This window comes from Amia ocellicauda, chromosome 8 (genome assembly GCF_036373705.1).
Source record: "Amia ocellicauda isolate fAmiCal2 chromosome 8, fAmiCal2.hap1, whole genome shotgun sequence".
In the NCBI taxonomy this organism is placed as follows: Eukaryota; Metazoa; Chordata; class Actinopteri; order Amiiformes; family Amiidae; genus Amia; species Amia ocellicauda.
The window spans coordinates 26,653,634-26,712,273 of record NC_089857.1 but is presented as its reverse complement, the minus strand read 5'-3'; the positions used below and the strand labels follow the sequence as shown (position 1 = coordinate 26,712,273).

At 40.0% G+C, this 58,640-nt stretch overlaps 1 protein-coding gene across 1 annotated transcript; it reads left to right on the top strand.

Annotated features, from left to right (window-relative positions):
- The first annotated feature begins 2,924 nt into the window (after positions 1-2,924).
- Positions 2,925-55,497, top strand: mfhas1 (multifunctional ROCO family signaling regulator 1). The gene is made up of 3 exons (XM_066710854.1): positions 2,925-6,179; positions 49,656-50,127; positions 51,104-55,497. Exons 1-2 carry the CDS (start codon positions 3,287-3,289, stop codon positions 49,784-49,786), a joined length of 3,024 nt encoding a protein of 1,007 aa, XP_066566951.1. The 5' UTR covers positions 2,925-3,286; the 3' UTR covers positions 49,787-50,127; positions 51,104-55,497.
- The last annotated feature ends 3,143 nt before the right edge of the window (positions 55,498-58,640 follow it).

Below are 58,640 nucleotides of genomic sequence, written 5' to 3'. Positions count from 1 at the left end.
TCATTAAGTGCTAAATAATATTCAAGTCTAACAGATTATATTTGTTACTGAATAATCAACAATATAGCTGAGTAAATATGTCAAACTCTTTGGTTCTATTCCACCGTGCCACTTCTGTAACCTTGTGGACGACTCTCAGAAACAACTGGAAGGTTTGTTATCAATATAACCATGTTTACCTCATCCCCTGAAAGTGTTAAGGCCGGGAAAACGGATGATATGAGAAATGAGTGTCTCTGTCTGCTACAGACTTCTCAAGACCAGAATGAAAGACAAATACACACGGGCCTTGTATGAGTCAAAATTAATTAATTTGGGTTCAGATATATTTGGAGTGATGGATATAAACACGAGACCGCTAGGGTAGGTTAATAAAACCATTCTGAATAGTGGTAATCTAGTAATATGATGGTAATTGCAATCTCGATGCTCAACAGCGCCTTGTCTGTGTCAGTGTAAGCGACAGTGTGAAGCGGTGTTTAGCCCACTTTTGCTATAAACCCATTTAGATGTTTCTGAAGGTAGCATTAACATGAATATAATTAACTTTACTCTTATACCACTTTTCAAGTTTACAACTCTCAGAAAAAAAAGTCTAGCTACCTTGAACCCATAAATGGTCAAATCTCAATATACTATGGAACGTTACTTTGACAGGTTTTCAGGGAGCTGATTTAAAATTCTTCCATAATGGTAGAGCATTCAAGGATGAAATGTAGACCAATATGGCACAAAGTAGGAAAAATCAGTTGCTACACATTCTGCAAGGAAACCTATTGCACACATCTATTTGTTTTGGGAGATTAAAGAGGGACTCATTCGCAATCTACTCCTGTCCCTGATGGCTGCTGGTTTACTCCGTTTGGGTTTGAATTGCTCAGCTGTTTGGTTCCCGCAGGTTATGTAACGAGTATTTTTGCAATCAATTAGACTGTCTGTATGAGGTGTTTCTGTAAATCATCCTTGCTGCTGCACATATGTTTCCTGATTCTTCACAGTACTTTAAAGCTTTTGATTGTTATTGTGTACACTGACTCAAGCAAAACTACGTTTCCCTACATTGTCCACCAGGGGGCATTTATGGGCATTAAAGCAGTCTCTAACTGGTATTGCAGATTCCTAATCAGTGTTTTTCAGGTCACCCTAAATCACCAGTTTCAACAATGTTACATGTGCCAAAATGAGAGAGTAACTAGAGTAAGTAATTGAGAGAACTGGAAAAGAAACTTAAAGAAACTTCAGCCCTCTGTGAACTAAGTTGATACCATCTTTATACATTTAACAACCTCAGATCTGGTGGTCCTTTAGTTTGCCAGATGTCTTATCATTCACTGCTGACGTGTATTGTTCTTTCAAAATGTACTAACCAGCCCAAATGATATTAAATTTACAGGCGCACACAGGATGCCACTCGTATTCATTGACCTCTAAGCCTGGATCTGGAGAGCCACATGCTTTCTGTCAATATTTATATCTTCAATCAGTGGCTAAATTCTTGACTGAAGGGAATAATTAGTTCAGTAATCTCATTTATAAAGTCTCATTGAAATAAAACCCACATTGTCCTGTTGTGCTCCAGAACCATTTACTGTAATGTACTCTACATCCTATGTATCTACACTCTTAGTAGACCAGTATTAAAAAACACAAAAGGTTATTCGGTTGAGGAACTAACCACAGCCCCTGGTCAATTAGTAGCATCTAATTAAAACTTAAGCCTAGAACAGTGATTCCAAACCCTGGTCCTGGAGGATTCCCTACCCCAGTGGTTTTCAAACCGGTCCTGGAGTAACCCCTGCCCTGCTGGTTTTTGTTCCAACTGAGGTCTTAATTGCTTAATTGAATACTCAATTGATCTAACAAAACAGTATACCATTAAATGAATGCTTCATCAGAAGGATTGACCGGATTTGAAATATCACAATGCACACAGGGTACTGTGAAGTAACACAAGTGAAAAATGCAGTGATATCACCTAAAAACAATGATTCATATAACTTGTATTCTGCTGCACAAGGTTGGAGGTATGGGAATTGGCAATAGTTAAATGTATTAGAACTACCAGTCCACTTTCTGGCAGTTTGAATACATGTTTAATAAGACGGGCTTTGGGGGGTTTCTTGTTGCATTGTTCTACAGTGGAAAGGGAGGCTCAATACTGCAGTTTGTTTGTGGTACCCAGCATGCACACTAACCGACCCCTAGAGGGAGATCAATACCTTCATTTTCCTCGCACACAGCGCAATGATGGCTACGTTTCAGTAGCCAACCTTAAAGATACGATGCGTCTCAGAAAGGCTTTATAACGTAATCGTCGTGTTGCTGTATTGATGATTGTGACGATGAACAGCATGGGTGTGAGCTCCGGCCCAGCCCTGTGAAAGCACTGCCAGGTGACGAGACACGCTCACTTTGTATTTTGATTTCACACACCGTTATAACTGAATCGACAAGAACTATCATCACAGACACCTTTGTGCTTTGTTTGCCAAGCACACCACCAACCCCACAGGAGAGCAGTCAAAACGGAGAGTTGAAACCGCGTCGTATATAAACTCACATCTAGGGCAATCGGGAGCCACTGCGCGCACACAGCAGAAACGGATGCGGCTGCATTTATTATCATTGCACAGACCTTTCTGTTTTTCATGTGTTTAAGCCTGCACACACACACAGTGACGGCGTGTGGCTCCATATTGGTGTTTTCTGATTTAAAACCCCGTTCACAACAGACTGAGCGCTATTCGAGTAGTGAGCGAATGCGCATTTGAAGCCGCGCTTGTGAGTGCCCCGCAGGCCGCTAGCTTTCCTCCAGCCGGGCTCCGATTCGCCGCCGCTCTCTCCTCCTCTGAAGGCGGGCTCAGGGCTGTGACGCGCAGGGTGAGGCGGCGCTGCAGCTCCGGTCTCCGGCACAGAGACGCAGCGACACCGCAGATCTGGCCGCTTGTTGTTTCGCTCGGTCCTTCCCTTAAACTGCCTCCAACCGGGGGGTGTGTGGATGTCGTGGGACCGGAGGACGCGATGGCGGCGCCGGGCGACCTGCCTGCCTTACGTCCTGGACTACTCTGGTTAAAAATGTGCTCTCATTCATTGCGGTAGGATCTGTTGTTCTGTTCTCCATGGCGCAGAGACCGAGGATGCAAAATTGCCCATTGTTGCCCTGCTGCTCCTTTTTTGTCGTGACAGAAAAGCGAGGCATTCCTGCGACGGGTGATGCCTTTGTGGTCGTGCAGAACTGGGAATTGGGAAGGAAAGGGGACAAATGATCCTGCTGCCAGGAAAATAGATGACTACTCTCAGTGATAACCGGGAGGAGGGGTCTAGCGAAGCCATGGCTGAGAAGGAGAATAATCTGAAAACAGCCAGGTTGTGGAGGGATGCTGCGCTGCGCTCCAGGAAGCTGAGGAGCAACTTGCGCCAGCTCACCCTGAGCACCAACAACAGCCAGAAGATCACTCTGCCAGAGAACATCAGTGAGATCGAGGTCCTCAATCTGGGCAACAACTCTTTACAGGAGCTACCTGAAGGATTTGGAGCCACGCTCAGCAACCTGCGTGTTTTGATCCTGAGGAGGAATAAATTTGCCACCGTTCCCCTGGCTGTGTTTGAGCTCAGGCAGCTGACAGAGCTGGATATAAGTCACAATTGCTTGAGCTACTTTTCTGAGGATGTTGAATGCTTGAAGAGCCTGAAAAAGCTGTGCATCAGCCACAACAAGATCAAATGCCTGCCATCTCGATTAGGCACTTTGCATTGCTTGGAGGAGCTGGACATCAGTTTTAATGAGCTGTTTGAACTTCCTCGCTCCTTCGCTCATCTTAAGAAGCTCAGAACGCTGGACGCTGACCATAACAAACTAGCTTATTTCCCCCAGGAGATTCTGTCACTTAGTGACCTGGAGGAACTGGACTGTTCAGGCAATAAATTTGAGGGATTACCCAGTGGAATTATGACACTGCAGTCCATCAAGATTTTGTGGCTGAGTAGCACTAGGATTTCCATGCTGCCTGATGCGTTCTGTGATCTGAAGAACTTGGAGAGCCTCATGCTGGACAGCAATTATTTGAAAGCTTTACCACAGTCCTTTGGGAAAATGCAAAGACTGAAAATGCTAAACCTTTCTTCAAACTCCTTTGAAGAATTCCCTCAAGTTATCTTGGAGATTTCTGGTTTAGAGGAACTGTACTTAAGCAGAAACAGACTGACACTTGTCCCGGAAGAGATAGGCAGGTTATGCAAACTTGCCAATTTGTGGCTGGACAATAACAAAATTACATATCTGCCCGACTCTATAGTGGAGCTGGGCAAACTAGAAGAGCTGGTTTTACAGGGTAACCAAATCGCTATCCTTCCTGACAATTTTGGAAAGCTGTCCAGGGTTAATATATGGAAAATTAAAGACAACCCTCTCATACAGCCTCCGTATGAGGTTTGCATGAAAGGCATCCCTTACATTGCAGCCTATCAGAAGGAACTAGCACATTCCCAGCCTGCTGTCAAACCAAGGTTAAAATTGGTCCTAATGGGACAGAAGGATGCTGGCAAGACTGAACTGAGACAATGCCTCATTAACAAACCACAGGATGTCACAGTAGCACCTGTGAACAAAGGGATAGATGTGACTAACTGGATAGCAGATGCTGAGCGCAGTCTTACTTTTATCGTGTATGATTTAACTGGGGCCCAGAGCTATGATCTCATAAAACCCTTTTTCCTTTCACCAGGTGCTTTATACATTCTGGTTGTGAACTTAAAAGCGTATGTGTCCAGGCACTTTTATGCCAGCGTGGGGTATTTCTTGCATCTCCTCAGTGCCAAGGTCCCGCACGGCGTGGTGTGCATTGTGGGCACACACACGGACTTGTGCAACGAGGTGGAGATTGAGGAGAAATGTCTGGATATACACTGCCAGATCGCCCTGCAAGAGAAGAGGGACACCGAGTTCCTGCACAGCCTGGCCCGCAAGGTGGACGAAGCGCAGGGCCAGGACTATGCAGCGAGGACTTCTAGCCCACATGTGCTTTACTACGGGGTCTCCGACAAAAACCTGCGGCGCAAGAAAGCACAGCTCCAGTACTTGCTCAACCACCGTCTCCAGATTCTCTCCCCAGTCTTCTGCGTGAGCTGTGTCGGGGACCTCCGCAACACGCAGCGACTGAAAGACAAGCTCATGTCGGTGGCTGACCACCGGGAAATCTTTCCCAACCTGCACCGCATCCTCCCCAAGTCCTGGCAGATGCTGGAGGAGCTGCACTTTAAGCCCCAGGATCTCTGGGTCTCCTGGTGGGACTCAGCCAGACTGGGCTTGCAAGCCGGGCTGACAGAGGATCGCCTTCAAAGCGCCCTGTCTTACTTGCACGAGAGCGGGAAGCTGCTCTACTTTGAGGACAGCCTGACCCTCAAGGAGTATGTCTTCCACAACCTCCCTAAGTTCATCGACATCCTCAACGTCTTTTTCCAGAGGGATGCTGCTGCCCTGCTGCAGAAACTGCTGGGTGAGGCCGATGGGGACCAGGTGAGGGTCACCCAGCTCCATCACTACGTTGAGGGCTTCCTCCTGCACGGCCTCCTGCCTTCCCATGTTATGCGGCTGCTCCTGAAGCCCCACATCAAGACCCAACAGGACCTGCACCTTATCCTAGAGCTACTGGAGAAGATGGGCCTCTGCTACTGCATCAACAAGCCCAAGTGCAAGCCACTGAACGGCGCCACTGTCTGGTACAAGTTCCCGTGCTACGTCAAAAACGAGGCTCCACACGCTGAGGCGTGGATCAACGGTGGCTCTGGCATCCCTGGACACCTGTTTGCGGTGGAGCAGTTGCAGATTGAGTACAGCTTCCCTTTTCTCTTTCCTCCCGGCCTGTTCGCTCGCTTCAGTGTGCAGATCAATGCCCACGTGGTGCAGCGCTCCGATGGCAAGTACCAGATTTTCGCTTATAGGGGCAAAGTGCCCGTGGTGGTCAGCTATCGGCCCTCTCTGAGCAGGCTGCAGGCTACAACCTTGTCTATTGCCAGCCACGCTTCGTTGCCAAATATCTGGACAGCTTGGCAAGCCATAACACCTTTAGTGGAAGAATTGAATGTCCTTCTGCAGGAATGGCCAGGCCTTTACTACACTGTGCATGTCCTTTGTTCCAAGTGCCTTAAACGAGGGTCCCCTAACCCTCATACATTTCCAGGTAAGAGCTCTTTATTTTTTATGTACTTGTCCATTCTGAACAGGATATCATGCTGGCAGTTGTTTGTATTTTGCATTGCATTGCCTCGGGGAAAATGTATTTGAATTATTCAGGTTCATACCGAAACAGTATGTAAAACAACAATGGCAAACATGACCGCATAATTGTAAAATCAAGAAGCAAAAAATAAATAAATAGATTAGATAAGATTAAAAACTGGTATATTTATATGGAAAAAAAATAGGCCTCATAGAGGGACTTATATATTAGACTTGACTTAGATTTCTGCAACCATTCGAAACGTGACTCTAATGAGCGCACGCTAAATGGGAGTCTGTGGTTCTGCCAGAGCTATTTCTGGCTCTGTGCTCATGTGTAAAGGAAGTTTGACACCCCTACCCTGATTAATCTGTTTGTCTGGCTGATATTAGTGTCTCCAGTCAGCATGGAAAGGGATTATTTCTAGTATTCGACAGAGGGAGATGTCTTCAGCATGGTTGTTCAGCACTGGAAACATCACAGTGTCCTGGTAGAGCGCTTGTACTAGATGCTTGTGTTGTAGTGAAGCTGTTGAAGAAACAGGTGAAACTGCCAAGTTGCTCCTCAACCCCGGAGCAGTGATGCTCTTCATAGGGAGCAGCATCAGTGTGTTCTGTTTTTCTCTTGGTGGTGAAAAAAGAAATGCATATGAGCTAATTACACCTTGACATTAAGTCAATAGTAATATATGTCCGCATACCTAATATAACTGTCATATAAGATGTGATTTATTCTATGATAGTAGCAGAATGACATTTTCATTCCATAGTCTGATGATTGTAAGCACAGGTTTTGTAAATACACACAAAAAAACACTCCTATATGTTTAAAGGCAGCTACAATATATTATATATATTATAATGAAGATTGTATTTCCTTAAGCCTTGTTCTGTGCTGACAGGAAAAGTGTAACATACTATTTCTTTCTGTTCCTCTGGGGCTAGCACTGCTGAGCCACAGCCCAAAAGCCTGAACACGTTCTGTTCCCTTAAACAAGAAAATGGTCAGTTTGTTCAGTGTAAGCAGAACTGTTAATGTGTTTTACAGACTCAATAGAGAGGCTGTTTTTGTTTTTAACTTCCCAGCAGACTTGGAAGACTACAATTACACTTCCCACATAACCTGTACATGTCCAAGTAAGAGGCCAGGAAGATAGTGCCGTACAGGGTGTGTGTTGGCCAATGCTGGTGTCTGCATAGGCATATCTCTGGCACAGCGCCACAGTCTACAGCACTTCCTTGGTGCCGTACATATTTCCAAATTCCTGTTATTTGTCTTAGTTACAAAAGGCAACTAATTAGCTTGGCTGGGCCCGGACTGTTTGTGCAAGAGGATTGAGTCTCTTAACGTGAAGCTTAGCTGCAGCTCTATTATCAGCTGCTTAAAAGCCTTTGTGCCACAGGGCGTAGGACTAGGAACTGGCTGGGGTGGGGGGGTGGACTGCAGAGGTAACGGCCAGAGCTGATGTTGCTTGTAAACACCTTTCCATCGTGTGATTACCATAAAAACACACTGCTTGGTGTGAATATACGGAGCAGACTAAAACAATGACCCAGACAGCTCTCAGATGCACATGGCGACATCACTGGTTACTCTGACAATCCCTTCGTGGCAGTTATGAAGCTTTTAGAGCTGTAACTAGAAGGGTGTGGCTTTTTTGTGTCTGTCATTACTGGTAGAAATCACCCAGGAAATAATCATTTTAAAGCAGTTGTTTTGTGTACATTTTTTGTATACTTCAGTCCGCCATAATGTCACAAGTGAGGGAGAAAATACATAAATGTCTGAGTTGGTCATCTAGGAAGATTGTCAGTTATTGGGTGATATGGCTCCAAATGAGCCTCTGGTCAGATATCAGGTTTCAGGAGGTTTAATGTGACAGCAACAATAGTGCGGTCAAGGAGGGGCTGCAGACAGTTATTCCCTAGGGTTCACATTTAGGGTTCCATAGTCATATTAGGCCTCTTCTTTGTGACACATCGGTAGATCTTTGAAGACAGTTTTTAATTTTAATTTTATTTAAAGGGGCTTTTTAAAAATGTGGTCGGAGACAGCAGCAGCAGTAAGAATTATTTTTGGAGAATTCAGCTTCTCTGTTTGCAGTATTGGCATGGTCCATCGTAGAAATACTGATGTTGCCATGGGGACACCACATGTTTAATTCCTGCTGCAGATAAGACTTGTGCTAGCCTTATAAAGGCTTGCCTTACAGCTAATGAAACCAACTGACAGGCACAGAAATACAGAATTTTTATAATGAAAACATTATGGATAAACAAGGTTACCTAAACTTTGTTTTTCTTGTCAATTAAATCAATTATAAGCAACTTTGGGTGTTGCATTAGAATTCCAACTGTTAAAATAACCTTGATCTACAAGGGGGGATTCAGATCTACCTCAAAATCAGTGCAAGCTAGAACTGAAGTTCATAATATATCATTCTAATCAGTTTATTTAGCCTACATGCCTTAGCTTTAAATACTGAAAACAATTGCTTGCAATTGTATGAAGCAGAAAGTAACATCCAATCATTTTTGCAGTGTATTTTACTAGGTTTCTATTCCTTTACTTTTTTAATCTTAATCTAAGTCTTAATCATACTTACTAATCTGATTCTAACATTTTACGATATATACGTTCTCAACATATCTTTATTTTGCTTGGTTACGTATGGCACACACTACAGCTGATCTCCTGTACTGTTTCAGTTCCTGGTATGTGTGCAAATAAATGAGATCATGGTAAATTACTGATCCGTGCAATTATTTCCCTTAATGCAGTCTGTTGTAATTCCTAGCCTAATACCAGTGTCTGTTGTCCTCTTACATTTCTCAGAATGAGGGCTTTTCTTACAAATGCTGTGACTTCTTTTCAGCTTATTATAGCATTTGAAGACACAAATTGTTGAAGGACAGGATTTTGTGTAACTGTTTGGAACCAAGGTGTGAATCACATTCATGTTTTGTTTGAAATATTAAAGATGATAATTCTACTTGAACTTGAATATTTGATTTCTGAACCCATTAGCTGTGTTGATATCACTAAAATTCAAACCTGAGAATCTACACCAAATTTAGAAAACAGACTCCCCACTAAAACCACAGAAGGACTGCACACATTCTAGCAGTTATCAAATAGTAGATAACAATAGCGATTCTTTCCTGCAAAGACAGGAAGATGTAATGTATTGACATCTGTTGTTGTAACCTGTAATATCCTTGGATAAGCACAAGCATGACATAACCAAATTAATGTGGTTGTCTTTTGAGGGATTGCTTTTAAATGTTGTAGAATCGTATATTCTGTAAAAAAAAAAAAAAAAAGGACAAAACTTCAGCTGACATATAAATGTACTGTGCTGTTTTGAAATGTCTTTGCTGAAAAATGGCAGCAAACCAAATCAGGCTTTGTTTGACCTCGCTGAACTTTCCAAAGATGTGCACCACTTGGTCTGGCCCAGGCACAAAGACTTCAATGCACAATGGGCAAGGCTGAGAAAATGGAAAACATTTTTTAAAGTGGCATGATACAAAAAAATAAAATAAAACGAAATTTGTAATGATTTCTAGACACCTTTATTCCCTTTAGCTAAATTATTTCACTGTTAGACTGAATAATACAGCTTTAAGAAGCAACTTACAGCTACTTGCTTGTTTGTTGTTCACCCTGAATAAACTGTGGAAAACAAGGGAATTCCTGACAGGAAACCCAAATTAACCTAACGGCTAAAAATGCATTTTTAGTTCTTGGATGTTTTGAAGCCCTGAGATTTCAAAGCTTTTTTCTACACTGCAAAGCATAATTCAGCATCTATTTATTGATGGGGGTGAGATGGGGCTATGCAAATAATTATATTCAATGTAGCTGAAAGAACTGAAAATGTGTGTTTCACTTGCTTAGGGCCTGCTCCCTGTTAACAAAAAACTGAAAGGGTTACAATTGGAAAATAATGAACTGACAAGTTAAATGCCTGCATAAATGTAGGGATAGGGATTAACCTTTACCCCCAACTACTGACTGCCTACAAGAGATGTTTCTGAATAAATCTGGATGTCAGTTTGCCTTTGAGAAGCAGGGAAATCATCTCGCAATGCTTGTCATTCTGTACATTTAGAGATGATTAAGCAATAGTTAGAAATTATTTTCAGAAAATAAAAAGGCTTTCAAAGTTGTCAGAAAACACTTTTTTTTTTAAAGTGAGTTTTCACAAACTAATATTTTGACTGGATTGTCATGACAACAGTGCAAAATGTTCTTTAAAAGCTGGGGTGCTCCCCCTCTTCTATTTTTGGGCAGCAGTACGATGCCTAATCCATTTCTGTATTGAGGGAGGAATTAGCGTTCATCTCTGCGAACATCATTTAAATGTGCTGCATGGATTTTCTATACTATTAATTGAATTCTAGCAGCAGCCATTCAGGCGGGCACAGACAAATGGCCAGTCATGAGCCGGTCCGCTGGCCTTGAGCCAACGCTATGAACTAGTGGGTCTGTCTCTGTGTCTGTCTGCTGGAACGTAAATCCTGCCTGCCCTGGCGGCCTGTATGGATTAGTTAATGTCTGAAGCCCTTTCTGCTGTAAATCAACGGGTATGCAACAGTATGTCAGAAAACTTTCACTTCACAGCTGAAAAAAATAAAAGCAATGTGTGCATCTGGATCATACCACTGAAACCATGGGGGAAAATGGGCAAGACAGTTATATTTTTCATCTGTGCTACATTAACATGGACGTTTATAGCTAATTTTATATGCGCTTGCAGTTATTGGTAATAACCAATATTTTTTCTTTCATATACCCCCAATTTGGAATCGGCATACAAATCAACTTTTCACATTGTGAGCTCAAAACACAAAGAGAAGGGCTATAGCATCATAAAGAGGACAGATACAGCTCTCACTGATAGCGCTACAGGCATTTGGTAAGCTCAAGGGGTTGCTGTTGCACGCCAAACTCTCTCAATCCTGGCTGACTCATGCCATCACATGCCCGCTAATGGCAAAATTAGGCACGTGTGTGACACATACCCCGTGGGAAAATTCCTGTCACAAATCAGCTATCACAGTCCAGATTGGAATCAGTGCTGTCTGGACTATAAGACTTTTTTGAGCCAATCAGGAGAGCTGTTCATAAGAGGCGTTTGTGCCAATGTTGGGTTGTAGTTACCCAGTTCTGATTGTGCCTGGGATTTGTACTGGGTAGGGAAGGGGGCTGAGCAACAGCTTTTTTATTTTTTATTCTTGCTTTGATAGAAAAAGTCCTGTCATTTCCAAGGTGATTAGAAAGGTGGTTTAAAAGGAGATCGTGAAGGTCCCACTACATGAAAGGTCAGGTTGGTAGTCAGTAAAACACTCCTTTGTTCTCAACGGGCTCCTGTAGTCTGATTTCTTATTCCGTGCTGCTCTTTTTTTCTTTTCTTTTTTGTTTGTTGGCCTGCAACTGGAACCCACGACCCTTTCCGAAAGATTACTTGCTCATGTCCACAGGTGGCAAGAAATAACGCACTGTCATGTATGAGACGTGTCAGGACTTGAAGCTTTTTAACATCAGTTCATAATGGCAATTTGATAAGCAAAGACATGAAAAATGAAGTAAAGCTAAACAAATCATCTTTCATGCAGTCGCGAAGAGAGACAAAGTCATGAGGGAGCATAACGGCATCTGTGAGCCAATGCTGGCCTCTCTGTGAACCTGCAGCGTTGCACCAGTCAGTTTAGGACAAGACGCAAGTTATGGAGCTTTCACTTAAAACTGCCTGCTCTAGACCAGAGAACAGAGGTAGAATAACAGACTTCTTCAAACAGTCATCTTCTTGCACAGAAAAACAACAACCTCTATGCAGTGATTAATTTTTTTGTGGGACTGTGTCTGTTTAAATCTCTATGGTAACAAAAGTGTCTGTTTGGTGTTAGGCCTGGGTTATAGCCTGAAAGTGACTGTGGTTAGGAAACTGCTTAGGTGTTCTGCTTGTGATCACTAAACCACTAATTAGCAGTTAGAGTAGAGTGCTGTTGTAGCTTCAGTTCCAAAGTCTAATTTCCAGGTTTGTGTGAGACCATTGCCTCCATTGTTGCTGTTGACCACAAACGCTTTGACTGCTCATTTATATAGAGTCCTGCCACATTAAGATAAGCACCTTCCTGTATGCTGGATTTGTCCCGCTATACCACAATACTTCCACACCCCACGGTACAAATAGCAGCCTTCTGTATGAGTGCTTGTGTCTGGCTCTGCGTGTTTCTCAATTGCCCCAGCAATCATGTAACTGCTTGGCCTTTGACTGCTCCATATTTGGGTGCCAATTTTTGTGTTGTTTACGTCCTCTCCCTGTCAAGAGTGGTTGTTTTAGTATGAGAAGGCCTTCTGCAACCAAAATCCAGAACCGTGATGATTTGTGAAACAAGGAAAGCTAAATACTGAAGTGTGATGTCAAAATGGCAAGAATTTCCAGAGTAATTTATTAGTTGAGTTGGATCACTATCTGTCCCAGCAGTGTTTATGTAGCAAAGCAGACTTCTGGATGTTGGGGCGTCTGTGACTTGGCTCTTTATTTTGGCTGACACGCCAGTTTAAGAGTTCATTCAATCCGGCCAAATTTTCAAACAGTATATATATATTTTTTAACAGTGTTCTGTAGCCAAGGCCAGACTGTTTCTCTTGAGGAGAACAATCTCCAGCAGCAACCTCTTTTGAAAAATAGTGGAAACATCTTTTAATTTGGCATTTATGAGGTAACGCGTTGCCTTTCAATAAACATTTGTTCACTGAACATGTCAAGAATAAAGACTTCCAAAATTAAAACGTTTACGCATGTGTCCCACGCTAGGCATGGTGGAATGGGCCCACAAAAGCCTCAATTTTGGTTTTTATGATTTTTTAACTATGGAGAAAGTAGCCATTTATAACAGCTCTTCCTTAAGGGATCCTGGGGAATCAATATCAACAACAGGGCTAGGTAGCTTGTCCCAGACACCCACAAGTCTTTGTTGTAAGGAAGTGCCTTCTGGTATGCATTTGAAATTCCCTTCCTCTTAATTAGCACTTGTTTCCTCAGATTCTGATTCATCTTGAAGTTCTCTTGTTGGTTAGCTTTGTCACCTTTCCTGATTTCAATGGCTTCTATTCAAATCTTATCTGATCCAGAATAAGGTGAATAAATATTCAGTTCTTCTAACCTGTGTGTGCAGCAGATATCTCTGGGGCCAAAAATGGCCCAGTTCACTGTTCTTTGCACACTATCTAGGGCATAGGACAAAGATATGTCATAGATACTTCTCATAAGCTTCTTCTAAAACATCATTGCCAACCATCTTATATTTCTTCTAAATATGTCTGACATTTTTGCACTTGTCTATTTTCAATTGAATGTGCCAGTTGTCTGCACAGTCCTGCATAGTATCTACATCATTATGCATTTACTTGGCGGATTGTACAGTGTCTGCAAACTGTTTGTATTGTCTGCAAAATGGGCAAGTTGACTAATTATACCAGATTCCAGATCATTAACACTGATGGCAAGTGAACTTTCACTTATGTAATTTGACATATTTCTCTGCGTACATCACTCTTGTTTGCTGAGTACAGCAGTGAGTGGATGAGACACTATAAGCTGGTCTTTTATTTCAGTTGCTGAAGCAGATTCTAATGTGGCATCTCGGAGTAATTGTTTGGCATGGGCTGAATGAAAACTATGTTTGGTCAGTGAACCAAAGAAATGACCTCTTATCTGCCTTATCTTTTCTTTCCTTGTCTGTGGGACCTTATAAAATGGCCTTTTATCTTTTGTACATTCATTTTAAAGTCCTACATCTGACCTTTCTCAGTTTGTCTGGAAATAAATGACCAGAGATGCAGACTTGCTCTGTGAGGTGAACCTATATTGATACTGTGGCCGGCTGCATTGTATAAGAGGAGTGCGCCTTGTGCTGGAGTTGGGGGCTGGTTAAGCGTGGAGTCTGGTGTGTTCTAGGTTAGCAAAAGGAATTCCTGGAATGGAACCTGACCCTATGTAATACTCTACCCCCACCAGTTGTGTGCCTCTTCCTATTTTAGAAGCGGAATATATTCAGAAATGGAAAACAGCCACTTCATACGGCATATGCAGAGCTATTGTAAGAAACATGGGTGTGATCTGCGAATTGAAACCTGAACATGATGCATTTGGACCTACTAGGCACAATTCTCTTTGTTTTAAGTCTCCCCCCCCCCAAAGCTCCAGAGCTATATTTGCTCCAGATTTTCTGAAAATAAATAGACCATGTATGTAAATCCTGAAAGAATGGAAAAAGGGAAATAATGTAAACTTTCGTCAAAAAGATTTTTACTCCCATGTGTAAATGCATGACAGCCTGTGCTTGTCATTTTGGTAGATTATTGCTTCCTTAGAGACATTGCCATTTTTATATGTGACAAATATCGGTTAAGGAAAGCAACCGAAAAATAGGCTGTGCTTCCAAGGACATAAAGTTACTGTTGCTGGCTCGGGGGGGAGGTGGAAGACAGACTTTGTGCTGCTGGATTTGAGCAGATAACCTGTCTGCGCATTACCATGGGAACAGGATTTGTGTTTTTAAACATCAAGAATTTCGTCACTGCCAGCACCATGCCTGGTCAAACTGAGCAGAGATTTGTTTCCCTGTCAGGATCTTTCCTCATCATCTCACTGTAGTCTCTTCTGTTATAGGGTGAACTATTTCAATTTCAAGAGCAGTTGACTTGGGAGTAAATTCTCAAATTGGCATGGAAATATCTTTAGTTTTAAAGGATGTTAAATATAGATCTACGAGCTTTCGTCAAGTTTATAATCCTATGGAAAAACTTTTAGTATGTCTTTAGAAATGCTCTTTAGTTTAAGAAGAAAAAAAGACAATTGTTTCATATTCATTTTGTTAATCAATGCAGGTGTTGTCTATGTTTGACAAGCATAATCCTGTATACACTATGGACAGACATTAGAAAAATAAATCAGGAATAGAATAACATGATTTTTTGTTTAATGTACTATTCCCTGACTATTCTGTTGTAGAATTTTCTTGTCTGTTAAAAGATCAATGAATTAGACTTTTGCAGGCAAGAGTAGCTGGAGACTACCTCAGCAGAAGAAAATGTTCTGTGTTGTTGTGCTACAGTAATGACACAGTCAGCACAGCACAACAGCAGCATGACACAGCTACTGCGGCACAACTGGAGCATTCAGCTCACCCATTGCTGTCTATTTTTATACTATCCCATATGCTATATGCACTATAAGTAGCTGCTACAGCAGAGGCCTGTGCTGGTCCTTCTGAATTTAGCGAGCTGCTGCAGCCACCCTCACATAGCAGTTTCTGAACACATTACCATTCCTTTCTCCCACACTGTGTTGTAACAGTCACTTCTGAAATACAACTTCACAAGCTCTTTTTCTCCAGGCGAAAGAGTTAGTACACAAAAATTTATAATCAGTTTGATTTGAAATTGAGCTAAAACACTGAGAATGTTACAGAAGACAAGATAAAGCAATTTAAAAGCAAATTTCAATGTCGACAATGTTGAGAAAACAAAAGGAAATAGAAAACTTTCAATGTTATGTTAACGGCGGTAACAGACCAGGTAGAGGGTTAAGTGTTTCAGATGGAAGTGCCTCATTTATTTATTTTAGTCTGAGGCCTCCCCTGCCGAGTTCAGATCAGGCCAAGATTGACTTCATTCTGACATATGAGACCCCAAGAAGGGATAGCAATAGACTTCTAGCCCTGCAGTTTTCTTTGAGGTTCTTAATTAGAAATGCTATACATAGTTTCTATACAAGGCGTTATTGATATATAAACATGTATCTAGTGTTATAGATTGTTATGCAGCCTAAGCCTTGTTTTTTCTGTGTACTATAGAAGGGAGGTCGAACTTTTATCACAGAGTGTAGAAGCTCTCTGTGATGAGGTTACAAGCATTTACGTGCACCATTTTCAAATTACTATTAAGAACAATTAAAAGAAGCAAATCACATAGTGCACTCATATACAGAACTGTGGTTTAAAATGGCTGCTTATTAGAACAACTGCTTCAGGTTGGTCAGTTTTCGTGGCCAGTCTCATTGCCAGTCTGGTTGGTCTACGTTAGGCAGAGGAAGCAGCTACTATTGGCACCTATTAAATTATATAAAATCTCATGATATAGCACCAAGTGTGTAATTCAATACAGCTCAGTTGGATTTACCTCAAATAGACAAACAAATGAACAATCCAAAAACACATTTTATTTCCCATAAACCATCACAGTTTTTTCTTTGTTGGAAATTATGACACCAAATCAAAAAGAGAGTGAACAGATATTACCTTTGGGGAATTCTGACGTTATCCTTTTGGCTTTGCAGCCCTTTCAGATTGGTCTTATGTCTAACTTTTCATGGAATCAACAGTACTTTTAATAATTAAAAAGTCACTAAAGTTAGTTTTAGCATGCTCTTGGCCTGCTGTGTCTTTTAAAACACTGCACATAGTCATCTATCAAAGAAACAAATATATTTCAACCTAGTTGTCACTTCCTCTTGATCCTCAATTGATTCTTTCTGTGTTGCCATAGAAGCTGTTTCATGTATCATTCACAATCCTGGCAACTGCCCAGTAAGATGACATCGTTCTCTTTCTGAGCTGGATACATGCAAAGTAAATGTTAGATATTTGAAAGGGACTATTTAGATCTGGCAGATATACGTGATTTCATTACTCCCTGTACTGAACATGCTGATGTCATTTTTAATTATGACGGAAACCAACTTATGTGTCTGGAAAGTAGGGGATGCACTCCCTTTCAGCCGGACAGATGGAAATGTGTACATCTTCTGCTTCAGTTGATGCATTTGAAACCGTTACTGACCGTTAGAGTGGCAGTTTGCATGTAGACACATCAGTTCAACAATAGCTGAGCTGAACGGGGCTTATTATTTCAGTACTGTAACATTTGAAATACTCTGTAATGCTCTGTAAACCAATTAAAATGAAGCAAATGCATTTGCTGTAGGGACATGCATTGATGTTACCTCCTAAATGTTATGAAGTTAATCCTATGGACTGTCCAAGGTGTCCAGATATCGTTGAACAAGTGTGCGTTCCTCCCCGAAATGTGCCTTCGAGTGCTCCCTCACCCCTCCCTCACTGAGTCTACCACACTTCCTTGTTATTTTGGCATCACTGATCCTGATAAATCTATAGGCTAATTGTATTGGTACATTGCCCAAGGCCAATCTACATGATACGAAAGGGATAGGAGAGTTTTGTTTAACCTTTTAGGCCTGGTCATTAAAGACGAGGTGCCTGAGATTCTAAATAGGCTTTATTCATAGGTCCAAAATAACCTTCATCATTTGGCCTATAAAGGGCTTTACTCTGGCAATAATTTTCGAGCCCAAGCTGAATGCAATTTACCTTTTCCATTTGCAGGTTTCATAAGTGCACAGTATCTATTTAGTGCTGAAGTAGGCTTTAATTAGCCGCAATAATGTGGCATTGGAATAGCATTCCGATACCTATTGCAGTTCGTAATTTGAATAATTAAGTTATCAGGGACTGCTTCTTGTGTGATTTTAAGTGCGGACTGAAACGTCATTTTGTCATTGCTTTTAATCTTTGCACTGCCAATGAACCTCCCTTATTTTTAGTGGAGTTCACTAGATGTGGTTTGGTCTCTCCACAGAACATGTCAGCAAACATACTGTGTTTTGGCAGTCAAAATAGTTACTGCTGCACACAAAGTCACCTTCCCAGGATCCCAAAGGGAATCTTGAAGTATATTTAGATGTATATTTGATCTCCCTGCTTCCATAGAAATACAGCAGAATATTAACTGTCATTTTTTTAAGTTTTGTTTGTTTTTTCACTTAGTGTGAGGAAAAAAAGTTTCACCTTCAGCCAACAAATGAGTGATCATTGACACTGATTGTATCTGACACATGGACCAAAAACTTGCTTTTTACCTCCCGAAGATAAGTTTCATCTGAAGTCAGTCAACAGGCAAAAGTAAAATGAATTGATATGGTTTAAATACTTCATGGAGCTCTTTGTTTACTGGTTTCAACAGCCTTTACATAACTTGGCTTTTTCATTTTGCAAATCAAGTTTCAATCTCAGTTCTTTTGATTTATAAGAGTAATCCTTTGTAATATTGTACTTGTTTTGTGCTACAGTTTTTATTAACAAGGTTTTACTCGCAATTGTTCTCTCAGTTTAAAACAGAATACAGAAGATAATTTAACTACCCATGTGAAGCCATTGTCTATTTATGGATCCTCCCTGGCTAAATTAAGTACAGGGAGGAATACATTGCTGTGAGCTGTCAGTGAAATTAGTGAAGAAGATGAATTGGAAAACTTAGGAATACACTGAATGCTTTTTCTATTCCTGTTATACTTTTTGATTAGGAACTGTTACAATCTTTCCAGGTATGAAATAGTGAGAGAGTTTTTTTAGTGTGAATTGTGTTCTATTTGTGGGACTGGAAAAAATAAGTCAGGTTAACAAAAAAAAAAGGCAACATCCCACATATTCACCATAAAAGACCCACTGTAGTGATGGGAAGGTAAAGGTCATGTGACTGATTTAGCAATTCGGTCAAAAATGCTGCAGGAGGAGGAGTGTAAATATAAATGTTTCAGAAGATCAGCCAATCCTGAGAAAGGATTCAAGTTAATTTAAATGGCATTCAAATACTCAGAGCTATTTGCATTTCACTTGGTATTTGCATATAGGCTGAAATATTAGTATTTTAATTTGGATTTTAAATTGTAGGAAAATTTCAACAACATTTAAAATGCAGTTTAGATACTGTTCAGTCAGTAATACAAAAGCTACCTTCACCTGTGTGTAACACCTGTACATCAAGGTAAGACCAGCTCAGTATAACTCACCTTTTCACAAAACTCTGAATCACAAATACAGTAAACCCTCAGTTTAACAAACTAAATAATAATAATATAAATCGGCTGACTCTTTAAAACAAACAATAATATATTGACAATAACACAAATGCTTAGAATATGTTATGGTTTAATCCATCTAAACAATAATTAACAGCAAGATCCACCTAGAGGCCACAATTCCAACTCTGATTCAGCTGGAAGGACCAGGTTCATAGGATGCATTTGACTTTAATTATAATGCAGCATGAAGGGTTTCATTTCAGACATGAACGCTGTATTTATTTGTTTAGTCTATGTATTCAGTTGTGCATTCATTTAGGCTATTTGTACAAGATGCATCAACATATATTGAATTTGCTTTCCTGACTGACCAGGTTATTGTTTCCTCCCCAACAGTTTGTAATGAACTATTCAGAAAAGCCTGTATTTACAGCTTGAAATAGTGGCCAGCTCTGTTGGTTTAGCAGTAGTTTACAAATTCAGCTAAAGACTGCTGGGCTGAAACAGTTGGTAAAGCCCATGATCCACAATTGGCTCAATGATGGCATGTTTTCATAGGGGCGATGTATGTGATATGTTTCTGTTTGATCACTTGGCTATTTAATACTTTACTGTTTGCATTTGCCTCGGGTTTCAGGTTAGTTTTATACTGCAAATCATCAGACAAGCTCTGCAGTGGGAGAGTAATGAGGCTGGGCTGGTGTCCCTGTTGTGCACTGTTGTATTCAAATGTTCTCATCATTTGCCTTGAAATGTATATTTATTTGTGTTTAATTGTTATAGATGTGATGTTCACTATTCAAACAGTGCTTGAAGTTAATTCCTGGACACTGTGTTATGGTCAGGCTGCACTGCATTGTTCCCAAACAAAATATTAGGGAAAAAAAAGCAAAACAATGTGTTACAACATGAAACTAGGCCAACGTCCTGCCTAGACCGGTGGTTCCCAAACACTGGTGCTGGTCCATAGCATATATCGTCCTGCACCCTATCCCATTATTCTCAAATCCAAAATTAAAAATACCCAAATCAAAATATTAAGAAAATAATTCCAAATGCTTAAAGTGTTCTTTATTGGTATTGCATTTTTATTGGTAATTACATTTTCTTTTCTTTTTACTAAGAATGCATGTGTATATGTTTTTAAGGCAATTAAATGTATGTTGGCTGTATAGTTCATATTTTAATACCACAAACAGCCGTGCCGCAGTGTGAAAAGCCGATGAAATGGAAGCATGATATTCAGCTGCACAGGAAGACATTTGACATCCATGGACTTTTTAATTTACTGTATGTGGATGACATGAAGCATTCCCCTCCCTGACCCCTGATTCCTCCTAGAATTGGTATGTCTAAGTTTTAAAGACAATAAGAAATGTGAGCTAGAAGCCTTTTACTTTGTGTTTCTAAGCATTTCAGAATGAAAGTGGAAAGCTTTCCTTTTTTAATGCAAATGTCAGTAACATTAATGTACGGACAAAGGTAATGGACTCAAGGTTTTAGTTGCTCCCTTCTCCTCTTTTGACGTGACTAGCTAGCTTAACAAATTACATAATCAAGCATTGTATGTGGTGCTGGTTTCCTCTTACACTGCTTCCCTGCATTGATTTATCCTTTACTACAGTTACCAGTACAGTGTCAGCAATGTATTTGCTTTTTATATATTGCACATTATAAGCTAATGTGCTTTTTTGAAACCATTATTTTGTTGGTGACAAGCTAGGAAAAATTAGTTTGGCATTTGATTCCAGCCCCCTGGGAGAGCTAAAAGGATAGACTAGTTAAGGCATTAAGTGATTCTTCTTAACACTTACATCAGCTGGTATCTGTAGCACACAATTAGGCAGTGGAAGAGTTTAAAAAAACCTACATCGTTGTGCAAAATATGAAGATCATTTAATTTCTTCCTAAGATCCAGATTGCAGTAGAATATTTGATCTTCCTTCCCAGTGCATTTGCAAACATTTATGTTTAAATCATGTAAGCCATATTAATTTGATCAACTTATTTCAAGCTTGCCTACAAGTAGGGCAGAACGTATTGAGGTGGAGGACGCTATTTGTAACCAATGTGTGACCTGTGAGAATCTGACAAAACTTGCCATAGAAACAGTCAGCCTGCGTGGTGTCCGTCTTTGCAAGAGACAAGAGTCTGAGACTGTTGTTATCCCAACTTTCTGTGAAGTTTGACAGCTTTACCTGCCACTTTCTCCATCTCTGTGAGCTCCCACCCTTCTGTCAGATGTGGCTTTGCGAGGCTGCCTGGGTAATCCTTTTAACAGCTCATTATGGATTAGTCAGGTCATGATAAGTGACGAGCAGGTGACTCGACCAAGTCAGCCCTGCAGGACATTGCATGTGCACTGGGGTTTGTGTGTGGACAGGTAATGGGGAGTTGCATTTAGTTCCATGAGAAAGCATTCAATTCACCTGAATAATGCTTACAGAGTAGTATGAGAGTGGATGACATCATTATGGGAGGTTCATTAAGCTACTGTGACTTGGTGTTTTTTTTTTGGTCAAGCTTCTGTAAGACGCAAGTGATTTTAAGCTGAGAAAGTGACTACAACCTATTGTAAAACCTATTCATATTGTCTAAGCACGTATGTTATCTGAGTAGAAACATCTGTAGCAAATACATTAATTAACAATGCAGTTATTCCTTCAAATTCAAACCAATGATTGTCAATACCAGTCAAAGTAAGGCAAATGTATAGCTAATAAACTAATCTGAACAATATGACATAAGTAATACTAAAAGGAGCTTAATTAGAAGTAATTTCCAGCTTGTTTGCCCTACAAAATAACTTCTGAACTCTCAGGTTTAACATACTAGAGTGAGAGCTGACAAGGCAAAGCCATTTTGTGTTATGTAAGTGGTGTAATTGAAGTGAAACCAATACAAATCCCGATCACACATCATAAGAGGCTGCTGTCTCTTACATAAGGTTAACATCAGGTGCTGCATATTTCAAACTTATTCGCTTATTTGGCATGAATGTGCACTGACAGATGCATGAAGGAAAAATGTCACTAACCACACTCCCTTCCTCATTTGAGTTTGTACAAGGGGCTGTACAAGGATCAGACTGCCTTCTAAGTTGGAGTCTTATCTGTTTAGCACAATTCATCTTTAAAACGCCTCACAGTTTTACCAAATGTACAAATGCTGAGATCGCAGAATGGACAGCACAGTAAACACATGGAGACACTTCTTAGGATGGGCCTGATGGTTTATAAGAAAGAAGCCGATTACCTGCAAGTTGGACATAAGCGGTTCTTGTTTTGAGGTTTTGATGGAGATAAACTAACACTTTAGGTTTAGGATGCTGGGGCTTATTTACAACTGGAGAAGAAGAGTGTTCCATACCTGTGTGTATTGGCTCCTGTAAAACCATTATTTGTGCTTGTTATTTTCATTTCAGTATTTTCACACAGTTATTACCTGCACATATTTTTAGCCCGTGGTGTAAAAGTGTGCACCACCAGAGCAGGACATTTGTTCATCCTTGTTTCCTAGATGTGCTGTCAAAATATTTTTGCATCTCCTCTGCCTTTTATTCTCCCCACTAAAGAAATGGGACCATGATTTAGGATAGCTGCTGTGCTGTGGGGGCCTGGTCACCTATAGCTGCGGTTCTCAAACTTTTTCACACTGCAGACCGCCACAATATGGACTATACCGCCAGCGTACATTTGATTGCATTTAAATCATACACACGTGCACTCCGACAATGTTGAAAACAATATTATTACCAATGAAAATGTATTACCAGTACAGAATACATTTTGAATACTTTCTTAATATTTGTTTGTTTACTTATTGTTTTATTATTTTGGATATGAAATGAATGTGAAAGGGTGCAGGACGATTTAGGCTACGAACCAGCACCACATGTGCTATCGACTGGTGACCCCAGTATACGGTGTTTGAGGAACCACTGAATTATAAAACAGAATACACGTACTCAAATACTAAAATGTATGCTGCTGTTTCAAACATCTCCTGTTGACAGATTGATTCTTTGTACTGATCTGTTTACCTGAAGCCCAGCAAGCAGAAGAACCCACACTTCAAGCAGGTTTCTGCATTCCTCACATCAAGAGTGCATGCAGAGACATGTGAGTTGTAAGGCACTGACTTTCTTGAAGTTAAAACAGGGCGCTGTTAAAGGGATACACACCACAGTAGATATGGGCACATATTTTAGCCTTTTTTTTTTTCTTATTTAGTATCTACCTAGTCAATATGTCTTTAGATAAAGCAGAACAAATTATGAATGCATAGGAAATGAACATCAACATATAGGAATACAAGTGAATGCATTCAAAAACACAGCTGCATTATAAACATACAAGAAACGTATGTAACTTATATTGCATGGAGTAGTTTAACAAAACAAAACTTTCCTGGAAAGTCACAGAACTAATTTGTAATTTATTATACGAAGGGAAAACAAAGCAAAAGAAGGGTCCTGCATTCTGTACCTCACCCCTGAGACCTCAAGATATGAGGACTGTTTGAATTTCTCCAAGAAGCACGGATATTGAATTAAGCTGCTCCTGATGCCTTGGTATGTGTGACTGCTCTTATGCATCCTGTCTTATATTAGGAATAACAAAATGCGTCTGGCTTTACTACATTAGCTGTTCAGCGACCTTTCAACTAAATCTGTGTTTGTTTTTCCACCACGGTAGTGTTGACGGTTAACAATGGCTGTGAACTTTATCATAGAGGGGGAAAACTGGAGATGTGGGTGGCTGAAACATAATGTCTTTGTTTAATGGCATATCCATCATTAAGACTTTAGGATTGGCTTTGTGAGGACTATAGCTGCCGAAAAATGTGTCTTTATTATAACAGAAAAACAGAAAACACTGTGGGAAATGGCAGATCTATCTGACACCAAATCTTTGGGAGGGAAGCAACAGTGATAGCTACAGATGTTCTGTCTCCTGTGGGAAAATGCCTTCAGATAGTTGATCTGTACAGTGTCCCTCTGGGGCACAACACAACAACATTAGCAAAGCAAACAAAAGCTAATAACATTGAAAATGCTGCATTTCAGAAAACAGTAAAATACTTACAACACCACAACATTAAGTGACAACACAACAGCATTTGCCCACAACACAACAGAATTAATAGAAATTAAACATTTGCAGGGGTGGCATGATGGCGCGGTGGTTAGCTCTGCTACCTCACAGCTCTGGGGTCCCAGGCTCCAGTCCCGGCTCGGGAGGCCTGTCTGTGTTGAGTTTGCATGTTCCCCCCATGTCCACGTGGGTTTTCTCTGGGCACTCTGGTTTCCTCACACCCTCCAAAGACATGTGGGTTAGGTTGACTGGTCTCTCTAAATTGCCCTGTGTATGTTGCTCCTGGGTGGGTCCCTGCCTTGCGCCCTGTGCCTGCCGGGATCGGCTCCGTCTTCCCCACGACCCTCACCAGGATAAGCATTTTCAAAGATGGATGGATGGAAACATTTGCAAAAACATTGCTTTTCAAATTTCTCATAGTGGAAGTGCTCTGGATCATTAGGGGCAGTGCAAAGTGGAATTGGTGTTTTTGGTGTTTGACCTGTGTTACAATTAATAAGTCCTACTACATTGTTTTATTTATTTTTTCATTATTAGTGTAAAACCCTGAGTGCTGTTACTTAGGAACAAAGAGGGATATTCTCATGTTTGTGTTAGGAAAAAGAAAAGGGAAGGGTGGAGGGTATATGGTATTTTTTTTTTATCAATATAAATATAATTAATGTTAAACAGTCCAGAAACAAACAAAGTCTCTGGATAATTGCATGTCCCATCACCTCTGTGCTCCAGACACGCCAGTCTCATTTGTGTGTGCGACCAAAGCACATGTCAGGATGAGAGATCCAACACTGGAAAGCTCAAATTAAACGGCAATGAACAAGAACATGGAAATGGAATTAGTTGTTCACAGGGCAATTGTAAGTAATATTTGTAAATATAAATATAAATATAAGCTGTAAACCCTGTGACAACACTGCCACTCCATTGATTACACTGTTGAACAGTAGTATTCAGCTGTTTTTGCTGACAAAACGGAATGCATTCATGACCTCAGTTAGCCTTCTGCTGAGATTGTACTTAGTCCTGCCTCACCTGGGATACACTCTTTAAGTCATGCGGCACAAGACAAAACACACGAGAGGACACATGCTGGGTCTGGGATCTGGAATGACCGGATTCTCACCAGAAAACAAGCGGGTTGGTAAACAGTTGACATTAAACAAAAGGTAGGGTATAGGCTCCAAATACCAAAGCAACCCAAAGTAGGTATCATTTATTAACTGGTGTAATACCTGCTACATAAAAAATGCAATTTTCAGAAGTTGTAGAATAGGATGTTGTTTGCCAAGTCATTTCTAAAACCTCCTTTGAGTTACTTCAGCTCCTTTCCAATGCTTTATCCTATATCAAATGAGCCTGCATTTTTACACCCCAAGAACAAGCAGGAACTAAAGACAGCTGCAGTGCAGGCCTGGCAGAGCATCACCAGGGAAGAAACCCAGCATCTGGTGATGTCTATGGGTTCCAGACTTCAGGTAGTCATTGACTGCAAAGGATTTGCCACCAAGTATTGAAACTCACAATTTATTTCATGATTATGTTAGATTGTCCAAATACTTTTGAGCCAATAAAATGGGGGGGACCACATATACTAATTGGTGTAATTCCTACACCGTGGATGTAACTACCCTCAAATTGACGATGAAAGTCTACACTTAAAGAACATTTTGATTGTTTCCTTTCCATTGTGGTGGCATACAGAGCCAAAATTATGACAATTGTGTCACTGTCCAAATATTTATGGACCTGTACTGTGTGTGTGTGTGTATATATATATATATATATATATATATATATATATACACACACACACACATTATCTTAAATGGTTATTGTAGAAAATACTTTTTTTTCTCTAAACAAATGAGTAATAAGTAGTTTCTCAAAGAATCAATGCAGATCTGTGAGGTCTCCTTTAAGGCGTGGTTATTAAACACTGTCACTGAGGATGTGTGATTGCTCAAATAGGGATGTTGACTCAGTAGAGTCTGGTAATAGACTCATTCTTTTCCTAGGAAAACGCTAATGAGAAAATACAAAACGTTATATGGACAAATCATTTCAATATTTTGTTTTCTTTATAAAAAAATATATTTAATTTATGCTATCATTTAATGACATCATGTAATCATTAGAGCTTTGAACAAAGTAAGAGCTTTCACTGATTTTGCTGTCCAGGACTTGAGTCCTCCCAAGTATTTTATGAAAAAAGCTTTCATCACAGAAGAACAAATGTGTGTGTTTAAATTCTATGTACTTTAAGAGTATTCAGAAGATCTAATCTAAAGAATAATAGGCTTGTCAATATAAATTGTCAATTATGTATGTATTTACTTATTTGTTTCTTGTTTTGGTCTTTCGCAGAAAATAAATTAGAATTTTAAAATCTTCTACAAGTGTTATACTGGAGAAATACAATTATATTTATATTTTTAAAAACATTAAGTTACTTGTAGTAAAAGAAGAAAAAAAAAGAAGCTTAAAAAATCCTCTTCGTCCACAGTTTGTGAGCTGCAAATTTGTTTTAAATACATGTGGTATTAAACTATTACTTTAAAGCAGATTTCAAATTTGTTTTCCGTGCTTCATAATCCTGCAACCCGCATTTAGGCTATATATGGTATGTTAAGACCTTTCATTTTGAACTGTTTTATCACACTACAAACAAAATCTGCTTAAGTGCAACATCAGTGCTATAACGGGGAAAGACAGAATGTGATCTGCAAGCATTGACCAACTTCACTAATAACAAACCGTGCTGTGAACCAGACCTTTCATCATTTTTTTTTATTGCTCCAAGTTGCTTCATTTCATTCTGCAGAGATTCACTTTTTCTGTAACTGGTTATTTACAGTACTTTTTTAAGACCATGAAGACCATTTATTTGCTTTGTCATTGTCTTAAGGGAAAAGGGGTATTCCTGTGGTGACATATGGTCAGTTCATGACTTTAAAACGTATATTGTACTGTACTGGGTAATGTCCTAGGTATCGTATAATTGTGTTCCTTGTCTCATGGTGTTTACTGCATTCTGTATTGTGTAGTTAATGGCTATCCCTGTTTTTCGCAGTTGACTTGTTTAATTTTTGTTTTCCATATGTGTAGAGGACATCTTTCCTTTTTCCATTTAACCTTCACCTTTTACTTTTGAAAACATTGACAGTTTTACATATGAGTGTTGCAAATAGCAAGTATTCCAGTAAGAAAACAGTCTGAGACATCAGGACACACTTAAGCATTAATGTCAAATACATCAGGCCTTATCCACCGATCATTTGCCATGGTGAAAGTTAAGTGTCCCAAGCTAAAGACAATGTTAATGGAAGCCAAAGAACCCCCCCCACCCCGAATGCTCACCATAGAGAGCTATAATGCTTATGAAAAAATGTTATTAGTTTAACAGGAACACGTTTATAAAGCATTTGTCATTACTGAAGCATGGAGAACACACTAAAATGTATATTTCCACTATTTCATGTTGTTTCCAGCATCTTCTTGGGTCTTGTATGTTTTATTGACATACTTGCTTGCTTTGTATATCATTTTGAATGCATTTGGTGGCAGCTCTGTTAACCTTCCGCACTCCTGAAGACATATATTGTTTTCTTTACTCTGTAAATCAGTAAAACAATCATTTGGGTTGGCAAGATTACCTCTATGCACCTCAGCATTCATTTTTCTCCTCCTCTTGCTCTCCCCTTTTTTGGGATTATCCAGGCCTGAAATATGTTGGCTGGATTGATAGTACGGTTAATCACTTAAACGGTGCCAGAGTTTCTTAGTGTACAGTTTCTAGCATAGCAACACCAGTGCCTGGGCCTCATTTTGCTGTGAGTTGAGAAACTCTGAATGGTATACAGATAGCATATTGATTTTTCTCACATTATCCAATTGCATTGTTCAATATTGTAGTAAAATAATATTGCTGTAATTTACTACAATTGGATTTTGTAATGTGGTCTCCTGTTATATTCTCTAGGTTCAATAATTGAACCCAATTTTGCTGAATATTTACTTCTTTGAGATTCCTTTTCATGAAAGTTACTATATATAGAGGGAGAAAGAGTGGGAGAGAAGCTATTCTTCTACTTCATAGATTTAGGAGATTTACATGTAGAATACCACTTTACATGAAAAAAAACTTTTTAGTATGGTTCATGTTTCATTGCCTTTATTAAGCTATATCAAACTTAATTATGTCAGGAACTGTCATAAATGAAGGTATGTGACTTGATGACTTTGTTAACATATTAAACTTGGTGGCAAAACCTTAAAAAAAATGAACTGAGAACTTTACATTGACTAGTTTGTCTGTTCATCCTTGATAACTTGAGAACACATACAGGATGCTGAACGATGCTGTGATTACTCAATCTGTAGTATGCAAGTTTTATCCATAAGATGATCAATGTAGTACCCAGTTTATTATATCTGTAGTCTGTACTTTATTGTCATCATCCATCTTTGGCACTGTATCTTTCACTCTCAGATGGAGCCCTGTGAATCATTCTTTCATCTCCTGACTACAAATGAGCTGTTAATGGAGGTACTGCAGAAACTCACTGTGGTTGGGCTTAGCATCCTACATGATGTCATAATCTTAGTGCTGCAGGATTTCTCCTGCCATTCCACAGAGTCTGACAATAGCCTGTATTTCAAAATAACTTAATCTTGCACTAGCTTAATTTAGCTCTATACTGTCTTAATAGTATACATATGCATATGTATAGGGGTGGGACAGGATTGAAAGAGCGTCAATTTTTACCACTCAATCATAGGCACCCCCCACCACTTTTTGAAAGATGCCATGGTTCATAGACATTATTTACAAAGTTTATGGATGAATCCCCCCCCCAACACACACACACACACTCTTTCACATGTTCCTCCTTCCTTGTGCCCCTCGTGTACTTGTTGGTGTCAGAAACTCACTCTGTGGCAATGTATTATTGTTTACTGGTGTCACTAATTTAATATTAATTGATGTCAGTTGGCTGGATGGCTATATAATGGGAAACTTTCCCGTTTCTTGTCAAACCTGACTGACAAACAGCCTGCTTGCATATAAGAATATAACTGAAGCCTAAAAAAACTAATTTGTTTTCCTCTTTAAGGAGTTATGTCTTTGATGTTCATTGGGGAAGGCAGTTGAAGAAATTCAAACCTAATTACCAGTTAAGCTTGGTATTGATGGATTTGTAAAGGTGATGAGAATGTAGGCACAGCTAAGAGATAAAGCTGAGAGGGTGATCTAAAGACCATGCACACCATTTTAAAAGCCACTGGCTCATCATATATTTTCTCTATTATGATTTTTTTCTGCCTTGTAAGTGTGCCCATTGTAATTCAATTGACCTTTTATTTAATTAAATATGTCATTCAGAGGGTGGGGAATGTTAGTTGTTAGCAAATAAACGCAGTAATCGATTACCTATTTTGCAGTTATGCAAGACGATAGTTTCGTCAAGGTGACACAGAGATCCCTCTCCCAATAGTTTGCAAACATGATGTGAATTACCAGCGTGAAATGCATTGAGTGTTTGTGTACCACAGTGCTAGCTTACATTCTGTTAAATGGTTTTCACCTTACATCCTACAATTCTAGTAATTTAGTTTCTCTTCTCTCTGAATGTCAGTCCAGCATTTCATACATGATCTGTCACCATTTTCCATTTCTTCTCAATTCCTCGAAGTTTTAAACGTGTGTAATAGAATTCACCTACTTACTGTAACAAATTGGTCAGTTTGAGGCGGGCGGGGCAGGTTTCTTGCTTGCTAGGAGAGTTCACTGCACAGAATCAGATTCTACTGATTTTGCTGTATCGCATTCCACCCACTCTCAAGCTCAGGCAGCTAAAATGTCAGTATTATTCTTTCACAAGTCATGAAAGAAATCCTGTTGATTAGAGCCTGCAACGCTTTCACTAAGAAAAGGTCATGCGTCTCTAGTTTCCCTCCTGGGAGAATAGTGGTGAAGATGGAAAAGACCACTGCTGACCTTGTAGCAAGCATTATCTCTGAGGGAGAGACCCCATCTTTGCTCAGTTATTTAGGTTGCCAACTATCCCAACTAAGAGGAATTTTTTATTGCCTTTGCCAACGCAATATATAAGCAAAACCTGTGACTAGTCGCCACCTTGAAAGGATTAGTCTTTGTGAAGGTTGAGACGTGGAAAGGGCACATCGCCCTGCCCTTTTCACATCACACAAGACATGAACATAACATTAAATCTGGCATTTTGAATGGAATGTCTTTAGATATGGATGGGTGGCCTGTATTCTCTAACGCTTTTAGTCTATGTGGATTAAAATGTGAATGTTGAATTTCCTGACAGGGTAGAATCGGATCTGCTTTATTCACTGGCCAAAGTTCCATGGCATGGTTTGCTGGCTGGAGAGGAGCAATCCATCCCTTGAGTCCTGGCAGACTGACAGTTTAGACTTGAACTTCTGATCTCCTCAGCTTTAGATCTCATCCTGCTTTATGGGCGGAGGCTTTTACGGTATTAGTCATGCGGGATTGCCCAGTCAGCATTTAAAAAAAGACATAAACCGTTGATCGCAAGGAAAAGCTCATAAATTCACGGCAAGGGGTTATTTGGTCATTTTACCTGTGTCAGTTGTGTTATGCTTTGTGCTTTAAATTGCAGAGGCTACAGTTGTTAGCTTGCTGAATCGAGTCAAAGGCTTTACTCGCATCCCGTTGAGGGCTGAGTGCTGGTACAAAAGCTTCTGCCTCCTGAATACAAATTGGCAGACTTGGGAAAAGTGACATTTTCAGTAACCAAAACCCTTTTAGTGTATGCCATGTCATGTTTTAATAATTCGTGTTCCTGAACAAATTAAAAAAGAGGTCTCATCTTCTCAGGTCTCAAAAGCTTAGTAGCGCCAGGCTTAGATGTAACGTATGTGCATGGAGACTGTGTGTCTTCCATCTCATCTCATCTGTGTGCATTTCTCCATCTGTCTATCTTTTTGTCCATGTTAAACATTTTGAATTTTGATTGGGAGAGATTCAATTTCAAGATAAATGAAAATTGTGTAATGAACAAAGCAAATGACTTTTATTGCATGGCAGGTTTTTTGCTTTGGTTTTCCCTGGATATCCAATTGCTTGTTTTTTAAATTATTGTTATGACTGCTCCCAACAAAAATGTAGCTGAGTGGGAGCACAATAGCATTCCACAAGGCAGGACTGCGCAGCGGGTTAACATGGCGGGGGGAGGCTTGGGGGACTTCTGGTCACGTACTTCATCCCAACTCCACAAGCTTTGAATATGTAAATGCAGAGGGGTTTTGGCACAAGGCCCCACACATACCCTGCTGACTCTTTCAAAGAATCAGCAGCCCAAACGCCCCGAAGTCCAAAGTGTAAATATCTTAAACACACACAATGGTAGCTCGGCTTTTCCAGCTGGGCTTCCTAAAAATGTCAGCCTGCTGGCGACAGATGGGGAAGCTTGTCACACTTTGGCTCTTCCTCCTAGGCTGGCTTTATTTACATGGACTCTTCTCCCTGCAGCTGCGGTCTCTGCAATTACCAGTGGAATTTCCCGTCTCTCCTGTTGGGAGGCAGGGAGCAGGCAGTGTGAACTTAGGCCCAAGAAACCAAACCCGTGTGAGGGTAGAGGAAAAGCTGCCGTGTCCGAGTCCCTGGCCTGGCTCAGATTCAGGGTCACTGTCCTTGAATCATTCTCTTACTTCCATCTCCCAATATCCACCCCCCTAACAACTGTAACATAAAAGAGAATTGACACATCCACTTTCCTTGTCTGAATATAGGAAGGTTTTCCTCAGGATGAAGTGGCATGGATCCTCTTGACCTCAAGTTCATTCCGTCCAACGTCTCAACTCCTTTACACACACGCACGCACGCGCACACACACACACACACACACACACACACACACTCCTTTCTTTGGCCATTAAGAGCCATACTCAAAGAAATTGTCATATTTACCTTTTTACTTCATAGACAAATGCAAGAGTGTGGGTAGCTGACCTCCATTTATACACTGGGGGTCAGAGAAATTCATCCTGGTAGTAAAACTTCTCCACTGTGAGGCTTGACCTAATGGGGAGCATGTATGTACTGTATTGGGACTGTTTGTTTTGACAACGTAGAGGTCGAAACCCTCTCACCTCTACATGTGGTAAGATGCAGTTCTTGGCTCCAGCTGCTGCCATTTGCAGAAAGGGAGAAGGCTTTACAAAAATGTGCAGCACGTATTCCATTTTTCGTGCTCTGTATTGTCATTTTGGAGCTTTAACCCCATATCTTTCATCGAATGCTCTGTGCAAGTTCATGTGCAGTATGTTGGCTGTCTGTGGTAACCAGGGGAAGGGCCTAGTGTCTATGCAAAGCTTTAGTCAGCAGTCAAAGGCATGTCACAAAGCTGTTTTGTTTGTTTCTCTGCAGTTGTCTGTTAAGGCCAATTAAGTGCTGTTTTTTAATAGCTATCTGTCTGCTGTTTGGAAAGAGGTATACTTCTGCAAAGAGACCCTTAATGCTTTCAGTGCTCTCCAGAGGTCTGTAATTGATATGCCCCTGCCAAAAAAAAGTAGGCAACCAATCAATTTCTTAAAGTATTGATCTGGCCCCCTAGACAATCTAAGTGTTTTATAACAGGGGGGAATTTAAAATGAGGGATTAGGTGCTGGTTAAATCAAAAGTCTAAAGTATTATTTGAGGATTTAATAGTTATGGAAATTATTAATATGCAGACCTACAATTCTTTATCCTGGGATGATTCCTTAATGCTTTAAAATGGCATAGCAGTGGCTGGCCCCCACAGGTGGAGAGCTTTGAAAAAGATTTTATAACATGATTAATTGAAAAACACTTTTGAGATGGTTCTTGTCATTGAAAAAGCACTCTATAAATATCCCAATCAGTCCGTTTCAATAATGTAAATCGGTTTGCATGTCCAGTGCCAAGGCCTGGGACCTTTGTCTTTCATAGCAAATCATAGCCGCCTTTTCATTTCCACCTGATTTCAGTGAGCAGAGTCAAAATGGCTTTCAATGGCAGCCAGGCTGTGAGGGATACCTCTAACCAAACCAGATGGCACAGAGAATTTCCAGATATTTGATAGCATGTAATTATGTGAACTTTGGACTTTGGCACCAAGAAAAATGTCTTATCATCACTTTCTGTTTGATGCATCCTGAAACATGGGATAATGACAGTTTGGAGAACTGAGGAGGCTGCCATTTTTTTGTGTTTTTTTGTGGGGGGTTTTTCAGTTTTTTTATTTTTCATCTGACCTGTACTCAATTGCTTTAATCCTTGAGCATTGCAGGTGTTTATTTCCCCTGAGCTTTTAATTACCAAGCTGAACTAATTATTTACTTAATTGGACCGGTTTAACAGCCTTTCCCTCAGGCCTTAAGCTGCGGAGGATTCCAGGAGACCAGTCAAAATCCGCTTGTATTTGTATCCATTGAGGTCCTGATTTGAAGCCCACCCACGCTCTCGTTTCTCTAATCTGAAATCCAGATTGTGTAAGAGAGAGTTCACTGCTGTTTGACTGGATGCAATGAAGAGAAGAGTGAAGGACATCTAGAGCTGTTGAGATTGTCAGCAAAAAGCCTGGCTGGGATCAAGCCCCTGCTACCCAACACATGCAACCTCCAGGTCAAAAACCAACTAAAATATTGCACAAAACAAGAATAGAAACAGCTATACTGTTAGTTAGAGCCTGACCCTCTTTTTAATTGCTTTTATTGTACCCTCCCATCTGTTTTTATAATTTCCTAAGGGCCAAGGTTTCTCAGGTTCCCAAAGTGGGTCACTGCTGTACCTATGTCTCCTGTGAAATGTTGCTTTACTGAGTGTGTTGCTATGCCTGTTCCCAGAAATCCATGCTCTGTAACTGTAGAACCCATGGGTATTGCGGATGTATGAGCTTTCAGTTTCCTCAGCATGGATCGGGAAAGCTATTTTAAGGACAGCTGCTTTTCCTCATTATGAGTTTGCAGTGTGTGAGGCCTGCTTCTGTAGTTCATTTGTTGTTGTTTGTTTTGGTTTATTTATGTATTTATTGATGGACATACAGAAAATCGGGATATAAGCAGGCAAACATCTGCAAGAAAACACAGCAAAACATTTCTCCCTTTCAACATTTTCATTCTCTTCTTGCAGACTGTGATATTCAGGACTTAATAGAAATAGGTATTTAAGTTTTGAAGGGTTAATTATTACCTTGCTTTATGTCCCCAGCTCTGTTTTTACAGAAGGTTCTGCAATGATAAGGACTAGAATCATTTTAGTTATAGTTTCAAGGAGGGACTAGCAGACTTAAAATTGCAAAATGGAAATGGAGAGAGTGATGCATTATGTAATGCAATAAATCTCAGTGCTAGTGTACCTGTGGTTGAGGTTACAAATGTTTTTTTTATCATGTGGGAAAACACTGATGCATCAACTTTTTTCCTGCATCTCAGCAAAGGTTGGCATAGGCCTACATCAGCGAGTTGATGCAAGTTAGATAATGTTTACAAAGAATGTAAACATTGTAAAATAAGGAATATAAATAAATATATGGAGTGTATGCAGTCAGTCTCCAGATTGAATCATTGGGGGTACCTCTTTTCCCTGGGGTCGGAGAAATTCCAGCTATGAACTGTACCGGTTGGGACAGCGGGGAGTGAGATTCTCCAACTGGGGAGGGGTGGGGGAGTGTTGTGTGTGAGGGTGTCGGGGATGGGATGTGGAGAACAACAGTGAGTAAGAATCTCACTTCTGCAAACAGGAGCCAATGAAAATGCTTGTTACAACTGGACCTACATTTCTTTACTGGAGATTATATATTTCAGACTGGATCACATATTGTTCTGATCAGGAGTCCCCCGCCCAACACACACACACACACAAACGAACACACGCATACACACACACACACACGCACATACGCAAGCACACACACTCACACACGCATACACACACACACACCATGGCACTGATGTTTAAGGAACTGTTGTAGGGTTCATAGGGTTTTGAATCCATCGCACATAATCAAATAGAAGCAGTTATCAGGCAATCCTTAAATCTAGTTCATTTTTGAAGCTGAGATGGCGCTTCTCCCACATGGAAATGCCAAGTTCCCTAGTCACAAGAATGTAAGCAAATATCCAGGGAGCCATTTCACTGATCAACAACAAATTGTGAATTTCACAGTGTCCCTGACAAATTTCAGGCTTTTTTTGCAGGAGTTAATTTTCATGCGGATGTGCAAAGCTTTTTTTAGAGAAGCACAAGCTCAGTTAGTGCAAGAAATGTAAAGATAAAGGGGTGGAAGTACAGGAAGAGCTCCCTGAACATCTTAATTGTTACACTGTCGGTATCTGCTTCAGCAGGAAGTGTCATTAGAGGTTTTTTTTTATAGTAACTGTGCTAAGTATGTGACTCAGATCAGTTCATTCCACAGATATTTGTATTCTTCAGAAAAGCAGCCACTCAGAATTGTATGTGCCTTTAACATAGTTTGAATAATGAATAAATTGTGTTTTTTTCACACAGTCATGCCTGTCTGCTGAAGTTAAATGTCTTAAACTGCAGCGTAGGTGGTGGCTCTAAATTCTTTCTCGCAATTCTCAAGATTAAGAATTCACATATTCCTATCTAATGCACAGGTAGGTAAAACAACCACAGCAACAACAACAGCAACATTTAATATTCACAAAACTGAATTCATTAATTCATTGTTAAAGGCAATTTGGAGGAATTGAAAGTTTCTTGATTTAGGGGTCAGAAAAGTTGATCTGGCATTTTCTTTAAATACAGGAGGTAAAAGCTTGAGATTGTGGTATAGATCCTGTGCTAAATCTGCATATGTTTAATTCACATAATTATCATTGTTATTTTTGGAGTAGTTACAGCACAGCTGAGAACAACAGTACATTGTTCAACACAGGGTGTTGTGTAACCTTTTTAGAGATGTGTATAATTGTATGTAATACAATTAGCAAGTGCCTCAAACTGACAATGGGCAGTGAATGCCGGAAGCACAAATGTTTGCCCTATTTTACCAACTTAACCTAAACACTGCAGCTGTAGTCGATGCTTTTGTTCTTGTGTTTTTGTGGCTAATGCTTTCATAATTAAAGTAGCAATCTGCCTTGTAAAAATCTGCAGGTTTCTCAGCTTAAGCTTCTGAAACCACGAACATATGAACTTGCAGGTGCTCACTCTGGTTGAGACTGGTTTGTTTTCACTACGACGGCCTCGACTGGCTGAGCTAGGCCTGCCATATTTTCCCCCTGAGGTTTCCACAGCAACCCCACTAGGCCGGCCAAATACACTTGTTTTTTGTTTTGTGTTTTTGTCAGCACTGACTTCTGCAATTTCAGAGCCCAGTGCAACAATATAGTCAGTAGCACTTAGGCCACAAAGTCCTCGAGCCAGAGGTATCAGCTGGATATGTTGTGAAGGAGCTGCCAGTCACAGAGGATTAGTCTAATTTGATATGTGAACCACGCACAACATGTCTATGTTAATGTGAAGTGTCTTTATAAGCAGATGACTTACAGAAATACACAGTTATTGTTTTTTCTGCCCGCCCCCCATGTATCAGTGCTGATGTTTTGAACCCTACTCAGTGTTAATGAGTGTTTTACTTCCTTTGACTTCTTGTATAAGTTGTTTTCATGAGCAGTGAAAAATAAACTGCAGGATTTCTCTTAACAAACTGATTACATTTTTACAGCTGTCAAGGTATTCATACTGTGCAGGTGTTTGAGACATCAGTGTGATTGATTTTGGCGTTGTGTGATATTCACTTTGTTGAGGGCTTATTTTCCTTTACGCTGATGTCGCAGTTTTTGCATGTTGGACAATCTGGAAATGAGTACAGTAAAGTACATTTATATTTTGAATAGCATAAACTGCCCTTGAAGAAAATAAACAATTGATGTGCACTTGGCAGCCTCAAACCTGTGTGTCTAGAGACTTAATCATATTTTCATTTTGCCTATGGTATACAAAGTCAACATTGTACGATGGTTCTGCCCTTTAATAACATAATAATTGAATTAAACACGAGATGCACAGAAAAAAGGTGAGTTTGTGGTCGAATTTGTCAAGGTTTGCTTTAGATACTAAATACACTGAGGTGCATTTATCAGAAAGCAAGTCCTTTCATAACAGAATCCAATGTAGGAATGAAGAAGCCATTTTTTCAACAACAGCAATAGCTTGTTTTTTCTAGAAATACTACAACAAACCTCACAACCAGGGGGCTTTACATGAGAAGTCTAGCCATACAACTGGCTGAAAATGTTACTGTGTATGAACTGATTGAAACACCTTGCTGTTTACTGCTCAGAGTAACAGGCACTACACTTTGTTTTTGTATGTCTCTGTATGGAAGGGAGGTTCTTTCTCCGCTGTTTCTCTTCAGCTCTGTGCTGATAGAAGGGTGAAGTCCCCAGTGGTTGCAGCTAAAGAGGGGGCTTTATTCAAAGATAGTTATCCTCTATGACCCCAGCTACCCCCCCTGCCTTTTCCCCTCTCCAATCCAGCAGGTCCGAAGAATTGACTGGGCTTAACACTGTTTTGCGCTAATCCCTAAATTGGGCTAATACCTTTCGCATGCTGCAACAGCTGCCCAGGCTCAAGTTCGTAGCTCACTTGGTTGTTGTGACCCGACAGACACCAAACAGAACCTAACGTGAACAGGCAGTCTGTTGCCATGATGTTATCTAGTCCGCAGGGGTTATGTTTCAAGACACCGTATTCCCTTTTGGATCATTCTGTGTGAATAAGACCTTTCCTGAACTAATTTCATATCTCCTTGAAGCAAATTCCAGGTACAAGATAAAGAATAAAAATAAAAAGCATTAATTGAAGTAAATTATTTTTTTTATTTTCAATTTCAATTCCACTCAAATAGTCTAGTCAAATCCAATTCTGTAACTCCAATAATTGTGATTGACCGCAACTCTTGTGTCCCATAACAAAATATGATCCTGGACCTCTATAACTCACACACATTCATTTTCAATTATTAACTGGGCTAAAATATATGCTGCAGGAATTATTTTTTACTTAGTGAATATTTTTCAATATTATATCTCCTAATTGTTTGCCATAGAAAATCTAGAATCATGTGAACTTACAAAACTGTCTGGTCTGGCAAAAATATATATTTCTGTTATAGTATTATCATTGTTTTTTATAAGCACAAAGCTGAGACTGGGACTATTTAATTATGTATTTATTAACCCATATTGTCCCATGTACCTGGTCAAAGAGAAGAATCTGGATAAGCAGGAAAGGAATATAGTGGGAGTTTTTTCTTATAGAATATAGGAAATGGAGAATTCGGGCAGACAGTTGAATTTTGAGGACTCTTTCATCAAACCCTTTGTTTATGATCTACCATTTAAAATGGTTAATGTGGGGTTCGGCTTAATTAGTATTTACCTATTCTCTTACTTGGTGACCTCTCTGTTCTCTGTGTTGCACTTCTGTTTTGCCAGTCCCAGCATAGACATTGCAAAGGCAAAGGGAAATAGTGTGTAACGCTTTGATTGATATGGCGGTGGGAGTTGGGGGGTAGAAGAAAACATCATTTTTTTTTCTTTTGTTCTGTAAAATAGGCGATGGGGGTTACCAGACTGACAGAAACCTGACTTTGATCTGTGGAGTGTGGCTAACCACCCAGCGACTCTCTATGGAAATGGTCTTCAGCAATGCCAGCAAGGCTATTGAAGGGAATGTATTGCAGTCTTTACTTGGCCAGGCTTTCTGTTTCATTTACTTTGATTTATTATTCATATTCATGGTATTATTTGTAGAAGTATTATTATTTATTTACTAATTAAATCCTGTATCTAAACACAAGCAACAACTTGGTATGCCTTGTGTCCTGCTAATGTGTAATGCTAGCCTGACCCCCTCTTCTTTTCCACTAAATAGAAACTGGCGCTTAAAGAAGAAACAACATGCTTTAGGGCCCGACTGAAGTAAGTGCTCTTCGAAAGGGTACAGTCTGACAGCCCTTTTCACTGCAGCACAGCATTTTCTTCATGAAGCTGCTCTGATTCGGGTCGCTGCGTTTTCTTCTGCGTCTCCTGCTTGCACCTAAGCCTTGCCCTGAAGGGACATCCCATCGCCACTGTAGCTCCCACACCAAGCCCATTCAATCCTTTGTTTTCTTTGCACAGAAGACTGCTGCAGTGAGCAGGGTTTGAAGGATCAGAATTCTCATCTTTCCTGGGTAGTAGTCAGACTAGGTCTTGGACGTCCCTGTTCCCCAGCTGATAGGTTAATGAAACATGACTGGTGGGAGATAAACAACTAATCCAGAGATGGTTCACAAACAAATGAGATTTCAATGTCAAGAGTTACATGTCAGATTGGCTGTGCCTGAAATCATTAATGAACAGTGTCTCTGTCTTCAACCTATATATACATTGAACTGCAGTCTGAACTATTTTAATTCACAGTCTTTGTTGTCATGGATACATAGGTGGGCAATTTTACATTTCAGTAGAAATAATACTGTGGTTATGGTGGGCAGAGTCTGTTTACTGAGGGGTAAAAGCATTATGTATTGATGCAAAAGTCTGATAAAGCAGTGTAATATGTATAGCTGCTATTTATCACTAGGATGGGAGAGATATATATAATTGTAGAGGTACTAATACAATAACAAACCATATGTCTTGCTATAAACTTTGCCAGAACAAGTCAATCCTGTCAAAAACAAAACAAAGTGTACTGTAATTTAAACAGTTTAAAATTACAACTGTTATTATTGTTATAATCTATTTCTTAGCAGACACCCTTACCCAGGGCGATTTACAGTTTTCACTAGTATGTGTTAAGGGGCGGGGTAGGCATAGGAGACATTACATGTGCTGTACAAGGAATACAAGTAATCAGGAGCAGTTTAATTAGAAAGTGCATAAGGGCAAGAGTGCTGAGCTGTCCGGGAGATTAGGCTGTGGTGTTACAGGTACAGTCTGAGCTGATGTGTCTGGAGCAGTGATGGGCAGGTGCTCAGGGCTATGCAATTTATTGCAACTACTACAAACATTGAAGTCACAAAGCTTTAATGTGTAAATATTTGTTGTGGATCAAGGAGTTGGATTATACAGTTAAGTAGATTTTCTAAGCCTCACTACAGCTAAGAACCTTTTCCAGTGTTAATTTAGTCAGCTTTTACTTTCAGTCACTCCGTCAGTCTGTCAGTCAGACTCATGCCAGGCAATGAAAATGTTCGATATAGTATTATTTATTTATCTCCACTAAAAATAATTCTGCTATTCTGTAAAACAATTAGACTTTGAACCTATGTGACTGTGTGTTTTGTGTTCTTATATACCCCCCCTAACTCAGAAGGCCATTAAGAACAGAGAACCTAATGTCTTACCATTTCAAGGTCATTAATAGTTAACCATTAGGGCTCCCAGTAGTCTGTGGCTATGCTTTTTTTGTTACCCTTGGCTTGGTGTGACGATATCTCATTTCACTTCAAGATCTGGATTGAAAGTTTTAAAAGTGAAAGTTTTAACTGAAGAAATACAAGTTTTCAGCCCTAAAAAGTGTGATAACAATAAAAGTATTTTTTATTTTACTTGAATTCTGGATCCTGGATGCAAGCTCACAATATATAGAGAAGATGTATGAAAAAAGTATTTGATCAATGCATATACTACCAGTGCTCACTTATGGCTGTGAAACCTGGTCACTTAGTGCAAAATTAATTAAAAATAAGATTCTGTGAAAAGGATAGCAAATACATTTGTTAGGGGTGAATTTCAGAGTGCCAATGCAACTTGAACTGAATCATTCCTGAAATGCCTTCATTTCCAATACCTGCCGCTTAACAACAGGGTTTGAGCAATGTTACCTCCCAGAGACCCTTCACTGTCAAAACTCTTACACTTCAACAAACTGACTCAAACCCCTACACCACAGAGAACAGTGTCAGCTCAAGCGCCAGGGTAATCTGTATCCGTGAAGCATTGTGCTTGTATCTTTCAAAGAAGCTTTCTTCATCCTGCTCCCAAACGTAAGAGGGACCCTTTAAAAATGTTATATGTCCAGAGTGGTGCACTACAGAGTGCCATCTAAATTTAATTTCATTCCCCCTATGCACTTTTTATGCTCCCTTAGTTATCAGGCATGACATTCAGCAATCTAAGCAAATATAACATCTGCAAATAATGCCAAGCATATGTGGCCAGTTATGTAAGGAATGACACAGAGGGAGGATTCACCTCCACTGAAGCTCTCGGCGAAGCTTGGTGCTGCTCTTCAATTCCTGGCTGAAATGGCTTGAGGATTAATATTGGACTTCACATAAAGATTAACCAAGCAATTACTTAATCTATCCTTTCCAGGTTTCTAACCCCCACCCCTCCCTGTTTTCCCCTCACATTTCTAATCCAAATACATATTTTAAAAGGGTTAGTTGGCCTGCAGTGGTGGATTGGATGCCTGTAAAAGCATTGCAGGAAATGTGGGTTTATATGCCATTACTTCTCTGCTTTTAAACCCCATTTGAATTTAACGTATGGGGGAACTGCAAGTGGTTAAAATAATACAAAAGTCATGTAGTGAAGAGTGATTGGGGAACAAAAGGAGATCACACGCGTAATGCAGCAACATATGATGTGCAGTCCAGTCAAATACCTTTCAAATGAGAACAGTTAGATAAAATGAGGATGAGCAGAGGAGACGATGGGGGGCTAGAGGGAGAGATGAGATTGGAGACAGTAGGGGGTGGAGTGGTGGAGTGAACCAGATTATATGACATTTCGTCAAACCTCGTGATCCTTTCTCCTTAATTTTGACATAATTCTCCTTAAATCTGCATTGCCATCCATTTCCCAAGGCTGTTGTATTTAGCCACATTTAAGTGTGTTTTTCGGACCATGTGACAATTGTATTGCCTCTCTGTGAAAGCATGTTCTTCTATTTTTGTCGCCTGGAGGAGAAAAAAAATAAAAATCAGGATGTGAAATAAAGCCCCAGAGCCCTCCTTTGTTAGCAAACTGCGTGACTAGTATCAGGGTAAGGAAATCAACAGTAGGATGTCTTGGAAGCCATTATTTGACATGTAGGCCTTAATAGCACATTCTGACCTGGGAGTAATTTTCCAGAACATGGTGAAAAAGAAAAAAAGGCTTTGTTTGAGACAGGAAGTCTGCTGTGAACATGAACTCAAGAAAATGAAAACGTAGCTTTCCTTATATGGCACGGATAGCTTTCCTGGAATAAGCAACGTGAGGTCATCCAAGAAACGAATGAAACCGCTTTCAGTTGGAATGAAGGAATGTAGCACATTACCATACCTGGTAGCGTTATTTTAAAAGGGGGGGAAATAATAATAGACTCCTCTACTTTGATGTCCCAGCCAACTTTTTGCCTGTTTCCTTGTCTGGATATCCTCAAATGAGGGAAATTGTGGCCCCAGGCAATGTACTGTTGTTGAAGTCGGTAGCGTAGGCAACAAACTCTACTCAGGTGTTTTAATATACCAGCATGCTGAGCAAGGCCAGAGCCAGCTCTTGTTTCTGTGCTCAAACCATTGATATGCCAAAGCGTCGACATAGATTTTTGTATGTTCTTGTGTAGCTTCACACTGCTTTGCACCCATGTTATATTTATCCCTGCCTTACTAACTCAAGATCAAGGCTCTCTTCAGTTTATTTATTAGTGTTTTGTACCTGTGGAATAAATATGAAACAGCCTGCAGGTTACACAAAATAAAAGTATAGCACATACTGCTGTCTGTGTGTGCCTCATTTGGTGGTGTTGTTGATATCCACAAGGGATACGCAGTGTATTAATATAATATTGTGAAACTGCAATTGTGCCTTTTACCATTTCTGTTCATCAACCTCAATAATACACAGTGGTGGTTCTGAGGGCCAGGGTGGGGGCAGTGCCCCCATGACAGCATGCTTGGCCCCCCTGTGGCCCCCCTAGTACCACAGACAAAACATAGTCAGATAGTCAGCACCCCACCAGGCTAACATTGCGGACAAAACACCTTCCACAACCACCCCAGTAACATCGCGGACAAAACACCATCAGCACCCCCCCCCTGCTATTTTCAGTACAGAAAAGGCCATCTGTGCATACCACATTTCTGAGAAAAATGTACACAGCTGATGTATATAAAGTATATTCATATTGGAAAAATAAAAATAAATCTCTGCACAAAGTAAGTTCTTTTTAAAGAATAACAGTCTCAAAAAGTGCAAGTAGTCAAATGTAATCCAAACAGAAGAGCATTTTCTGTTCTGCTTTCCTGCATTTAATCATTGCTCATTTCCTTCTCCTTTCTCTGCTCCATCTTCTCCCAGTCTGATTCATTACTGTAACACAGCCCAGCTTTACCCAGAGTGAAAACAAAATCAATGGCAGGTCTTCCTCTGCACATCAATCACAGCAAATGTAGTGCATCTCTTTGTTCCCAGGTGCCTATTTTGGTTCTCTAGTATGCCTTGCCTTCCATGTAGTTTCCTGTGGTTGTTTTCCCTCCTTCATGACCAAGGTTTCTACTACAACACCTTCTATTCCTGCCCTGTGCACACAGATACCAGTTCTGTGATTTCATGTTTTGAAGGCCGCGCTTTTGCCTGTAGCATCGGTGCTACTGCAGCATGAACACACCGACTGCAGTAACTCTTGCCAGTCAGTCTTGCCACGTGCTCCTTGAACTCGCCCGGCAAAGCTTTCAGTGGCTTCCTCTCCTGTTTGCTTGCTGCTGGACCCATGATTAAATATTAATTTGGCTTATGTCACACGGAGCAGCTGCCTTTGTCTAATTGCTGTTCAGTCTCAGTGGTGTCTAATATCAGTGAAGCCCCTCTTTCAGCAAGCAGTAGATCAATGGCCCAATATATTTGATGATGGAGACTACCATCTTTATTGTACAGTATTGAATGTAAAACCACAGTCAGTGAAATACATACACACACTACACATTGATTTCTAATAAAACCTTCTAAAGCTTTACAGGGATTATTTTTATCTTGTATCTTATAACCCATTTAGCACAGACCTTTGTGCGGAGGTAACATTTCGATCACCCTCCAATACTGTGGCAGGTGGCAGGTGATTGTCATGCACTAAATCATCTCAGTGCACAGGCTTCACTGATGCAGAGTTCCTCCTCTGAGAATTTGGATTCAAGACATGAATCATGAACTAGTCTGTGCCTCCAATATGGCCGCAGACATCCAGGGTCTCTACAAGCATTAGATTTCCCAGCGGCGTTCTGACAAGGCAGTTTATTTGGTCAGAACCAAATTCTAGCAGTGTGAGGGGGAGCCGTCAGCATCATTTATAATGGCTTCGGCCTTCAGAATGGGACATGGGCAACTACCTGAGCATGGAATATTGAAAAGGGAAAACAGGACCCGCAAACAGAGCTAGTTAGCTTCTTTCTGCAGCCAATGGCATGTAAGTGCTGCTGCTTATTTCCGGTTTCCATGGTGCAAGAAGATGGAACCGAAGGTACCCAACCTTCAGACCATAACCAACATCGGGCTACTGTATAAACACTTCAGCAACTACCTGATTTTCTTTTGACAGGCTGGCATCCATATTGAAGAGGCCCCAGTCCCTTAGCCACTCAGACCTGTTGAGATCAGGCTTCAAGATGATATTAGCAGATGGATTTAGTTGCTAATAGAAATGACATGTATCTTGCCAGTGAAAAGACCTCTGGTTAGGTTAGCAGCAAATATATAAATATAAATATAAAAATAATTAATATGGTCTCATTTCACTGTATAAGATTGGACAGGTTAAAAGAATCTCGGTACCAATATGTTATATACTTTCATATAAGAAAGGCAGAATACAAATCTTTCTCTAAGGTGGGGTCATCACTGAGCCTGTGAAACATCAAGTTTTATTAGCCTGTTTCAAGCAGAGCAGGCTATGTTGCTTAGCCTTTTGTGCCACACAAACTTGCGGTGCTTGAGGATCCAGGACCTTTTCTTCCGGAGCACAATGGCTTTTCTTGTGCCGTCTAAATGAAGCCAACTGTCTGCATTGTTTCTCGCCACACCCGGCAAAGCTGCAGATACAGTACTGTGAACCTCATAGTGTGCTGAATGGGCTGTTTACTGCAGCAGAGGGTATCTTCAGTAAAAGCATTTGTCTGTGCCAGGGCATGGGGGAGATTCGAATTCCAGACACTGTGAGAGAAGTTAAACTGCTGAGTGTTAAGTTTCCTTATAAGATTACAAGGGCGTGACAGATACCTGTCTACAGCCAGAACTGAGTAGCATAAAGAGACACTATCAGCAAACTAATTGGTAGTAATAAGATGAAAAATTGAAGCATGTAATACTGTTATTCACTTACAATATCAGTGATAAGACATCATAAGAAATGAATGTACAGAAAGGTTTATGCATTCTAACCTGGACAATGTTAAACTCACTGCACAATTGGAAAGACATTTTAAATCTAGTAAATACTCTGATTTGCTTAAAAAAACATATGAGGTGTGAAAATAACTAGCTGTCAGCATGAATGTTATATTACTGTAGGAAAGCTGGGTACATAAGAACTTAGAAAAATGCCCAGATGACCAGATTCAGATTGCAAAATCAGGGGAATTGACTCTTAATTCAAGTTTCTCAGCCTTAGGCAAATGCGGACTAGTGATTAAAAACCCTGAGGCTCAAACTGGATTGACCAAAATTAAGTGCTGACACTGTGGTGGAGTTTTAATTGGCACCTTTGTCCAAAGTTACTCACAGTTAAACTCAAGCAGTCAGTGGAAGATGAGTGGGGAGCACAAGAGGGGATGTTGGGAGATACGAAGCAGAGTGATACTTTTAAGTGCAAACATAGAGAGATACTGAGTAAGAGGAGCTGCATTCAAGCCAGTGAAAAATAATAGGCCTGAGCCAGGAGAGAGCTGCAGTAGACCTTTCTATGCTGAGTAGTGCAGTTTTTTTTCTTTGTTTTAGAAAGGCCAGATCCTGTAGATGTTGGGTAAAGTCAACAGGAGAGTGCCATGGGAGAGATGTTTTCTGAAGGACAGGGAGGAATTGAGGGTATCCCCAAGGTTTCTGGCAGAGGAGGAGGGCGAGAGGGTGATCGATACAAGGGAGATTAAGGATAGAGGTCCGATAAAATGGAGGAATAAACAGTAATGATTAGATTTGGTACAGTTGAGCTTTCCTTCTATTTATTTATTTATTTATTTATTTATTTATTTTATGTGTCTGTTTGGTTTTTATCTTTATTTATTTAGTCTTCTACATGATTCAAGAGACAAAATCAAAACACATTCAAGTCTGCCAGCCATACCACTTCAGTCTAGGTATGATGTGTTCCATTATAAAATACTTTAAAATCGTTATCCAGTACTCTTTAATTAGCATGATTCATTTGCAACATGAAGCACTTACCCAGAACAATTTAACAGTCTTTCTAAAGTAGTCAGTTGGAACCTAAAAAAATACCAAAAGAAACAAGGAGAAAAAAGGAGTGTTTGCTGATAACAAATGTGCCATTCATTCCCATCTGGATTCGAGGCACTGTTTTTGGCAGGTATGAGCTCAGACCAGTTCTCAATTTGGAAAAACGATCCTGCCACTGCCAGAAAAAGAGTGCTCTTGTTTCCTAAAGCTCACATCCCATTGTAAGCCCTGCTTCTAAAGAGGCGCTGTCTGTACTGCGGCTGTTTGAATCTGAGAGTCAATAAGTGTCTGGCAGACTTGCATTATCAGTCACATCGAGGAGCCCAGATTGGTCCTCTCCTCAGCGGTGCTGTATGATAACTGCCAAGCTACTGGCTGATGAATAGCATGGACTTGGGCCGATCAATTTCTTACTGTCACCTTATGGAGAACGTGACTTTATGAAATGTAAAGTGTTTGTGTTTGAGTGTCATTGTGGTTTTTGTTTAGGTTGCAATAAAAACTCTCTCTTCAGCAATAAAACTCTGGCCTGTGATATTAGTGTGTATTGGTTAAGTTCGGATTGGAAGTGACTGTATTGGTTTTAATAGCTATTTTGTGACCCACAACTTCTGGGATTGAATCACTAGCAGAGGGAAGAATTTGCTGTGATACTGCCATGTCAGATCACTGAGAAATTCCTGTCTAGAGTTTCAAATACTGAACAGATAATACCTAGGGAACCTGATACCCTATTCACCTGTGCATGTTCTCATATAGATTTTGTTGCTCACTTTTGCTTTGAGATGTGGAGCATTAATCTCAGGGAGAGATTATAACTCGTGACAGGCCTATCCATTTTACAGTACTCATCCCTGACAAGACTTTTAGTTTTTTTGCTAACAGAGGTCTGAACAATAGCTGAATCATCTGTGAACACGGTCATTACTTTCATTTCAACACTGATGATGATGATTAATGTCAGATTTCCCCACAAAAGTACGGTCCAAGGAAATAAAAGGAATTATTTGTTTTAGCATTCAATCCAATCGTAAAAATAGAACACTTTAATACTGAGTAATAGCTTTTCTTGTCTGAAGGAGACCTCAGTAGATGAATGTGAAAAAAATAGAGTATCAGGTGCTTGTACGTGTATATTGGCTTAATAAAGGACAATGTGTATAGTCAATGTGTTGGTGATACTCCAATACAAACTTAACATTATTCATAGTGTTATTTTATCTCATTTGTTATAGACAAAGATATGCATTTATACTGACCTAGAAATAAATATTTATCATATGTTTATCTTAAATTACAACAGTAAGGCACTGCAGCACTCTGGCACAATTTCCTTAAGCTTCAGTACAATAACCTAAATTCAGTCTTTCTCTGCAGTAACAGTTGCCTAGTATTCTGGAATGAACAATTAATATTTTTAAGCTTTTTTTGTTGTTGAATCCTAATATCCAATGATAAATAAATGTTGTACATGTTTTGCAACCAGCTCTTTGCTTCCACCCATTTCAACTACAAATACATCCCTGTATACAAAATATGGATATGACCACGTGTGAATCTCTCTATGTCAATATGGCACAAAGCGACAGTTGTTGGTGCTCGCCTATGGCTTTGTCTGTCTGTTAAACATTAAAGGTTTTACTTTTCCACAGCCGATTAGAAGGGCTCAGCATGTGACGCTCCAGTAAATAACCAGGAAATTGCCGGCCATGTATGAGTCTCAGCAGTCAGCCTAATGCCAGTCCGCATCGGTGCACACCCTGGACTGACACGCTCTGGCTGGGCTTTTTAAGCAGGCCGGTCAATGTGGGCTACACAATCAAAGCTGTACCTGAGAACAACCTTGTTTAGTAAACTGCAAAGACAAGAAAATCTTGTGTTGTCATTGTAATGGAGTGGTATATAGGCGCCCCCAAGTGGACATTGTAAGAATAATTAATATAAGGAGAGAAAGAAAAAGGTATCAGGGAAATTGTTTTGTTGTTGATGCAATTCTATTATTATCTGGACCTACAGGGAAAAAAGCATGGGAGCAGTCTCACATTCTGACAAGTAGTTTGATAAGGGAAAAGCAGACCTGTTTTTGATGCTTAGAGTTGTACATTTAAGTAATTCAGTAAAAATGAGAATGTCTTCCCCCCTGTGCAAACAATGACTAATGCATTTGAGAATTATATTAATTAAAACAACCTGAAACTGTTAAATGGTTCAAATAACATTCCCCAGACAACAGGATGACTTTCAGTACTATTAGATCCAGTGCAATATTCGGTCCGCTTTTCCCAACACCACATTAAATCTAATCTGTGGTGAATGTTAGGTCATAGACTTGGCATAGGTGTGCAGTGTTATGTTACCCTCATCGCCCTCACAAAGGTCCTCTTTAAGTAAAGCTGGCAGTCACAGCAGGCTTAACCATTAATTCCAAATTTACAATCATTTACTTGCATTGATTTTCAGAACTACAAGTTCATACTAGGCTAAGCACCCAGGTGGGCCTGTGACCTGTGACCTGTGACCTTTGACCTGTGGTGCTGCTCCCCTGCAGGTTTTTTCTGCAGTGACTTTCTAGGCCAACCACTCATGTATGCTTCCTTCAGTTTGGGATTATCGCTAACTATGATTACTACAGTGTCGCAGTGGGCTTGAGAGAGGCGCACTACCTAATGGATTCTGCAGGAACATCCTGCACCAGGGCTTCCTTGGGTTGGGCCCTTAACTTGGATTTGATTCTTTCCTGACAGCTTACAGTACCATGGCACTACAGTGCACTTTCATTGTTATTGTTGTTGTTTTTTAGTTTTTTTTTTTTTTATGTATTCAATACAGGAATAGTTAACCATCTTGGTTTAAAATTTGGGCAAACGTAGAGTGATTTCATCTTTAGGGCCTATTACTAACTTTGCTGCACAAAGATTGATATATGGGTACTGGTGGGTGAACTGTTTGCTAGTCATAAATAAATCTGTGGGTTTTGAATTGAGCAGCTAAATAAATTGGAGCCCCTGTACTGACCCTTGTCTCTGTGTCTCTACCTCTCAGGGGAGTTGCTGAGCCAGCCCAGACCAGAGGGAGTGACTGAAATCATCTGCCCAAAGAACGGGTCGGAGAGGGTCAATGTGGCCCTGGTGTATCCCCCCACCCCCACTGTCATCAGCCCCTGTCAGAAATGAGGGTCCCATGGCTAAGCCCAACCCCTTTAACCCCCCCCCCCCACACACACACACACATACACACACACAAGTTTTGTCCCTCAGCTCAGGCTTTCCCTGCCACTCACTGTCAGACAATGGACCACAAGACTGCAAAACTACAAAACTGCATACATGTAAGAACAAACCTGAATTGAACTCTTGCTCATCATTCACTACAGTGGGTTAGTCCTGCTAGGAGGGGAGGGGATACGTGTGTACTACTTCACTGAACATCTGAGACTTCCTGCCTTCCTGACCCACCTGCCAGATGGGAACTGTGTAGCGCCGAGCTAGGTGTTCATACAGAAGTACTGGGACAGGTAGGTAGAGAGAGGACAATAATGGTCATAAACTGTACTTGTAAACATACAAGTACCAAGATAAGAGTTAAGTCAGAGCCAACCTTCCCTACAGCTTTTTATGTGTGCTAAATTGGTAGTGATGTTTCAAATTAATGTTGAGGACTTGTATTAATGTTGTTGTTTGTGGTGCTGTTCTTTTTGGCTAGTCTTTGTCCAACTAAACTCACATTTAGCAAGAATGCTTTGCTCAGTTAACAGAAGTGCATGCTGTGAAGTAGTCTGCTTCTTTTCACATGGCAAGTCCTGGAGCACACAGTAGATCTGTTGCATTCTAGGGAGGACTAGTTTCACTGCTAACGATGCAGGCTCACAGTGAACCGACTCCTATAAAGGCCCGCCATGGATCGCTTCACGCCCACCCAAGTCAGGCAGTGTTTGCCAGTTCCATGCGAAGAATCCCAGTCAGTCACTCATGCCATAGCCCAGATTCCAGTCTGATGTCTGGGTTCCACCTGCACTCTGAGTGGAGGCTTTTGCCAGCTGGTCCTATCAGTTTTGGCACATCTCAGAATCTCTTGACATCATCTCTGGTCGTCGCACGCAAGGAGATATTCTTCACAGTGTGACGTAGTTCCCTTATGAAATGTCTTGGATAGTTGACTGCACTTCAAGGACTTAAACTGTTCTTTTACACCATGAGCCCGTTAACACTTTTAACAAAATACATGTAAGTGGAAAATTCACACTCACACACAAAAATGGCACTTTTGAAGTTGCCACTTGACCATATAGAAAAATATGAAAAGCCTTGAGTCTTCACATTTTTTGCTTATGTATATAACCTCACTAACTTATCTAGGGAAGGCAACAAATACATTAAGGAGGAATACATAGAAAAAACAATGGCAAGACTCCAGTCTATGTACTTTACTGTTATATCCTGAAGTGTACTGTATTTGGCATTACTAACTTGTTTTCCTTTCATTCTCCAAAGGGTATCAGGCCAGCCAACCTTTTTGGATGCCTGTGCTTCATGACAAGAATCGTGTACAGAACAAAACAAACAAACAAAAGCGACCATAGAGCTGACAATCCACAGAAAGGTTTTGGATTCTGGTATCAGCCTATCTGTTTTTTTTAATTTTATTTATACGTTTTGTGTTTTGTTTTTAAATATTGATCCTATCGCCTGCTTCAAGCCAAACCAACCAAACTCTTCCCTACACTTTTCTGGCTGATTCGTAGCATCTGATGTTGTCACCCTGCATCAACCAGACTGGATAATATGAACAATACAGAAGAGAGGAAGGGGGGGAGGAGCGAGAGAGAAGATCTGGATGGAGGTTATTTGTTCCAGTGGCTTCTCAGGGATTAAAGTACATAACAGAAGCAAACTTGAAAGCCATAATTCGTTTCTCAACATGGTCGTCTTATTACATAGAAAGTGGGTGGATCATTCTCAAGGAGAAAAACATGATCTTCTGGGGATGGGGACCCATCCTTCTCAAGCAGTACTGTGGTGTGTGTATCTGTATCCCATTTCCACAATCCCACTGAGCAGGGTTTTCAGGAGGAAAGCTGTGCTGTGAATGTCAAAAATTTGTGTGCTGGACTGAAAATGACAGATTTGTGTGTTAGACATTGAAAGGTCACTGTGTTTTTGTTTTGGCACTCTTTTTGGTTTCTGTCCTTTTTGATAACCCAGCTTCCTAAGTCTTATGCAGCCTAGGACTTTTGCATAACTGTATCCTGATGCACAAAGCAAATGTCAACCCCAAAATCGAAGGCAAATTTGCTGTGCCTTTAATAACAATTTGGTTATGTGCAATGATTGTGTAGTCATAGTTGTGAGGAAGCTGACATGCATGGTGGAGGAATATTGTAGATCCTCTGTGCTTTGTGCATAGGTGAAAGTAATTTTATTAGTCATGCACCTTCCATCTCATGGAATGGCCCTCTGGCACTTGATATTCATGTCTAAGCCAACAATTGTTTGCTGAATACTGTGCCAGAAACCATAAAGAGAACAGCGTAAAATATTAGACTTTTTATTATTGTTATTATTATTAGCCAGTTATTTATTTATCTTGTTTCCCCTTTCATTTTGAAAAGATGACCCTTGTACTAATGAGAGAGAGAGATCTAGACAGACACACATCCTCCAAAAGTGTACCAGCAATTCAGCTGCTTTTCATTTCTTTGAGTCCACAGTGCAAACACAGAGCTATAGTGTTGTTTTGTTTTGTTGTTTATAGTTTTTGTTGGGAGGACTAATGTAGCTCTCACTGGTAACACTGACTGAAAGCTCACAGGCCCATGTTCAGCCTCAGAGGCAAAGCCAAGCCTGGATGACTTCAAAGCCACACACCCATGGCAGCGCCATCACCGTTGGCTATAACTTTGGGAATGTATGATCTATGGGGATACTGTGATGTACTCTAATGTATGTATACATATTTCTTAAAGCAAATAGGCAATAGTACACTTTGGTTTAGTCATGGTCCAGTGTGCAGTATAGACATGTTGAACCCATAGGAAGCCACTGTACAACTATGGTTGAAATCACAGAACAACCAGGATAAAAGTGCCAACATCCTATGGTAAATTTAACAAGTTGAACATGCCTAAAGGTATGTCATTGCAGAGAGGACTAATCCAGATCTAACTGATAACACCACAGAGCTCACAGGCAGTGTTAATCCACAGGGGTTTCTGTTACATGGCAACCCTTGTCATGACTTCCAAGAGCACCCATCCTTGCAGCACCTGGCCGACTGTGTGCTGCCCTGTGGGGAATCCAAGACACACTTTACTATGACTAGGGCTCTGTGTTTTGCATGCCTTTTTAAACTGTATTTTAGTCATGCCAAACACAGGGCCCTAACTGTGACATAGCTAAAGTCCCATTCACATTAGGTCAACCAACATGCTTTCAAGCTATAAGTAGTGGGTTAGATTTACAGAGTCATGGAGGTATGGTCACATGTAACATGCTCTGCTGACTCACACCCATCATGCCTTTTGTCTCACTCTACCCGGGCTGGCTGACCTATACCCTGTGGTGGGTTGCTCTTGACCCGGGTCAGCCCACTTTCTACCCATGTACGTGCTGTCACACTAATGAAAATCATAACCTGGGTTGCTAAGAAGTGGGTCATAACCCAGTCTGGTGTGCTAGTGTGAAAGGGGCTTTGAATTCAAATAGTGATGTCTGGCCTCAACATTTCAAAGGTTTAACCACTTGGAGAAAATCATGACAATTGTATGGCCATCTTGCACTTGCTCTTGTTTCTGTGGTTTTCCTCTTCATAAGTTACCTTGATATCAGCACTCCTGTGCTTTTACTGGGCTTTCACTGTGTTGTACTGAAATAGACACAGATCATTTGAATGTTTGCCACAGAAAACTTTGACACGGACTGTGCTCTGCTACATTTATATAAGTTTACTATGGTTAATAATCATATAATCTTAGTCCAGGGTAGGAAAACACAGTGAAAGCCAGGTTACACTGGGGGAAAATATAGTAAACGCAAGGTGAACCAGTATTAACCCTCAGAGGACTGAGCCAAAGTCCCGTTTTTACCCGTTTTGTGCATTGAATTTCTAAAACCAGGATGTACGCGATGTAAACAAACCTCGGAATCTCAGCATGTCTTTATCTCAAATCGTTTCTCAGATAATTAATGTTTTGTAATTGATGCCCGTTTTTTGGGTTAAGAACAATTACCATGGCCGTTTCCTTTAGTAGCCTTTTATAAGGGCCCAGCCAGCCAAGGGCATGCTGTGTTGGCCAGATGGAACCCACAGACAAACAGGCACAAGAAGACAAGTGTTTGGATGATTGGGTTAATTGCAGTGCAACTGCTTCAGTTGTTGTTTTGTTTTTTGTATTGGCGGTTGCTTTGTGTTTCAGGACATAGAGGGCACCATTTCAAACCTGTAATCCCCACCCTCCTCTTTTTAAAGAGCTCTTGGGGATTACTTTTCAAGGTTCATCATCCTTTTTGTCAGCTGATATCTTAATTGTGAGATTGAGAGGAGTTCTGGGATGGTAGATGTTTTTTTTGTTTTTGTTTGTTTGTCTGTCTGGTTTTGTTTTCTGTTATTATTTTCCATAGAGGAAAGAAAAGTCAAGTTCTAAACAGTATGTTAAGTGTGTATGAAAAAAAAACTAATGTAAAATTTGTATATAATATCTTTATTTTTTTAAAAAGGGATTGACACGTTTAAATCCAGCTGTAATCAATTCCATTAAGCATTAATAACCATACAATGTTATGCATGGGTCACATGCTCAGTTGCAGAACTGTATATTGCTATTTTTTTTATAGCTGATGTGACAATTTCACTACACCACACCGAAAGACAATAAAGAAAAGAAAAAGCACCAAATCCAAATAAACTATTATCTGACTTTCGTTACTGATGTACTGTGTTGCTGTCTGTTATCTCACTCATACATGTGGTTGTGTTCTAGAACAGGGGTCTGTAACCCTTGTGTAGAGCTACAAGGTTGCTCTTCAGGACTTACATTGGATGATTATGTACTTAATTGTTACAAGTTAAAGTGTCTTCAGTAAAGGACAATGTAAATCTATATTAAAATCCTGCAGCACCAGGGTTGTAGACCTCTGTTCTAGAGCAGCATCATCTGGCTCCAGTGCTTTGGGCCGTTCAATAGTACATGATTTGTATCCTGTTATCCAGGTCACCATTCATTTTAAAACAATCCTGCGTACTGGGAATAACAATGGTATGGTGGTATCATTGCACACCACCACCAAAAGATGACTTCCTCTAGTTCTTGGACGAAGGTCAAACTTAAATTAGCAGGCCCAAGAGGAGTAACATTGTTGCTGAGAAACAAAATTGAGAAACAGAAAACAAAAACGTGTTTCTAAGAATAGAGTCCAAAAGTGGCAAATGGTTTGGTTAAATGAATCTCTGTGCTTGTTATTGTGGACAGGTGCATTCAATCATTTTTAAAAGGCCAAGGCAGGCACGTGCACAGCCCTGCAGGAGGGCAGCGGCTGTAAGAAACAGTGGCATTTCGGTCCAGGGTGTGTTTGCGAAGTGCGCCAAATAAAATGTCAGAGCAAGGTCTTCAGATGATAGTTCAGTAGAAACATGAAAGCAATGTTCTCCACTTACATTTTAAAAGTAGCTAAAATGATCAAAATCAAATTACAAAGAGAATTGTTTCAGCCAAGTGCCTATTAAGTAAATTGTTCTTCAGAATATTTGTGGCTCAAAAGCCTGTTTCATTTGTATGTGTTTTTATTTTACTTTTTAAGCATTTGTGAACATAAATTTACACTATTTATGCAATTACTGTATTATAAACATGTGACTGGGGCACTCCTGAAATTAAAATATCTTACCATTATTCTTTTGTCTATAATCAATCACTAAGTTTATATAAAGGTACTATACAATTACTCAAAACAATAACACACGTTATACAAAATGTATTCCAATCATTTATTATCTTTGTTAGTACAGACCCAGTGGTAATGATTGGAATAAAGGAAAATGAAGAAAATGCTCAGAGAGGTCATTACATTACATTATAAAATCTTGGGCTACAGTACTCTGTCTTGGATATTGATTCTTCCACTCCCCATAGACTAACATTAAGTCCTTTATTGTTAAGGGAATTTTCAGTCCAATTCTATTTGAATTTGTATTATGATTGATTAATTGGGCAGATGCCTTTAGCAATACACAGTTATATTTACATCATTAAACAATATAACACATGTGTATATGTGAGGATTCAACATAAAACTGGAAAAGATGGGTTTTATTGGAGAAATCTGGGTACAGTACCTTGTTCAAGGCTGCAACAGCAGTGTCCCCCACCTAGGATTGATCCCACGACCCTCCTGTCAGGACTCCAGGGCCCCAACAGAAGTCAGTGGGAGAGGCACCTCTGCAGTTTCAGACTGCAACTCCTATACTGTTACACGGTAGGTAGGTATGGGGATATGAAGGTAAGCTGCATTTATCCTATCCATTATCCTGTATCATGTTTGAGCAGATGCAGTCCTCTTTACTGTGCAGATTGCTTTAATAACATAGGCCAGTATAAAATAACTAATCTTGCATATCTGCCTTTTTGGATCTTGTTAATCCTTAATCTGAGCTGAGATATATTTAAGAGGGAACCTTTGTGCACTGGAAAAGCAAAAAAATATATATTTTTGAGTAAATAGAAATAAATGTGGAAATGCAGCCATCCGGTACTCACAAACATGAAACACTAAATGTTGTTAAAATACTAATGTATTTGCTAATTTTATTGTCTATTTCAGTGGTTCTCAATAGTGGACATTTTCGTGCCCTTGATCTGTGAGTGTTGTGCCAACCAGCCATATGAATTTAGGCAGGGTTGTGGGGCTCACTGTAACTCTCTTCTTTGTTTCTTCTATCAGGAAAGACACTTATACATATTGCAGAATTAAAAATAGTCATTCAAATAGTGCTAAGGTTTATAATGGTGTCCAATTCCAGCGCAGGAGGTCAACAGTACAGCATGATTTATAGATCCCTTTAATTCAACAGCACACTAAAATATGAGAAACAGATCATACATTAGACTAATAGATTCAGTGCATCAGTTATGCCCAGGTGGGATTAAAACAACAGCCTTTTTCTCATTTATTTGCACTATCTGCAGTTGCCAGAGAGACAAACCCAGTAATGTGTTGCCCTAAAAAGCTAATATTTTCCACCTGATATCAGTCTTGGTTTTATTATGATTATTATGCTGATGATTATTATTATTGGGCATCTGCTAAGAAATAAATAATAGTTTTAGATGCTACATTGAGTACATATTGGACTGTGTCCTGCTTTTTTTAGGGAAAACGTTGTTCTTGTATTATGCTGACATCATGTGTATCATTGTATGGTGGGTCCTGAATAATAAATGCTATGTTGTTATGATTTAAGGGAATTTCATTATGTAGTCTTTATTAATATTAATATCAGAAAAAGAAAAAAAAAACACTTTGCACTAAGGTACAGGCACCCTAGACATTAATAACGCTTTTGCAAAAGGCTTTAATCTTTTAGCGCTATAATATAATTAACAAGCTGTAATTAAATATTCAACAACGGAATATATTATATCTGATTGTATTCATTGTGAGCTCAGAGGACAAAGTCTCTTTCAAATGAAGAGACGCCCCAGACTGTAACTGAGAATGTGTATGAGAAATGTTCTACTGCCACCTGCTGGTCAAAACAAAAACAACCATCTACTACTTCAGTTTCCTTCGGAGATATTTGCTCACCACTTGTTTTTAACCTGAAAACAATCTTGAATGTATCTGGTTCAGTTAAGTAAATGAAAACTAACCTTGAACACAACAAAAATGGAAACCCTGTGACAATCCAAGACTGTGTCCTTCACTGATGTAGACTGATGTAAACAAAGGTAAAACAAGGTAGGGACAGTGGGTGATTATGTCCTTGTTGAAAGCACTGTAGTAAGTTTGTTTTCCAAGGCATCATTTTATTTTCTCCATAGATTCATATTACCAGGATCATGTTTGTTTTCATAACAAGGACAAAATCCCTGAACGCAGAAAACAGAAAATTAGAGGTACTTTATACACAAAGAGTTGTGGGTGTGTAGAACAACCTACCCCATCATGCTGTCTGAAGGTGAGTCCTTAGGAACCTGGAGATTATCTATGGTTTTATAACCTTTCAGAAACTAAAAAATGTTTAATCCTTTAAAACCTTTACGTTCTTTTGCACTTATTTAAAATGAGTTTAGTATCTCAACAACAGTCAGTTAATGGTGCTGCTCCAGTTATTATGAATTGACATTTCAATGTCATAATGATTACTGTACAGTCAGTGCTGTTTCAGAAGATTAAGATTAGACGACCTAAAAGGACAGGACATTCCCTTGATCTAAAGCCTGCAGAACACATGGCAAGAATTAAAAGCAAGACTTAGGGCAGAGCCGACAGCAAACAGCAGGGATTTGTTGAACATGCAGGGGAAAGTCTTTCAGTCTCCAGTTGCAATCAATACACAGACAATGGAAAACACTATTGGAGGTGCACAAGCTCATGAGATACACCAGGACCATTCTGAATATGGAAGTGGTTTCATATTTTTGTGATAAGAATACCTCAAACATACAAAAAATGTAAAAAGTTAATCTTGCCATCATTATTATTTGTATTGTTATTTATCATCATCATCATCATCATCATCATCATCATCATCATCATTATTTAGTAACTAATCAACCTCAGGATTGTATCCACTTATTTAGTAAATATATCCATTTAGCCAATTTCAACTGCTTAACTGTGTAGTTTGTTCCAGACCCCCACAATGCTTTGTGCATAGAGGTGCTTTCTGTGTGACCTCTGGTACTGACTTCATCGTCCGTTTGCTTCAGGTCAAGCAATAGAGCACTGGCCTGCAGCCCTAGTCCTGGAGAGTCCCAGTCTTTCAGTTTAATATAGGTCTCTTCAGTGAATAAAGACCAAGCTAACATTGACT

Bases quoted from the DNA above. Each gene is read 5' to 3' on its own strand.
- mfhas1 (XM_066710854.1), top strand. From the start codon at position 3,287: ATGACTACTCTCAGTGATAACCGGGAGGAGGGGTCTAGCGAAGCCATG. The intron at 6,180-49,655 runs GTAAGAGCTCTT...TCTACCTCTCAG, and splicing joins TAACCCTCATACATTTCCAG to GGGAGTTGCTGAGCCAGCCC.